Consider the following 61,742-nt stretch of genomic DNA (forward strand, 5'->3'; position numbering starts at 1 on the left):
TATCGACGTTTTCATGGCTAACCTGCTCTCCTGTGCCAATACAAATTGGCTACATGGCAACGTCGTCTTTAAGCAAGATGAGCCCACCATTCTACCTGGAAAAATTACTCATAACTTCTTAGCTATTAACATATACGAGACAAGATAATGTGGCGACCATACAGTCTGGATGTCAATCTCCTTGACTTTTCTTCCAGGCTGAAAATTCAAAGGAGGGCCTGTAGCATCCGTCACCCGAACATGGAAGCCATGAAGACCTCCGTTAACGAGGAGTGTGTTGCCATGGACCTGAACTCTATTTACAATCCTTGCAACTCTTTTTGCAAGAGGATTTTCTCCATCTCTGAGTCCAATGGCGGCCGAATAGAATAAATCAATATGGCATTGGCTATGCATCAGAGAAAGATTAATAAAGATTTTTGTTAAATGTATAACTTAAGAATAGCAGGAGACTATTTTCATTTTAAAATATGGCGCTGAATCGAAATTATGATGAATAAACAGGTTTTTTTAAAGGCTTTAAATGCCAAACCTATAGCAATTAAAAATTTTAAAGATCATTTTCGTTTTCTATGACTTAAATAACGTTAATAAATGTGGGGGTTTTAGACGGGGGCATTCCAATTTTGTTGAATATGTTGATTTAACAATGCTAAGAAATGGTTGACAGCTTAAAAGGAGGTAATTCTAATTCAACCAATCAACGTTCCGAACACTAACTCGGAGTAAAGAAGCAGAAACATTGATAGGCGACAACAAAACAAACTGTATATTTTTGTGTTAGCAAAGTAACGCTTACTATAAATTCATGCATTGTATTAAAGTAAATTCCATCTCCATGACATATGTATTTTATTTCAAAATGCATCATTTAACAGTAAAATAATAGAAATGTAAAGTGCATATTGTGAAATTATTATTTTCTATTTTTAAATAAAAAAATATTTAACAAGAAAAAATAAATGATATAAAACGTAAATATCTACTTATCTTTTATTTGTAAGATAATATCTACATCAATGTAATAATACCATTAAATAAGCATTTAATGGTATTATATTACGTCTGGAAACAATAAAATGATATATTTGTATAATATCATATTTCCACGACAAAATATGTGCAATTATAATATTAAAATGATTATATGATGCGTTGCTTTTCCAGAGTAGTAAAGTCGACTGGAACATTTATTGATTTGACGTGAGTCCATGATTCTTTGACTCAACTCAATTGACGATTACATAAGTAAAAACTTTACATTTTATTGAGTAAAATGTATGGATTCGTATCACTAAACCTCATCAATTGAATTGCATTTGGTCCTCCCTAATGGATTTTCTTATCAATTACAATTTTTCATGAGTTTATTCATGGATAAAAAGAAAACGGAGTTTTGATGAAAGAGGCATTTGTTGACTTAAGATGACGTCAGCTGTATTTGTGACGTGGAAATATGTAATATATTTCCACGTCACAAATACAAATGTATGGATTCGTATCACTAAACCTCATCAATTGAATTGAATTTTGTAGCACAGTCCTCCCTAATGGATTTTCTTATCAATTACAATTTTTCATGAGTTTATTCATGGAGAAAAAAAGAACGGAGTTTTGATGAAAGAGGCATTTCTTGACTTAAGATGACGTCAGCTGTATTTCTGACGTGGAAATATGTAATATATTTTTATCCCTTCCAAAACCACAAATTACTTTTAAAATCAAGAACACCGGTCACCCTCAAAATATCCAGGCAAAAATATGGTACTTTTAGTAATGTCGTCGGATGTAAAGTTATGACTCATTCTTCTTTTTAAAAAAAGTAAAGTTTGTAGAAATTAGTCTGGAGATTCTTAGCATATATATGTTTTTCAAACTTTGTTTTTTTTTAGAAAAAATGCCACAAAAGGATGTTTTTTGCACAAATAATAAATGTTAACAAATATACTTAAAAAGAGTATTTTCAATTTCCGAAATATTTTCTATAATAATTTTTGCAAAACCGAATCAGTTATGGTGGCTTATAATTTTTGTCAGTACTATTCTGCATAACTTGCTTTTTCTCAAGTACGAAAAAATAAAGGTGTGAAGTGCTTCTCTTTGAAATGCCAAATAATGGTATTAACCATTTTATATCAAATTTGTGATTTCTTTGTTTTATGCAATTTTTCCCCAAATTTGATTTGATAATTTTTTTGTAACTATATACGGAAAGTCAAATAAATTAATAATAACAAACGACACTAAATATTACAGATGGATTCAACAAATTATTAGGGACAAATTAACGAAATTGAAGTTATTAACAGTAAATATTACGAATGGATTCAACAAATTATTAGGGACAAATGTAAATTATAAATATACAAAAATAATGAGACATTCTTATTATATAGAAAGAAATATACTAATTATGAGTAGAAATATAATTCATTTTTTCCCCCATCATACTTCAAATTCCATGTAGAATCCTCATTTTTCGTCATCTAAGTAATTTGTAAAGCTTAGAAAAGAAAAAGTAACTTAATATGTTCAGTAGTTAAAACAAACTATTTGCACGCCACTAGAAGCTAAGGCCCCCTATGCCACCATTCATGTTGTTGTTCTTGACCACATTACTATAGTTTTCTAACTAATGACTATCCAATTCTTTACGCGAAGAGATGTTAGACAAACTATTTGGCGTGCAATTTGATAAATACTTACTCTTACGAATCTAATATTTCAATACTTCATTTTATAATTAGCCTGTTCCTGACACTTTTTACTCATAAACAGGATCTTATTTTTGTAAGAATGGCTCTTAATATGCTAAAAATCCTCTTCGAATCACAATTTACAATAGGTGTGTTTCTGTAAACTGTCTCCTTAGAATTTGCTAGGTCTTGCAAATCGTCTATGCTGGATTTGATTATTATTAAGGCTCAAAACAATTAAATTATATAATATAAAATATATAGGGTGAGGAATTGAGTTTTACATAATATTTTAATAATAAAAATTTTTTATTTAAAATCATTCCCCTCCCGAAGAACGTCCTAATATAAAAAATTCAAAAATTCAAACAATCAATAAAACATGATCAGATGTAGAAATAGTAAATCAAAATGAATATAACGAGGTAAACAAATATAAAAAATAAAACATTACAAGAAAAGAAAACAGCTAAAAACGGAGTTTAGAGTCTAAAATTCACATTCAAAACAATTACTTCCCAAAAGTTTCATAAGACCTAATAATTATTTTCAAAATCTTCAAATATTTTGATGATATTTTCGGGTAGTACGTTACAAAATCCGCTCCATACTGCCGTCCATAAGCTGACACATTTGGAATCCTTAAAGAAAAGGCTGAGTATGACTGTAGCATATATAAAAATTGTTCGTAATTCATCAGCCTCCAGTGGTTGATTGGTGGATAACTTGTTCAGAAAAAGGGATTTGGCATTAGACAAAAAAAACAATGCCTTAATATTATCAGAGGAAGTCCTACTATTTGATATTCTAAACAAAATCATTGCTTCTGTTAAATTCGATTCGATATTTTATTCCCTGTTGACATTCAATGATACGATTCCCTTTCAAATCCGAACATAAAGACAATCCACAAAGACATGCATGGTAGAATTAAAAGTTCTACCATGCATGCCTTTGCATGGAGACTCGTAAAAATAAGATTTGTTGATATTTGAAGTTGTGCTGTGAGCCCCTTGTCATCATTTATGTAGAGTAGCTAGCCTTGAATTTTCTTATGCCAGGGCTTAGGTAAGTCTAAAAGATTCATATAATAGTCGCATAGTTTATTAACTCTACTTCCTAACTCTTGCTCATAACACATTTTCAAATGCCAGGTAGACGGAGGAATGTGGTATTTTACGTATCTTTTCATAGGAAAACTAAATTTACCTTGTACAAATACTGAGGAGGGTTATTTATCAAGATCATGAACTGTTAGTATATCATCGTGTAAAGCTAGATCCTCCTGGAAATGGAGTCCATCTGTATTTTGGAAGAAATATTTTTTGATGTGTTCTGATGAATGATGTCAATAGTTGTTTTGGACTCATATACAGGGAGCGGGGATCAAATTGTTGCCTACTTTAAATTTTGATAACTTGAAGACAACATTATCAAATGAAAAACCGGTTATTAAATAGGAAAGCTATTCTCGTCAGCTGACGATACGTAGTTCAGTTAGCATCATGCCGTCATCATATGAGGAGATAAAGAGCTATAAGTGGAACGAGGAGCTTTCGAGGTCCGCCGTAGTCATGGCATTGGTTAATAATGGAGGTGAAATCTCCAATTCAACGATTGTTTCAACCTTATGAGTGAATTTACGGACTGTTCAGCGTATCCGTAAGAAGCTAGAGGACACCTGGGATGTTGATGCCACCATAAAGAGGGCACTCAAGGAGGAGGGCGCCGTCAGGAAGGTCAGGGACACCGACTTTGTCGACAAGGTGAAGAAGATGGTTGAGGATGACCCTACCAGGTCCATGAAGGCCATGGCGAGGGATCTGGGCTGCCATGAGAAAACAATAAGGGACTGCGTATCTGGGGATTTAAGTTGCAGGAGCTACAAGATGCAGGTGGGCCAGATCTTGACCCAGAAGGCAAAAGGACAACAGGCTGATGAAGTCAACAAAATTGCTCAACAAGATCAAGCACCCAAAGCAGCCCGGGATGCTGTGGTTTTCTCTGATGAAAAGAATTTCTGTCAAGATCAGAAGGTCAACAAGCGGAACAACAGGTGGATAGCCACCTGCACCAGCCATGTGAGGAAGGTAATGAAGACCAAGTTCCCTGCAATGGTCATGGTGTTCGGGGTGGTCAGCAGTGAAGGTCATGTTATACCTCCCCACATGTTTGAAACGGGTCTAAAGGTCAATACAGAGGTCTACCTGGATGTTATGGAGAAGGTAGTTCTGCCCTGGATCCAAGGGTGGCCGGAGACAGGCCCTGGGTGTGGCAACAGGACTCAGCACCCTGCCATGTGTCCAAAATCTCCATACAGTGGTTAACCGAGAACTGTTATGACGTCGTAACCAAGGATTTGTGGCCTCCTAACTCTCCCGACCTTAATCCTTTGGACTATTTTGTCTGGGGCTATGTCGAGAGACATCCCCATAGCACCAAGGCCAGCCTGATGGACTCCATCAAGGAGGTATTCGGCAACATGGACAATGAGATGGTCAGAAGAGCCTGCGGCCGGTTCAGAGGCCGTATTGAGGATTATATCGAATAAATGGCTACTCTATACCTATATGCTCGTCATAGTTTTGATTTTCAATAAAAAAGTTAAAAAATGTATATTTTGTGTTGTTTTTTGTAGAAAAATATTTTGGCGATAATTTGATCCCCGCTCCCTGTATAGGTGTTGCAGACCAAAGGATACGATGAGCAGCGCCCCATGATTTGGATATTTTTCCAAAAGCTTCATTATATTCCAATTTTAAAAAATGTGTAGAGAGCTGCACTTGAGACAATTTCCCTCCATTCAAAATCTGGTGTAAGAGTTATATCAATAAATATTTGTCAACACATTTAAGGAATTATGAGGGACAACAAAGTTATTCATTCATTGTTGTATTTCCTCGGTCTTATAAGATTGGAGGGATATTTATAATTGAAAAGGGGTTTTACCCACACATTTTCTCTCTCTTTCTTTGCCTTTTCAGCCAAGATGGGTAACGAATGAGCTTTGTATAACACTAAGGGAACAATGTGGATCTTGTAAAAATCAATCCGTCTGAGAATATTTAAACTTATCCATTCTTTTACTCTTTTGTAGACCCTAGAATTTAGTAGCATCCAGTTAGCTTGTGTTTCCCCATCTCTCTCCCATTCAATGCCCAGAACAGCCCTTATTTTTAGTTGACCCATCTGGACTCCATTAACCAATCGGAAGGATAACAGTCTTATCTTTACTCATTTTTAGGCCAGTGCTGTCTGAATATTTCTCAAACGCATTCAGAAGAACTTTGATTCTCCTGATTAGGTGTCTATCTGAGTTTGCTTCAACAAATAGGGTTATATCATCAGCAGCATACGCATCCAATAAATGGTTATGTGTGTTCAAAGAAATTCCTAGGCCTCCATATTTTCTAGGTAGGTCTCTACAAAATTCTTCGATTGCCGCAATAAAAGATAAAGGTGAGGCAATCGTATCCTTGTCTCCAGCTTCTCTTAAGAGTGATTGGTTCACTAGAGTGACCCTGGATATTAATAGTGGATGATCCATTATAAAACAAAGGTCTATAATGGCTTAAAGAAGCGTTGTGAGAGAAACTTTTTAACAGAACTAAGAATGTGTTTGTGTTCCATGGAATCAAATGCCTTATGAAAGTCTACAACACAATCATTGCTCCAAATTTATTTATTTCAATTACAGAATCAAGGGATGCTCTTAATGTTCGAGAAATGTCACCAATTTTTTGATTTCGTACAAAATCCTTTTGATGATACCCAATCTTGGTGCTGAGGATGACTTCTATTTGTTTTACAATAACTCCGCCTGAATTCTATATGTTTCATTTAAACTTTTAATTACCCTCCAATGTTCAAATTTCGTACCATTTCCTGTCTTTGGGATGACTGTCATTTTCCCAAAAGTTAACTTGGGGGAAAGTTCTCCATATGTATCCATGGAAGCTCCGAACTTAAGAAGACAAGGCATAAATATATTCTGGAGAAGAGTGAAAAGTTCTCCACCCTGAACGTGTCTTCCTTGTTACACTTACGCCTAGTGAAGCCTCAAGACATCCCCCCTTTTGACACTTTCGCCTTGATACTTTTTTGCCTTGGAGGATAATTGAGGGTCTGCTACTTCTTCGTAGTTATAAAGATTAAATGTTTTAGTTGAATTTTTGCCGTTGTATTCCAGCTTTGAGAAAGTAGAAACAAAAAGGTAAACAAGCTAGACAATTATTCAAACCTTAATACGTACGTAGGATTCAAAGCATTGGAAAGGAATCTCGGAATACTACTGTTCTGGTCCATTGCAAAGAATCATTGGTATTCATATGCAGTTCATTTCTTCATCAAAATGCTCTGAAGAGATATTGAAATCTCTACTTACATCAATGATTGTACTAGAGTTATAGATCAAGATGGGGACCTCTTGGAAGTCTACATGCATTTGTGAATATGATATATTAATATAAATAAAATATATCAGCCTACTTTATTTTTCTTGGCCCGGAGTTCGAGCAGGTGTATTATCCTCAAAAAAAACCTTCTAAAACAAACAAACACTCAAAATAACCAACAGACAGGAGTTTAAAATAAAATAAATGATAAAATGCGAAATAAAATATTCACATAAAATACAAAAGTAGTTGATCATTTAAAATGACCATTTATAATCAATAAAGATATTCCAGAGCTTTTGATTTCTTTTGAATCGATAATAGTCTTTAAATTGTAGAAAGAAACTTGAGTTTAACAATATTAGCTCTCATTTTAGTACCGATTACAAGTAAATGTCCCCCCTCATCAACAATTCCTAAATATTGTCTAATTATTTTTGTGAGACTTGAGAATAAATGAATATCATCATCCTCTTTCTCCTCACACAGTCTACAAATACATGTAACGTTCTTTTTCACCCATTTATTTGTGGGCAGCGTATTTGTCATGAGCCTATAATTTACCTACCATGTGTAAGTGGAAATCATAGGGCTTTGAATACTTTTTAAAATCCCCTTGGTACATTTTTTGATAACTTATCTCTTCTTGAATTTTTTAATGAGCCTCGAACCAGATGAGGTAGGTCAAATTATGTGGTTCTTGATCCTTTCTTTTGAAATATATTCTTTTAAGTGAATGGAAAAATGCATTCACCTGTCTTTCAGGACAAACCAACGTCGCATTTTTTTTAAAATACGAATATATTTATCAAAATTAAACGACCATCTTTTGTAAACTCTTCCAATTGTATATCCCCGCCACTCTCCTTCGTCTGAGGCTCAGTTTCCTCTGAGCGTCCATTCCAAAGATCCGTAATACTCGAACTAAAGGTTCTGCTCCTTTCATACCTAATCAAACATTCTCAAGTAACTTTGGACATGCAGCATCTATACAACACCAAAGGCTCCCCTTAGTTTTAAATAGTTTAATAAGGTCGGCATGACCATATTCAGACTTGTCATTAAGATCATAACTATATATTCTTTTCAGGTGCACCTTTACTCTGCTTGCCCATGTACTTTGACCCCTATTCAATCTTCTAAGCCATCTAAAATTACTCATAAGTCAACGTTTCTTTGTGTCTACTAGTCCAAGACCCCCACAAGTACTTTTTCATGATATTGTGCCACGCCTTTCCCAACAAAGATGACTGTTCTTCTTTATTTAATCAATCTTTTTTTTCTTCAGGGAATGGAACAGATTAAATGACTAATCTTGGACACGATCACTTGATTCCATATCAGTACACTTCCAGGCAGATACAAATAGTATCTGCCTGGAAGTGAAAGCACTTTTTTTTTACTCCACTTATTCAAAGTTTAGGTTACTTGATCCCCCGACCCCTATACCTAATAGTTTTTCTTAGCTCGGATTTTTTTGTCTTGGGTTTCCTTTCCCATAGTGAGCAATTCAGTCTTTTTTGCATTGATTTTTAATTTACTTTTAGTTCCAAGCCTTCTAGCACTTTAATTAGTTCTAAAACTGATGCTTCACTTTCTAGTGAAGGTACTACACTAGGCAAGTCGTCAGCATAAATGCCTGTATCAATCAACTCTTCTACAGCAATTAGGTATAGGAAAACAGGCAGATAAATGTTCTCTTTGCCTACAAGAACCTTGGATCTTTAAATGTCTTAGCTGACCACTTTCATTTATGCAAGATTCTGCTCGGAAAATTAATATCCCCACATACGGAATAAAAACGTCTCCAAAATTCTAGCATTTCAGTGATTTGATCATGTGAAATAGAATCAAAGGCTTTTTCCAAGTCAATTGCTATCGCAGTAGCTTCTTTTTCCTCCAACAAGTCTCGCACACTCCTCACTACGTTCTCAATGGATCTTCGTGGGAATAACCCATTCTGATGTGGATCTATAATTTTGCTGAAAATCATTGTTTAATCTTTCAGTGAGAATTCCTGTCGTTATTCTATAACTACGATTTAAACAAGAAATCGGTCTAAGATTTTGTACATACCTGGGATCTTTTCCCCCTGTTTTTGGTATTAAAGAAAGTAAGCCTTCTACCATGCAAGTTGGAAGGTGCCCTTTCTCAAAACATTCCTCATACACCCTACTCAGTATTGGAGCCAGTAATTCCCAAAAGGTTATGTAGAACTCCATCGGGAGTCTTGAAATTCCAGATGATTCATTCTTCTTTTTATAATTTTTCAAATAAATCAAAATCTCCTCTGCACTAATTGTGGTATCCATAATTTTTTAGTTCTCCTCATTCAGGGCCCTTTGGGCAAGTTCAACAAAATCTGCTGTTTTTCAATTACATTTAAGGCACAAAGTATCTTCATTACAATCTGTACACTTATAAAAATTTTCGTAGTAATCTTTCAGAATTGCAGCAGTAATTCCGTTTGGGTCTTCATCTGATACTATCTTGTTTATTGAACAGTTGGCTCAACTTTTTCTCCCTGTCTTTACATTCTCCATTCTTTGAAGAGGTATCTGCCCCTTAAAGTATTCAGTTTCAATCTTTGACCTACAACGGATTATCTTCCCTCCATTGTTTTCTCCAACCAAGTCCTCAACTTTTTTTACTTATTTCCATTCCGACCTTTTACTTATTTATGAGGCTTTCGAGATACTCACAATGCGGTTTTTTTTTGGTTTTTTTCTTCTTAGATCTCTTCGAGCAATGATTGGTAAGTAAACATCAGCATCCCTTGAGCATTTTCTCCAAATCATCCCCAGGAGCGACATTCATTTCTGATTCAAACAATTGTTCAGGGTGTTTTATTATAATTTCCACATTCTTTTCTAACAAATGGCTCACATTCAGTTTCCATACTTTTTTAATATTCTGGTTCTTGACACACAAGTTCAAAGAAATTGGATAATGGTCAGTGTAAAATCTCAGGAGTACCAAGGTTAATAGAAATACAAGGTTATACCATAATGCGTGTACGATTGATGTTTGACTTCCACCAAGCTTTTAATAGTGACGTCATAGTGTATTAGTTGTTGTCTGTTTTCTCCAAATCTGTTTTTCTTGCCATGCAGTCTCTATGAGACATTAAATGGGATATTCTGGCAATATTGAGTTCATAGACTATGAGTGGTATGGCGTTTTGTCAAAAACTGCCCATCTTGCCCAGCATTCCGATTAAATGATGGTCTAACCTTGTATTTCTATTAACCTTGGGCAGTACCAAGTATTGTTTATCTCAAATCATCGGCAAGTCTTACCGATTTTATAACCTGACCTTTAGATTTAATTTCAAGTCTGTGCTGCGGTAATGCTTCTTAGGGATATGCAACGTCCCAAATTCATAAAGTAGTTATCAATTCTTTATTTTGATTACTGCACTGGGATTAGTTACATATTCTTGTAGTAATCCATTGTGGCCTTAACAAAGTCATTCATAGCATTAAAATCACCCACAGTAGACATTCGTTCAGGGCGATCATATAGATACTTATTGGCGATATCGTTGAAAAAAAGGGGTCATCAGCATTTGGACTATATAGCGCCACTGTTCTTATCAGGTACCCTTCCTTTTTACATCGACGATAACGAAATTTCCACCCCCTATTCTTTTCCACGGTCAACAATTCAACAATGACTTTTATTATAAGTAGTATGACACCCCACCCCCCAAATGTATATTTTTCTCTCTGTTCTTCTAATTGTTTAAACTTTAAGAGAACCTTAATTGGGATTTTCATGCTAAGTTTTATAAACACTGCTCCACTTTCAAGGTCATTAATACGGTTGATGTCATCTTTGTGAATTTCCAAACTATTAAATAAGTTTTTATAATGGAGAATGTCAGGGGAAAATCCCTTTCGAAGAACTCCATTAACATCTTTGCATTCAATATAAATTTATCTCCATAAGGATTAAACGTCTCTAGATTTTTCTTTTTATAAAGATTAGCTTTATAATTAGCCTGCCGTTGATCTATTTTTCTTTTTGTATTTCCTTCGACCTTTTCTTGATCCCTAAAAGTAGATACTTTTTTATTTATTGATTATTTTTTTTTTTTGTCATATCTGTATTTCAAATATTAAATCGTACCAAGAAGTTATTAGTTATAATCTTTACAAGTAAATACTATCGATAAATAGAAATATCATCAAAGTAGTTTATACTTTCTTCTTTGCATTTCTATAGAACTTATACCCCTGTTGAAGCAAGAGCTCATACACCTTAGCATTGGACAATTATGTATGAATTAGTTCAAATCGTTCGTGATGCAAAAAGCGATATCCTCTTGGCAAACTTTAGGTAAGTCATTCCCTGGAAAAGTAATGATAAATGAAATTATTTACATGCTTATTTAGGACTGTTATGGTGTTTGTTTTGGGCCAACTATCAGACAAAGTTGGATCGACGAGAGCACTCGCTTTCGGAGTCTTAACGGAAATGCTAAAGAAGGAGAAGCTTATTCCTAGTTTTGAAGCTTTTAATGAGCGTATCATTCTAAAAGTACTCGAAGCTCACAAAGACGAGGAAATAGACGTATGTTTCAAATTTTTATCATCTCTTTTAAAACCTCGTACTTAGATTAGAAAAAAATTACATTTGAAATTATATTCAAATTTTAAAAAGGCAGAAAACATACTCCAACCTCAGAGAGGATCCTTATATATCCACTCAGATTGTTTTGCATAGGGTTATTGAATAGTTAGGGTTGGCCATAATCTCCTTAATCATTTGAATAAAGTAGGTTTATGTTGAATATGCAAGATATACGTGCTCTTGTTAATTATTTCTAAACGTATTAGCGAGTTAGGAGAACTATACTATATTTAGTGATCTTTTTGAGAAGATAAATCATCTATCAAAGTTGCCAAGCGAGGATTTAAACAATTTTTCTATCACTAATCATCATCATTAATTGTTGTCCTAACCTAAAATCAATGTATATTTAGGTAGGACAAGCTGCCGATTGTTGTGCAGCATCCATGGCTTTGGTTATATCCCCTGACGTGATGATCCGTGTGTTAAATCCTATTATAAAGAGTGGTAAATTCCCAGATAATCAAGCTGCTATAAAAATGCTTACCAAAGTAAACGAGCATGAAAACAATAAGGAGGCTTTGTCTCAGCACTTGGAAGAGTTGATGCCTGGGCTTATAGAGGTAAATTATCATTTTTTTTTTGGCTCCCCTCATGCATGTTAGTGTATTATTGTCTCTATTTGATTTAATTTTTTTAGGCCTACCATGACGAAAAGTGTACTCTACGAAAAGCAGCAGTGCTCTGCATGGTTGCTCTTCATCAACTTATTGGCGATGGTCTCCAGCCCTATCTTGATGGATTAAACGGATGTCAACTCAAATTGTTGAATTTATATATTAAACGTGCACAAACTCAAACTGCTCCTGTGAAATCCATGATATCAACACCTTAATGGCACCAAAATATATAAGAAACTAATAAATGACCCTCTCAAAAAACTGTGATGAAATGATTTTGAATTTATACCGCTTTGGATTTGTCTGTCCAAATTTTATATTTATTTAATATTTATCTTTTTTTATTATGTACCTAACAATAAGCTGACCCTTCTAACAATTATGTATTTAGTAATTGGAATGTATTTCTCTCACGAAGGAATCTCAAATTTCTTCCCCCTCCTCTTCATCTCTTTCCATATGTAATAATGTGTTGGGCAATGCTTAGATATTGATTGCTATTGATAATAGTCAAATATAAGTCATTTAATTCAGATTTACTCTATTCATTCTCTTGAAAAATTGGTATTGTTTCTATTATATCTCTATACATAATATGTACTTCAATAACTCATCATTTATCACAATCATAGATTTTATTGTGCTAACTTCGACACCTCACTTTTGTTTCTTTCCTTATCCCTAGAATGTAAATTATCTTACAATATTGTGTGTTTATATCCTATGCGTATTTTGTAAATCTATGTGGCAATTAACAATCTTCCTATTACTGTGAGGATTTTGTATCCTAATGAATGGAAGAAAAGCTTAGTTTCAAGAACCTTTCTCTGATAAAGTATCCTTTTTAGTGGTTGTTGACAAATAGTAAATACAAGAGCCCGATGGATTTGTAGAGTTGTAAAGCTTTGAGGATTTTATAGAATATAAGAAGATCGTCAGAGTTTGAGATTTAAAGCTTGAAATTAATTTGTTAATAAAATACTAACTATAATTATTATTTCATAGCCAATTTCAAACTCCTAAAAACCATATGCCTAGGATGATAGATTAAACATCGACGACTATGAAATTCAAAGGAACTGAAGCGAATTGGTGGGCTAATCTTCCTAAGACATCAAAGGAATCTTCTCTGCGTGATGCTAGAACCGGAGATATCTCTGATATTTATAAACTTGTGTCGGACAACATCATCTTTCATCAAAGTTCCTTTCCTCAAGGGATAAACAAGAATAAAAGCATCAATTTACATTTTGAAGAGAGAGAAATGGCTGCTCAGTGAACTATTTCGGAAACTCAAACGATTACAAAAACACTTTATTGACCTCCGAATCGCATAAAATAAGTATGTGTGAAGGTGTACAATATATAGATGGACAGACAGAAATCCCTTACCATTTTGTAATACGATAAATTTTGATATATTTAACCTTTTCTGTTCTATTAATAGAAACCGTATTGAATCAATATTAACAATTTTATAAAATATATAACTTGGGGCTATTTTTTTTACTTTTTTAGGTTATTTTCATAGAAGACTTGTTCCAAGAGTCTAAATTGGGAGTAGCCCCCTCGAGGTGTAATAGGTTTAAAGGATTGAGAAATCCCCGTATTGAAGGTTCACTTAAAGTCATCATCACAGATTGGTACAAGGTGATGATTCAGAATAATTAATTGGAGCCAGTTTATGTATATTCAACTCTCAATGTATAGGAAAAAGACAAGACAAAAAGCATATGTCAATCCTCAGCAATGGCCTTTGAAATTGTATTTCATGTTGATTTGTATAGTAAGGAATCATTTAATACATTTATGAACTTCTTTTGGTTAGGTATAATCAATTTGCTGTTCAGGTCAAATCTCCAAAGACATAGTCGATGAAATTCTCGTGTTTGTTAGAGAATAGCTAAAGTAAGGTCTTTTACAATTAACTGAATTAATTGGAAGGTTGACTAAAACGTATCTCTAGGATTTATTTTTGACTTCATTTTAAATATTCACTTATTGTATCGAACGAACATTCGTGAACACTTTGTAATGAAATAGTCTGGAACGTTGTAGTCGTTAGAAGTTTTATATTATCTTCTTTTTTTTTTTGAGCCTTTGTCTGAGCCCAAATAAAATGTATTTATTACTATTAGGTACATCCATAAAGATTGCCGTTACTATATAAACTGTAAAAAAGTGAGGGGCATACCTCCGGTACGACCCACTTTTGGCATGGAAACTGTAGTATAAATTACTTCTTCATTTAGCCAATAAATAAAATTTATCATGAACAGTATAAATACATACATTGATTTATGTCGAAAAAAAAAGCAGAAATAAAATTATAGTAAAATTAAATATCAACACCCCTCTTTACTGTTATTTCCTGATGCACCGGTCAAGTTAAAAGATTATATGATACTATCAAAATATTAAAAAAATTTCAAAATCATCTAAACAAATTAACTAAATAACGAGTAGTTGAACTATAGCCCTTCAAAAACATCAAACGACCATATTGGCTGCTCTAATGTAGCGATATTGTAGGATCAATAGAGGATAGTGTTTGATCATTATTTATAATGATGACTGTGATAAGTAAGTGATGATATAATTATCCTCTTGGAAGACAGATTCTTGTATCCCGTACGATAGAGTAGTAAATTACTATATTTGTTTATCCACAAGACGAACACGTACAGGGTGCACACGTTCAAATAAAGGACTCTAGGCAAAGAGTGGACATTCAAGGCAAGGAAGGTAGGATTTAGTCGTTCTCAATTCTGATTGGCTTAAAATTAGAAGCTGATACATGTAACTTTTGCATTATGTACATGATGCTTTATGATCATTTTTTATTTGTATAATTCCTTTTTTGAAAATCTTTTTTAAATATCAGATTTTTAAAATTTTTTTTTATTTCAATATATTAGTTCATTTTAAGAAGTAGTTTTATAATATTAAATATCCCGGTTTGAATATTGTTATAGTTGCCTAAAAAAAAAAAAGGCCTGTCTGTATCCATCAGTTTCTCTTGATTATTAGCATTTTGGGATGTTTGTGTGTTTACACACGGTGTTATCCTACTAAGATAAAAATTTGAATGTTCAGAAAAGGAGAAAAAAAATAATACTCTATTTAAGTTTCCTTTTCATAGAAAAAAGAAAAACTACAGCTGATCCAAGAAAAAAATTGTCCAAAAAATATTTCAAATACTGTAATCATATTTGGAAATTTATTTTATTCTCCATAGCTATTCATGGAGAATTACATTTTTCGGAAAAATTAATTAAAGGATGATTTGACTACTAAAATCTGGTGTGATTGATTGATAGATAACTGTATTTTTCAGTATTTTGGTCAACTAACTTTTGCATTATGTACATGATGTTTGATTTGGGTTTATTTTTCATTCACTTTTTGAAAAAATTTAAATATCTTTTTCAAAATTTTTATTTCAAAATAGATACATTTTGATGGTTTTTGTATAAAATATTAAATGAATGTCTCTCTGAATATTGTTATAGTGTGTCCTTCAATCAGAGGCTGTCTGAACCAATAAATGGATTTTTCTTTAAATTTTCCATGTTTGTGTTTTAAACGGTGTTATGGTTCTAAGATAGATTTTGTTTGTCTTCATGGGCATGAAAAAAATAAACATTATAACTTTTCTGTACAACCTGAGAGCCGGGGTGACCTTTGAATATTAGAAGGGTTCTTTAATGCTCAGCGGTGGAAAAATTTAAACTGCCTCACGGAGCAGCAGTCCACAACCCGTGGGCTGGGGTATATTATACAATATGAGAAGGGTTCCTTGGTGCCTAGAAACTAGATGGTGGCGGTAAAATGTCAACTGCATTTTGGAAGAGTACCTCACCTGTACAACCTGAGAACCGGGGAGTATTTTGGATATTAGGAGGGGTTTGTGATACTCAGGGAAGTAACGGTGGAGAAATTGAACTGGACTGTAGCCCAACAGTTCACCTTAGGGCCTTCATGTAAAGCTTCCAATTTCTTACGTAAGTTCTACCAGGCAGCTTTGATATTTGGTAAACATTGGACATTATGGGCAAATAATGAGCAATGGCTCATAAACTGTGTTCTTTATGTCATCGATTTTGGCTGTTGAAGTCTATAATCTGGAGAGCTGAGATTCGGGCTACAGTGGGACCAGATCACATGCTTAAACCCAAGTAAAATGAAGGTACATAACATAATATGTACAAAATGGGAACATAAAACTTGCAGTAGCATTTAATAATGATTCCATTTCCATTATTTTTAATTACAAGGAGTCATTACGCAACTAAAGGAGAGCTGAAACAAAAAATAAACAAGCTTTGTTCACAAGGTTAATAGAAATACAAGGTTAGACCATTATGTAATTGGGATTGTAATAATTTTCAATCTGATGTATTGTACTGACTACTGGGAAAGACAGACACTATACTATGACGTCACTATTGCTAGAATTTTCAATTTGATGTATAGTATCGACTGCTGGGGGAGAAAAACAGATTTTGAACAAAACTCGCAACCACAATGACGTCGATTTTAAAAGGGTGGTGGAAGTTAAACTTAAAAAAGAAATTCATTTGGGCAATTAATGCATCCCAGCAAAAAATTTAATATTTGTAGTTTTTTGTGAATAGTATGTTTAAAATTATTTTCTAAAAAATTTAATTTTATTTATAAAAAATTAATTTTTTGTGAATAACTATGGATTTTAGAAAAAAAATTCAAAAAAATGTATATTCGAAATTTAATTTATGAAATTTTTTTACAAAAAATTTAATTTTTGTGAATAGCTATAGATTTCTCCACATGAGAAAGCATTGCACAGTTTCTTCATTAAATATGTTCAAAAACTCCAGAAATCTGCAGTACAGGATTTCGTTGTTACAACATGTATACTTTCAAAGTAGTCATTTTAATATCACTACCGAAAATAATACAAAAATTCCGAGCAAAATATTGTTTTTTTCCAACTTCGATACTACTATTGGATCATTTCCCCCTATTTACAACGTCTCAACATATCTACTATTGGCTAAGTAATTTTAAATCTTTTTCTTTTTCAAGATAACATTTATATATTCGAGACATAATTATGAATGCTTTAGATCCACAATGGATATCCCTAAAGCATAGAAATAAATAAACTATAATAGAAAATATGTCATTTATCATTTTTTCTTTTAAATGTTGAATAAAGTAGAAATCCCCGGGTTTTTAGTCAAAGGCCACTCAAAAACTAATTGAATGTATATTTTGACACTTGTAAATATATTTATTTTTCTAATAACACTTAACTAAATAAATAAAAAATATTCCTTTGGAAGCTATTAAAAAGTCTGAATGGTCAATTAAGTAATTTTTCCTTGTCAAGATTTCGTTTATTAATGGAATAATATATATAAAAGAGATGAGGAGGACCTTGGAGTAGAATCGAGGATCAAAAATCAATTCTTGCCTATGCTCTTGCTCCATATGGAGTGGAACTTGTGTTTATTTCATTCATCTAATAGCTGCTAGCATATAATTAATACACACATAATGACAGCTAACCTACTTTCCTTTCAAACGTTCTTTAAATTGTCACATTGATTAAATATTAATTTTCAGCTAACTCTTTACATACGATTCACAAACCCGGTTATGTAATTCCAGTAATTTCTACGTTCTTCTACCCCTTATGTTGCAAGCTCCCTTCAGCCTAGGCTGAAGGATCCCTAGTATTACATGATTAGTTATTATTGATATCACCCCTCAGTTGTGGCAGTTCTGAGGAATCCATCACGTGATATACGATTGTTAAGCCCAAGAGAGGGGAAATAACATTTAAATTGTACTTATTTTAGTAATTCAGATGGGGAGCAATCAACGTTTCGGACGTACAGGGAACACCTCTAGAGCTCCATCTCCCCTTGTAGTTACGACACAGTCCGCAGAAGCGAATGCAACATTCGATAAGTCACATCTCAACTGGTTTCAGTAGTCTAGAGCCAGAGGAGTTTGTTTTAGTAATCTGGTTCTAGGGATAGATCATAGCCTGGAAAGAAAAATTTGAATGCCTTTGGGAGTTATTTGTGTCAGTTTTTGTTGAACTCCGAGTAGAATTGAAAAATCGATATCGGAGTACATTGTGCCTATGTCCTTACTTCATATGGAGAGAGATTTGTGTTTATTAACTTAATCTCAAAGCTTCTAGCAGCTTGTCTAATGAAACATAACGATAGATAAGCTACTCTCTTTCTATTATTATTCGAATTGTCAGGATTAGCATGTTTGATTTTTGAGTTTTATTCTATTTTTAACATACTGACTTTTGACAATTCATATTTTATGTAACTCTAAAAATGCCTATGTTCAATGTGGAATCAGTGTGGAAACCCCTTTTCCATATTATCAAATTGAATGTTTCATTCAGTATCTCTACTGATACAAATCCAATTATGTTACAGTATTGCCGAAATATATTTTTAAATCTGGATAATTAATCACGAATGTAAATTCAAACATGCGAAATATTATATAATTGGATTACATTTACTAATGAAAATATATCACTAGTCAACCAATGGTTGCCCTTGGATGGAGATGGTGTGCTTCTGATTGCTTTTCCTTCATACTAGCCATGAGCCATGATAGCTTAATAGATATAAAAAATATTTTTTCAAGCAAAAAATCTTAAATATCCTGTAAAACATTCATTACTTTTAGGTGTCTTAATTTTTATTACAATCTGTTAAAAATAAAATTCAATATCGGATAAAGAAATCAAATTTTTACGGGTAATTATAATAACCCAGATCTCTTCTCATATCACAAACTTTAGATATTTCTATAAGGGTTATTCTATGTACATAACCTTGATAATCTAGATCTCACCTGTGGCATATACATATGTTGTTAACTTGATTTAATGTTCCATTTCATGACGTGCAATTACGTTGAATGAAATAAATATGGTTATTTTAGTAACATTTTGAAAGGTTACTCCAAAGTTCATATAGATTTGAAATCATGATGAGATAGTCCTTATTTTCATTGCTATACATACATATTTGTAAATCAAAGTTGAAAGTCAACTGGATCATTCCATAACAAATTCCCAAAGGGAATTTACATCAACACTTCAGAATTTGATAACAATTAGGTGCATTTACACCAAAGCTGTAAAATAATGTGCTGATACGCACATCAATCTTTTCTATCCACTTGCAACTTCGACAGACAGAAGAAAAATGAATAATTTGAAAAAAAACATAAGACTTTTGCACATATTTTTCTCATTTCCAACTGATAATTTTTATGGGTGGATTTATTATCCAGATTTATCCCCATGACGTATGTATTTTTATTTTTTCTTTCCATTTTCGTATTCATACTGTGGATTCAAAATGTTAGGAGCCCACTAAAATAAATACAGAGCCCTTCAGATAAATCCAAAGCATCTTTAACTACATCCTGAACAATAAGAACAGCATTTAACCCAGTTATTTTAATTATAAAGTGAGAGGTTGAGCCAAGGCCTTAAGTTTTCAAAACAAGTATTTACAATGTAGGAGACCCGAAGGAACAACATCATCAAATTTGATTGTAAGGTACACAGCCCAGCGCACCTCAAGAAGATACTCAGATATCCATAGAGCAAAGTCTACTACGTCAACAATAGCTAAAAGGAGAAAGGGGTATATGAAAGAAAAGCCCACAAGTCGCGGAGTGATAAAAAACGTACTCCTATATTCCTTGTAGGACTGAAACGTTCCTAGAAGTCATCTCCTGGGGCTTTGAGTAACATTATTGTCAAAAAGGGCCAAGTGAGCTAAGCAACAGTCACTAGGGCCATAACCACTAACCTGGGGATGAACAAAACAAATATCTCCACGTATTTAAAACCAAGTTTCCGGCCAGCATCATGAACAACAGGAGCAACAGCATTATCATGCCCCCATGAGAAGGTGGGATCCGACAGATACTAGAATACGTTAGATGAAAGTGGAGGCCAATGGTGTTGAGTTCCTGTTTCAACAAGACTCGGCCCCCTTTCACAAGGCCTACAAGACCCAAAACTTGTTTAAAGAAGAGAAAGTGTCATGTTCACACTTATACATCTGAGTATGTATCTTCATTATAGTTGAAGGAGGAACATCTATTTAATCGTTATGTTGTCTATCGACAAGTTTTAATAGGTTATGGAGTAAATATGAATTAAAAATGGAATTATGAAGAAGATTAGCGAGTTGGTCTTTAGTATATGTCTTCATTATGGTTAAAGAAGGAACATATTTCTAATTATAATGGCCAAAGGTATGGAATAACTTCATCGAAACTATTTCGATAAGTTTCAATAAATTCTGGAGCTATTTAAAGCATGATTAAATCATTCGCAATCAAATATATAATGCAGGTACGTACTAGTAGCAATATAATATTATATTATAAGTAGGGTAGATAGTGCTATACATTTGTATGATAGCCAAAATTTCTTCATAGATTTAATAAGATGGCCAATATATATATATATATGCAACGAAGGATCAACAATTAATTGTATTACTGTCCTTTAGGAAAACGGAGCATAATTATTCATAACTTATTAATTCGTTTATTTATCAAAAGTAATCAATTATGAAATTGACATGATGTAACAAGTCAGAGGAGGGAATCAACGGGTGACAATAAAGTACATCGGATATTTTGTGTTAGTAGGGTAACGCCGTGATCTACAGATTGGGGCGTACGATAAATAACTTTAAATGAGTTACGACGTTACCTCACCAACACAAAAATACCCTATGTATTTTGTTGTCAGCTGTCGATTTTACATAATCTCTATGTATGTAGTCTATTAATGCATAACTGCATGTTTGAATTAAAAGCATTCATTTTTTATCGAAGAAATAAGAATATAGTCATATAAATTAAATCTCGCTAGCATTTTGTATGAAGCATTGAGTGTGCATATAGTAGTGTGTACTGAAATGACAAAAGTTGGGAATTTGGTATAGCCTGATATTTTTTATTTTGCATTTTATTCCTCTAAACTTTAAAATAACTATTAAACTTCAAAAAAAAAAAAAATAGTACTTCATGGACGCGTTCAGATATGAAAATCAGTAGAAATGTTGAAAAAAAGGATATTGTGATGTTATTTCTTTTAAATTATCGATTTGAATCCAGTTACAGGATTTTTATTTTATTAAGAATTATAGATGAAACATATATTTTGCAAAAATATTTATACAATCTTTCTCTAACTTACCTCAAAGGATGAGTATTTTGGTTCCAAGCATACTACCAACAAATAAAAATTCTCTTGTTGTACCGTGTATAACGCGCATTGATATAGACGTTTCTCTTCATTTTTACTACTCAAATCTACTTTTTGGATACAAAGTTGTATAATATATTATTACTAAATATACTTTTGTTGTTCATTTATGTCAAATAAGACACTCTATTTTACATATTTATAATTTTAGACTACGAAAACTGTTGAATATACGACCTTTTATTAACTATTCCTTAATTTTTAATTGTTGATTGGTTTTTATTTAAGTATACCTATATGTACGAACAAACTTGCATTATAAAGAATGCTTAGCCTTTACAATTATAATATATCTACTCCCTTTTTCTTTTCTTTTCTATGTTAATATGACGTGATGAGCCAGATTTTAGTCCCTAAAAAGTTCCCTGGCTTGAGCTTCGGCTGCACACACTCGTTACTAAACCTCATCTAATGTCACATAACATAAATTTTCAATTTATGTTATGTACTTCTTTTTTGTTTCATATGTAATCCAGCAACACAGCCTCAAATAGAGTAGTGTAGAATATGAGTTACCCTAAACACTGCGTGCTTTTATTCCTAGCGTTTTTATACAACTTGAAACATACCCCCCCTTTTTTTTCTTTTTTAATATGACGTGAATGCTGGATTTGATTGTTATTTCTTCGATCAAGTCCTAAGATACACTCTCAAATGTCTCTACGCAGTACATATGCATACATGCAGACAAATTTTGCTTGATTCATGTAAATAGAGCTTTAGCTACACAACCTCTTTTCTAAACCTAAACTAAAGTTATCATTTTTTAATTGTAATCAACCTTTCTTTTCTTTTTCAATATGACACTCTAGGTACAGGCCGACTAAGTCATCCACAGACTAACAAACAAACAGGCAGACAAATTTGCTTTCTTTTATATAGATGTGGTTGGGAACTGTGATTGTTCATTCCATCAAGGGTTTACTCTAATCACAAATTGACATTCTTTGTCATATTCATTTCCAATATTCCCTTTCAATCCTGTATTTTATTTAAATCAGAAATCAAATTCTACAATCTTTAATTATTTTTCTAAAAAATCATAATTATTATAATTTTCTAAATTATTAAAGAGTATCTCATTTAGAGATATCTTTATTACCTACAGTTTCATGTTAAATGGTGACGTATTTTACTTATGTAGGTTTTAAAAATACATGTTATATCCTGGCAATATGTACTTATAACATCTCCATAGGTTATCAATAGTTTGGAGAAAAAGCAATTCCCTATTTTACAATCAGGTTTATAGTCATCCAATTTAAGCCAAGTATGTCCTCTTCTGTTCGATAACTTGTTGTTAACGAGAATCCTCTGCCACTATCTCCAAATGTGTATCCCCAAGTCAGCGTTGCTCATAGACAAAAACAAATGATAGTCTGCATAATAGGGTGGATGCATAAGAACTTCCCATTTGAGCTCCCGGAGCTTCTGGCGCGTCAGCAAAGATGTGGGCAACCTCCCGTTGACTTCATCAAACATGATTCCTCTTTATTGGATTTTTTTATTTGTATCCAGCCTATGAAAATGGTTCTGATCGATATTCAGCTCATGGGCATTGCTAGGAATGCTAATTGACGGTCTATTTCGATATTTCCATGATTTTATATACATTTTTAACGACAGACCTGCCAGTGAGTGTTGCATCATTTACCTCCACTACAATAGAACGAAATTGCTAGAACCACTGTTGTGGAACACGAGCCGTACTTATCACAATTTTCTTCCTCGCTTTTGATGCGTTTTTCTCTTTTTTTTTTAAATAATAATATGACGAATTTCTTTCTTTGAGACCTCCATACCCGACACAACTAGTGTTGTTATTTATTCAGTCCAGTCCAGTTGAGTCTTAGGACCAGTCCTATCAGTCCTTAGAACCGTCAGGACCGGTGTCTAAGACCGTTGGTCTTTGGGACGGTCCTTAACTGTCAGCCCTCGGAATTTTTCATAAAAATATCGACGGTTTATTGAGCAAAATACGATGGATGAAATATGCATTAGGATTATTGCAATTATCTTTCAAAAAATATTATATTTTCATTATAATACGAACATATTATGTAGTTATTTGGTTACATAATTCATTATATTTATTTAATTTTCTACTTTTCTTTAGTTATATTCAAAAAATCATTGAGCATTTATGTCTGCTCATAAAAGACGGGGAGTCACCCTGAGGATTTGTTGCGGAGTTTTAATTACAAGTCTTTGTGGTGACGTCATATGAAGTTGTGGAATATTGTAATATGTTTGATATTTAGGTCGGAGGGAAAAAGCGCCATATGCTAGTTAATAAAAGAAGTTTGGAATAGTAAGGACGTGCAGTTATTTCTTAAGGATGGTTAGTAATTGAACATACAATGGGTAGAAGCAGTTGCCTACGGCTGATATAAGTAGGAAAAATGAAGCGGATTTGAGTTTATGTGGGGAGGATGGCAGAATCTTTGTTCTTCGGGGGAATTATAAAAATATATAAACATAGGTACACACCAAAAAGTTAAAACGGCGTAAAAACAAGAAAAGTTACTAAACGCCTTTTATATGTACGTACGTAAATAAATAAACATTATAGATAAAGGCCCAAAGAGGCTAGTTAAAAATAAAAACACAAAATATCTGAAAGCGTTGTGTTCTATCATTGAAACATATTTAAATGAAGCACATCAATAATAATAAAAAAACATCAAAATAAAAAAAATCCATAATTGTTCGTAAATAAAAATAAACACTGGCAATCAAGATTCTAACATTTCTGAGGATTGACTTCAATAGCGTCTTATGTTGGAGTCATAGCGATTGATAGAATTTCACTCATTTTGTCACCGGTATCCAGGACGTGCCATCAGTATTGGGGATTTCCAAGAAAAGGGTTTATATCTAGCAGCGGATCCCATAAGAATTGCTCTAAGTTCCTAAGGGTATTTTTGCTCATACGGTTTTTTTAACCATAGGATGATACATTGATCAAACTTACATCAATGTATAGTACTATCTCCGGCATTATAAAAAATCAAGACTTACAATCAATTTCTGTTGGGAAAAATTAAGTCAGGCTCCCCAAAAAGTGCCCCCTCCTTAAATTAAAACAATATTTTGATTATTCTTATCAGGACATAATAATTTATAGCCATCCCAATTCCATCATATGTTTAGTTACGTATCCTATTATAAACTTTATAGAAACATATTTAAATGAAAATTACAAAGACATTTGCCATGGATAGTTTGGATTTAAAAGCTGAGGAAAAATGTCCCGTATTGTCTTCCATAAAACTTGGTCATACTTTTTGGGTGACAAGATATAGACTATGAATAATAAGCTACATTTTCAGTAACTCCTGGATTTGTAGAAAATACGGCAACCTGTAGTGCACACTTATCAAAATCCCCCTATCCAGAAGTCTGACTTAATTTTCCAGGAAGGAAAATTGTTGTCAGTCTTGTTTTTATGATGGTCTGAAATAGTACTATACATTAATTCAAGTTTGGTCCATTTATTCGATGGGGTGATTTAAATCGTAAATTAAATGTTTTTTTGAGGCGACTTTGGGGGTGTCTGACGTATTTTTACAACGGAAATTTTTTCGTTCTTAGTTTTTATGATGTCCTCACATTGTACCATACACTGGTCTAAGTTTTTTCCATGATCCTTATGATTATTAAAAAATCTTCCAAAGGTTATTTTGAGATAGGCAACCAGAGCAGGCTGACAAAAACAAAACCATGTGACATAAATAACTTCGGGGACAAACCTTATGGGTAGGGCTGTAGGAATCGTGTTTTGCAAGCGCACCTGCAAATACAACTTCAACTATCTGATTCCTCTGTTTTCTTTCGGACATAAACAAACCTGTAATTCATAAGTCATACTTAAGGTTGATAATTTTAGTAAGAATACAAAAACGTGCGAGGAGAAGATAAGAAATACTTATGGCATCATTGATTAAATAATATACATCTTCTATCAAGAACGTTATCATTCCCGCCTTTATTATTCAATATTAATATATTAAATGCTGGTAGTCGATAGAGAACTGAATAAAATGTCTAAAATAACGTGCCCTTCTGTCTGGATTTCTGGAAATGGAGGCCCAGAAATTTGGAAAATACTTACCGGATGAGAAACAGATGGTTTGTCGGATTTGTCGATATAAATGTGCCTTTAGTCCCCTGTCTAGAATTACACGCCACTCATTATCCTCATCTCATAACAAGAGTATGGATATTCATCTATAAAATCAAGTTAACGATGAATACATCAAGTCAGACTTTAACTTTGATTTCACAAAGATGCTTATTGCATGTATATACCCTTATCCATTGCTAATCATCTACGTTCAAAAAATTTATGGAGAAATATATGCAACCACGACAATTATCGACAATTTGTAGTACGAAATTGAACTCTGAATTTTGTACCATCTAACAGTAAGTATATATATTTTTTTAAATCTAATCATAAAATATGATTCTATTTTAGCTAAAAATATCTAGAATTATGATACACAACTCATTAAATGGCAAAAACAACTGCTTAAATGGTCACATCAACGGGGGTAGTAGCTTTGGATGGTTCGCAACTAGTTTGTCTGAGACTAGTTTCTTCACTTAAAGACCTGTGTATGATCATTAGGTTTTCCAATATTACATAGTCAATAAATATTACTTTTTTATCACTGAAGGATTAGCTGTGGTTGATAAGCTCCAAGAAATGGTGCTCAGAAAACTCATAAAAGGCCAAAACAATTGCTTAAATGGTCACAACAACGGAGGTAGTTACATTGGGTGTAGCATTATAATTAGCAATTGTGCGTATCCTTCATGATAATAGTATGTTGTTATACAACCATAAATAACGGGGGGGAATCTTTTTTGATGCCATAATTAGCTTTTGCACTAAATCTTTACGATAGATTTAATTCTAACATTTTTTTTATTAGTATATTTATTGTCTAATTTTATGATTTTGACATTTACTTTATTATTAATAATTATTTAGATCTCATCCGTTAAGATATATCTATCATGTGCACAATTGTATATAGCAACTTCCACATTAGGAAAAAAGGGTGATGATCTTTTTGATTAAACTCCGCGTCTGGCTTGTGTTTAGCAACTTAAATTTATGACATATTTAACTGAATTCATGTCAGAACAAGAAAATATTATTTGGATCAATCTATTATTTCAATATTCTGTATTTATAATTTATTGTTATTATTAGTTATATGATTACAATTGTTTAATCTTGTATATTTAACATAAATGTATGATGATTTATTTTTTAGTATGTAGATTATATTTAATTTAAGCCTTCTTTTAAATACAACTTATCTGAAAGGTTACTACATATAGAAACTTTCCTTCTCCAAAATATAGCTTTACTTGGTACTATTTTATTAAAATAATATTATCAAGAAAATGTATTAATGTTAGTTAGTTATAATTTATTGTATGATACAAATAGTATTAAATATTAATTATGATAATATAAAAATTTGGTTACGAATATCAATGTACAAGGTGGATCAATGTACATCGTTAGACCTGAGATACAAGTATATAACTTCTATTTGAAAGAACATTCAAGGATGACGTCTAACAAATCGACCGGAGTCCGGAAGTATAGAGAAGCACAATTAAGATTATTTGATGATGCAAATAAAATATGTGAAGTATATATTGATGGAGAATAGTAGAAATGGCAAAGAATAATCTAAATGATTTAGTATCAAATGGTTTTAACGCAAATACAGTCATGTGGATTCAATATATATCGAAGAAGTCAAAGCTGTAGGAGATCGTGGAACAAGAGCTAAGAAAGATTGTGTAGACAGTGTGGTTTCCAATTTACTCATAAGAATGGGAAAGTTTGCCATGCAAAAAGCATCGAATGCACAAGATGAGGTAAGAGATGCCACTATGCAAGAGTATTCCGGTGTCTAAAAGAAAACTCTAATTCGATTATCAACTCTATTCAAAAATCTGAACTGAATAAATTACCCATCGATGCATTGAATGTCCATGGAAATTACTTCAAAAATATAATAGCTACATATGAGAGTGGTGCAATTAATTGTATATGTTGCTGGATCAAGAGTTCAAAGTAAATATCGGTTCCAACCCAATTAAAAGAGTATCGTTTATAATATATCTTTAACATAAATTATTTATTTATTTACACATGAAGGAAGAGATATTGTTGTATATTATTAATATATAACTTCCCTATAAATAACTTTATAAATGTATATTATATTTTATAAATTTATGCAAGACAAAATATATTGTTAGTTTGAGAACATCAACCCCATCATTACAGGAAGTGTACTTATAACTTCTTAGTGACCACCAAAGGGTGAACTTTGGCACGAAATCTACTTAATAGAAATGAAGTAATAATGTAACAAATTATTTAAAATATATTGTTAATTTTTACGCGTTGACAATTAAATGATAACAAAACATTCATTCCATTTGGTGATCAATAATTCCCTCAATTTCTTAGTACTTAGTTTGGACCTCCTTTTCGTATTGATGATATTCATCATACTAAAGACTCTCTCAGCATCACAATTGGCAATTGGAGTATTTTTGTATACAAGGTTTTCACTTGTTGAGAGTTGCTTTAGTTTTGTGTAGCCAGGATTCTTTTGAAGCACTTCTTTTAACTTGGTCTTGAATGGCTTTTCCTTCAAATCTTAAGTCAGACTTTCTACTATGGTTAGGCTGGTAAGAAGAGGCAATCTTTCTTCAGGCGCAGTTATTGCCAAAGGTATTTGACGAAATTTTTCCTGTATAAATACAACTTCTTCTCTTAAGGAATCATTATTAATTACTTCTTGTGCTCTTCTGGTTGCTGTCAAATCTTCATCAAGGCTGTTTAAATATTCTCTGAAGACGTCAAAGTGATGGTAGTAGTACTCCACTGCTTTTTCTTGTTATAATTGGTGATGAAGGAAGGGGAATTTCGTACGAAGCAGTAAATTCTCTCTTTTTTCTTCCAGAATTCAAAAACATCTTCTTCACATTGGAAATAAGTTCGTTCGTTAGAGGAAACTTTTGTTGAACTATATCTGTAACTCTATGTAATCCATGAGCAATACATGTAATGTGAATCAATTCCGGGATTTTTTTTCAAAGATCTTCTCCGGCTTTGAGACAATACGAGGCGGCATCAGTTATCCCAATAACTTATAAACTGAGCTTATGACGATGTTCTTTACATTGCTTGCATTTGCAATCTCAATATTAATCAAGTCAATAATGTAAGGCCTCCCACAGAAATGTCCGTCCAAAGGACCAATCAAAATTGCAGTCATTGACCTCCCTTGATGATCTCTTGTCTCATCTAGTACAATGAAAATATCTTTTTCTTCCACCTGTTCTTTTATTCTATTCAAAATTCCTTGACAAACTTCCACAACCAAGTTGTTAACGACCTGGAGAAGTTTTTCCAGTATATTTTTCAATAAACTTGGAGAAATTGGGATGATCCAGAACATTGAAAGGGATGTTACACGACACAAATAACTTTGCTACGTCCAAATTGAATGATGAACCGTTTAATTCTCCTTCGTCTCCTTGAAACTTGTGTTTATTGAAGACTTCTAAGTTGTTGATGTGATGGGAGGTTTTAGAGTGGCGGATTACTTGCCATAAAGAACAAGATGGGTACGAGAAACTGCAAAATATACTTTTATTTTCCAAATCATAATTCCACACATCAATACCTCCGTTGTTAGAAACCCATGAAAAAAGGCAAGTTTTCTTGGGCATGATGATGATGTACGTGAGAGAGTAGTGAGGTGAAGTTCCTTTGCTGATGATTAAAGTTGATAATATTGTAGAGAAAAACGTGTGCAAGGAGAAGGGGGGAAAAATACATATGGTATCGTATTTTAAAATACTGATGTGATTATCATCTGCCTGCTTTATTATGATTTTGAGGGTATAACGAAAGTATTTATTAGCAAATTGTTTAATGAAGATATACTACGTATAATTGACTTAGACGTTTTTTTATCCGTTACAGTAGATTTTATAACGTAACACTCCATGAAATTGTAATTCATTATGAACCTTATTCTCAGAATAATAGCTAATGAAACGACAAAGTAGAGTATTTCGAAATATATTTGAAGTTCCAAGTTTAAAAAAGAAGGTTTTAATTAAATATAATCTACATAATAAAAAATATACCATCATACATTTATGTTAAATATACAAAATTAAACAATTGGAATCATATAACTAATAACAATAAATTATATATACAGAATATAGAAATAATAGATTGATCCAAATAATATTTTCTTGTTCTGACACCGGAATCCAGTTAAATATGTCATAACTTTAGGTTGCAATACACAAGCGAGACGTGGAGTTTAATCAAAAAAGATAATCACCCCTCTTCTTCATATGGAAGTTGCTATATACAATTGTGCAAGGATAGACATATCTCTACCGATGAGATCTAACTAATTATTAATAATAAAGTAAATGTCAAAATTGTAAAATTAGAGAATAAATATACAAATAAAAAAAATGTTAGAAATAAATCCATCTTAAAGATTTAGAGCAAAAGCTAATTATGTAGTAATGTCCGGCGATATTACTCCTTATTAAGAGCATCAAAAAAGATATTTTCCCCGTTATTTATGCTTATATAACAACATACTATTATCATGAAGGATAATTTAATTGCTAATTATAATGATACACCCAATGTAACTACCTAATTATCATACCCAAGTCTTTAAGTGAAGAAACTAGTCTCAGACAAACTAGTTGCGAACCATCCAAAGCTACTACCCTCGTTGTTGTGACCATTTAAGCAGTTGTTTTTGCCATTTAATGAGTTGTGTATCATAATTCTTGATATGTTTAGCTAAAATAGAATCATATTTTATGGTTAGATTAAAAAAAAAAAATACTTACTGTTAGATAGTACAAAATTCAGAGTTCCATTTCGAAATTAGTAAATATTCTATACTTTTTACTGATAACTTGATCGTCATTTGGTGTGGATGACTCAAAACATTTTTATATGTATTTCTATAAATTACATCAGTACCAACATCCTCCATTAATTTAATGATGGTTCCTCGGGAAGGGATAGGTTTACCCGTGTATTTCTCCATAAATTTTTTGAACATACATGATTAGCAATGGATAAGGTTATATTACATGCAATAAGGATCTTTGTGAGACCAGAGTTAAAGTCTGACTTGATGTATTCACCATTAACTTGATATGAGATGAGGATAATGAGTCGCGTGTAATTCTAGACAGACATTTATATTGACAAACCATCTGTTTCTCATCCGGTAAGAAATTCCTGGACCTCCATTTTCAGAAATCCAGACAGACGGCGACGTTATTTTAGGGATTTTATTCAGTTCTCTATCGACTATCAGCATCTAATATTATATTAATATTGAATAATAAAGGCAGAAATGATAACGTTCTTGATTGAGGAAGTGTATATAATTAATCAATAATGCCATTAGTATTTGGTCCCTCCTTCTCTTTGTACGCTTTTGTATTCTTACCAAAATTATCAACCTTACTTGTTATGGGGGAAATCGTCCGTGGCAGGCTCTCAGACTAATAATATTTATCCAACAATGAAGAAATATGTCTCCACAGATTTTCTTTCAATTTTTGAGACTGGATCAGAAATAAATATTATTACTTAAAGATCCAATAAATGTCTTGAATTATTTCTTTAAAGATAATCAAATGTTTTCTTAAGTTACCGAACATATATTTTGGATATTTTTATACATTTGAAAATGCAATTAAGTCAATCTTTGCTCTTCAACGGTCATCATACATCAAATATTATACTCATATCCATGCATTTTCGACATTACAACAATTATTAATAAATTGGTAGGTACAGTTATTACGCCTAATATATCATTGGAGTCAAGGTAGGTGAGTTAATAAAGATTGTCAAGTACCTGTCCACATCCTTTTTATTTGAACATATGCAATGGAGATATTAAACATTTTAAGAAGTTCAAGCGCATATACTGGTAGGAAAAAGTTTCAAAAAAAATAGAATTACTTATTACTTTATCATCAGGTAACACTGTAATTAGGCTATTAAAATGAAGAAAAATTAAGGTTCAACATGTGCTTATACATTTATTTGAGTCCATCCTACTTTACAAGATTTTGAACTCTATGCATACCAGTGATGAAAGTAATGAAATCCCAGTACGCTAAAAAAAGCAACTAAAAGTTAACGGAATCACCCTAACATTTTAAAGAATGATTGGAAAAAGAACAGGTTAGCTAGCTGTTATGACGTTTCATTAGATTATTTGCGAATAGCTATGAAGCTTAACCATATCTACCAATATCGGCAGGAGTTACTCCTATCCTCAATTCTACTCCGAGTCCAATAAGGGCTACCACTTTTAAGTTACAACTCCACAATAAATCCTGTGTTACTTTTCGTCTTTCACGTACTAGTGATTACTTTATATCAAATTATATGTTCTCTCTTCAAGATGAAAAATAGATTTTTTCAGTTTGGAACTGAAAAAAGACGATCCTTCTTACATTATCATATTTTCACCATCTCTGTTCTTTACTGATTTATTTCAGCTATAGACCAAAAGAAAATAGGAGAAAAATAAGGGATGACTATTTTTCATTAGGACGAAGGAGTCGCTGATCCGGGATCATGAGTCTATTTCGAAAGGGCTCATTTACTTGTTACATCTTATTCATAGTCATGATCATGGCAGATACTTAAAGAAATTTAATAAACTCCACTGATAGAAGTATAGGAATGTTTCAACAAAAATTTATCAGGTCATAACTAATGCAGTATCAGTTATCACCTCCGAGTAGAACTGAGGATCTGAGTAATTACTAATTATTGTCAATATCCTCGTTTATTTCTTTCTTACAGTTGATCTAATGAAACGTATTTTGCTCCTCCAAAACATTCCTCAAATTATCAGCTTACCATGTTGATTTTCGGATTCTTTTTTTTAACATACCTAAAATACAGACGATTTTTACCACTATCTATAGACGTCAAACATGTCTTAATGCCAAAAATTGTTTGAAAACTCGGAAAATGGTGGCACTTATTACAACTGCTAACGAAGGGATGTTTTTGCCTCTCTTTGTTTGTTAGTCACAAGGATGACGCCAAAAGTGAGAGGTCGATTATGATTAAATTTGGTGCAAATTATATACGGTCACAGTAAGAGGTAATTAAATTTTAAAAGGTCAAGGTTAAAGGTAACTTTGGAACTATTTGAGATATTTTGATTTTAGGTATACTGAGTGTTCATTCCAGTTTTGATATTATAATCCAATAATTATAAAATTCTGAATATAATATGAATAATACTGAATTAAGAAGAAGAAAAAAAAACAACTTATTATTCAGAAGGTAATTTGATCGTACATATTTATTTATGATAGAACATACAAAAAACAAACAAACAGAATAGCCTTTTATGTATACTATATATTTTGAAAAAAAAACAAAAAATCGGAACCATTTTTCCATATCAAATAGTTCATCATACCACACATGAAAGCGTAATGATCCTAATGACTTTCCTCCAATTCCTAAATAGGCAATCTCCCACAAAAAATATTTCTCTTTCAAAAATATTTAATGTCGGCTACATTGTGGAGAAATACTGGAGATCCATTTTATGATTTCGAGTTCTATGCCGATATAAACCGTATCTAGTTTTAGATCTAAATCCACATGTCTCACATGGAAATCCATCCGTAACAAAATGTTTGGATTCAATATGTCGTTTTAAGTCCATGAGTCGAGGTGTTTCATATGAGCACTTGAGACATTTGAAATTTCCTTTATCATTGCGTTGAGAACTAGCAAATTTCATGATACAGACGTCAAGCAGATCTGGAATGTTGGAGAAAAAAAAATAGTATTAGTATGTAACTTTCTATTTTTCTTTTAAAAGTATAATTTAATCAAATCTTTAAAGAGCTATTTGAAAATATAGTCAAAAGAGCAACATTTTGGGCATATAAGAAGTATTATCCATTCCCAAATCTCACTCAATCCATGATTGTGAATAGATTGTATAGTTATTAACAACAATAAAAAGAGAGAAAATCAAAAATATATTTTTGACTAATAAATATATATTTACAATGAATTTGATGAATTTTCCATGAATATATTTTTGGAATAAACAAATGCAGTTTTTATGAAAAGTCGTTTATGGCGTAAAAAAATGGTTTACGAGAAAGAAAAAGTAAATATTGTACAAGATATATTGTTATTCGAATCTTAGAAAAAGTGTCGGATCGTAGAATGATATTGTAATTTAGGTACCCACCCTTAAATGGAGGGAAAAGGGCGCCACGTAATTGAGGCCAAAAATATTAAAAATGGTAAATTCCGTCAATATTTATTGACAAGTTTATAAAAAAAATAATTAATTAAGGATCCCAGATAATATACATATATTATGGCTTTGATAACTTGCACGAAAAAAATATCTTTCTTTGGCCTGGTCTCGAATATTCAGAAATCGTCACTGCCGCCTCGGGGATTCAAAGCACGATTCCGACTTTAATAATGCTATCAAAAATCAGGGATTTGTATATGTATATGGGAAGTACAAGTTGTGGAAGAAAATTGTACAAGTAGAAGCCACAAAATGAAATGAATAATTTTAAATGAAGGATTTACAATACTTGGGATGAGAATAATGCAATATTTGAACATTCCATGGATGATAGACATATTGCTAATGTCATTTTAACTACTATAATACAAATGACTAAAATATAAGTATTCTGTGGTACATTATAAAGTTTAATTATTCAAAAATAGTAGGCTATATTAAAATGACATGAACAACTTAAGTCCCCCACATAAACGAGAAGAATTAAAAATCCTTTGTTGAACGATGGAATAATAGAAAAAAAGTTAATTACTTAAATCAGGGGTGGCCAAACCATAAGACATTGCTTGATTAGGCGAGATGAATTGAAAGCACATTACTTGTGTCTGTAAACTGATTATCTGCATTTGATATTACTTATTATTTTATATTTTTAAATATCTACAAATTGAATTAATACATATTTGAGGCGTCAACACAAATGAAAATCGCAAAAAAAGAGAAAATCCAAATTTATTTTTCTACTTCGTAGTCAATTATAGGCTTTGTATTCAAATTTGTGGGATAAGTTAAGATACTCAATCATTTTATCTACAGTTAAGAAGCTTTATTTGACTTAAAGTACTTATATTAGCCCCCATATGGCCTTTCAATTCAAATCTGACAATTTTGTCTACTTTATGTGCATTTTTGGCGCTTCCAAGGGGTTAATAAAACTATTTTTTGATAGAAGTTGAGGATAATTCGTTGAAGAATACATCTGTAATCCAGATTTAATGTTGAGAAAAATCCTTCCAGCTTGCTTTTGTGTTAATGAGCCACATATTTACAAATTAGATTAGTACGTCATATCGTGTATCTGGAGCAGAGTATAACAAGTGCAATATATTAATTATTGTTTTAAAATATTAATAAACATTAAATTTTTGATTTAAGTTACATTTTAAGCGTAGATTTTAACAAAGGATACTGAATATTTCCAATTGGTATTTGTCACATATGGAGAATTATAGTAAAGATATAATTTTATGCATGCTAAAAATCAAACGTTTGACAAAAAGTGATTAGGTAAATGTTTTTCTAATGGCCGACGATATGTTGAAGGACATATTTTGGCAACGAGATGGCAATATAAAAATAGTATGTAATATCCCTTTATGTTATAAAATTCGCACTTTGTACACATTAAGCAAAATGCTAGCCACCCACCCCTGCATTAAAAAATATATCTCCACCCTATTGTGGTTCCTGCTTCTGTCAAAAATTACCTTTACTATTAGCAGAGGTGTTAAGGGATCTTGAAGGCTCTGGCATCATGAGATCCGCATCCATCATAGATCCCTCTTCAGTGGAGCTCATTTCATGAAGTTCGGATCCGTATTCTGCGTAATCATCTTCCTCATTTTTAAGATCATCATCATCCGCTCCACCATGCGTAAAGTCATCTTTTCCCAGATCATCCGGATCTAAACTCACTATCACTGGATGTTCAGAAGTATATTTTTGCTCATTTTCTACAGAATTGATATCTTCAAGCTCGCTTTCCTCAGCAGAGGTTGTAGGTTGGTGTTGCTGCGGCTGCGAGGATGACGTTTGGGAGGTGGAGATGAGCTCAGAAGGAACTGAAAGACGGGGACGTAGAATTAGATTTCTATTTGGTTTGTCGGAGGATGTGTTTTGGATATTAGAGGCTGAGGCAGTGCGTTTTTTATTTGGGTGAATAGATGAAGATGTGGACGTGGACTCTTCCTTGTCCGAGAGTGCTGAGGAGGGAGTAGAATGACGATTTTGCACAAGTCCACGTATTTGAAGCTCTTCCGCGACGGAAAGGAAATCTTCGAGATCCTCCTGTGACACATTCACCTCTCCGTTGTACATAAAACTAATGAGAGACTCCAAATGATGGAATTGAACACTCCTTAAGTAAAGCAAGGGATGTGAATGTGGCACGGATTTGATGATGGAGCGAAGGGTTGGAGAAAAAGCGCATAAAATGATTTTATGTGCCTTGATCTGTTTAGGCCCACAGGCCAGAGTCACGTCGAAAAACTCTTCGTCTTTTCGTAGACCGGTGAATACGTTTTTGATGTTGGCCTCAAATTCATTCCAACGGAGACAAAGGAACTCCGTCGATCCCATCTGTAATTAATACAAATTAAATGAATATTAAAAAGAGTCATAATATCAATCATTTTAGAAAAGTCCGTTATGTACCTCTTTATCTTCCTCTGCTGATCTGTAATGTCTACAAATAAAGGAGCGAAGGCCGGATCGTCAAGTCCTCCTTATTTATATTTGTTGTTTTCAACTAATAATTATTTATTTTAAAACCTGCGCGTCGAGGAAATGTAGAGCAAATTATTTAAAGGATTCATAACTACAACAGCTGCAGGCACCACACACAAGTACTACTACTAGTAAGCAGCTCCAGCTCAAACTTCTTCTTTTCTTTCTCTCCCGCGATCTTCATCAAGCAGCAAGGAAGAGAGAGAAAAAAAAACTAGTGGGAAAAGCCCCCACTTGTATATACTATGATGTCAACTGGTCAGTTATAAAAATAGGACCGGGAATTTCTGTTGATCACGGCATGTACTTAAAATTGAGTATCTTTCTCTATGGTCATAACTCATTATGCTTAGCTAATATAAATATTGGTGCTTATGTGCTTAGTATTTTTGTTATTTTTTTTCCCACCCCTCCAGACAATTAAAACCTTCTTTTAAAACAGTGATTCTAAATCAGATTGGGGGTCAAAATTGGTTAAAGGCGTTCATTAGAAATCCCTTTCAAATATATTAGATTCTAATAATTTATAAGATGTCCAGTATTTTTCCTTGTAACTATTATGCTTCCGAACATTTTCCCTCAAACTATTTCCCCTCAAGACATTTTGCCACAATGATATTTCGACTTAATATATAAATAAATGAGGTTTATCCGTCATGATTGTTTATCTTTGGTTGAAATTTATGTTTCCATTGAATTTTCTTAATCAAAATATGCAATTTTAATTAGTATTAAATGTTTTTTCTGTTAGAATTATACTCTTGCCTCATATTTAGTTTATTCCTCAATCCATGAGCCTTTTCTAGTATGAATAATCCATCATTTCTAACCATAATTACTAACGGAGTAGTGAGCAGTAATTGTTCTATCGAATCGTTGCTGTGTTTATTTATTTCTGTTTTTTTTATTATACTAATTCTATTACTCAATTCGTCTTTAGTTCGAATTCATTACATAGTCAGATTTTGTTGGTGTATGCATTGAAATTTTGGGGCATGATTCCATCATTTTTCCAATAGAAAACAACCATTTAATGCGTTTGATAGTAATACACATTACATATTTTGATTAAAAAATTCAAAAGGAACATCAAATTTAACCAAAAATTACGAATAAATCTCATTTATTTATATATTAAGGCAAAATATTCTTGAAGCAAAATTACCTAGGACCAATTTCAAGGTTACAGTTCTTGAACTGCTATAACCAGAACCGACAAAGTCGAACCAAGACTGCAATCTATTGCTTATTAGTCTATGTTCTTGTGCTTTTGTTCCTATATAGAATATATAAAGAAAATACAATATATATTATAAAAAATAAATTAGCATCAATCAATAATTGAATTTTCTCAGTTCCAAATACCTAAAGGCTTCTTATGGATCTTAAAAAGTGGTTTTAGGCACAAGACAGCATAAATAAAAGGGGGGTAGATTATCGATCCAGGTTTGCTACTGAGCATGTCGGGTCCATATAATATGATAACTATAATATTTCTTGAGCCGGCGTTTTCCAAACTTAACTATGTCAAGCCTCTCCCTACGTTAATATATTTTATATGAAGCCCCCTTTATATTAGTTTTCGGGACCCCTGTTAGAACTTGAGAAGTTAGTCACTCTACATATAAGGTAGCTGTGGCCCTGTTTGAATCCAATATCATTTCCTGGGCCCGAATTTTCTAGCGACGCCTCTAGTGTCTGTTACCAAACTGATCTTGCATAAAAAAGAAGCCTTTGAAATCAAATAAACTGAGACAGAGACCGATAGAACCGCTGAACCTGAATCGGACACACCTTTGACTAATTTATATACTAGTGGTAGTACTCGACATTGCTCGGAGTTATTATGAGTCAAAGAACAGACAAACTTTGCATTAATACTATAGTAATAGAAGATAACTTACCTAATAATCTTCTGTGTAGCTCTCCATTTTTTATACACACACTTAGTTACTAAATCTGATATTAGGTATTTGAGGTTCTTAACCTTAAATAAGTTAAGACTTGCTGTTCTTTTAGCACTTTAGCTAGCGAAAGTAGAATAATATTATGTAGTCCGTTAAAACAAAAATAAGAAATCAGGATTGTTATTATCAAACATGAGTCTAGATTACATTTACATAACACAATTTTATAATTATCTTTCCTTTCTATTAATAAACTATTCTAATTAATCCTTCGAAAGTGCGCCAAATTTCAATTAATAGTCACTTTTTTTGGTAAGGGAGGAATGATAATTCATGGAATTTAGTTTTATTATCTACTCTCAAATTCGATTGTCAAACGGGAAATGAGAATTTCATATGGTAGCTAGCCTTAAGTATCAACGACAGAGTATGAAATAATTGTACCCTCTTTCTTTGTTTTCTTATCACATATGTATTTATTTCCTTTAGAAAAATTAGATTATGATTTTAATTCCCATAGTTTTTTTAAGACAATATCGGGAGAGGAAAGTCAAACAATGACACGTTAGGATTGATATTTTATATGTTGACATTGCGATTAAATCTCAACTTTTACAAGCAGATTGCAAGTAAAAGTTAGATATTAAGTTCTAAAATAAGAACTTAAAGTTCTAGAGTGATATAATCATTAAAATTCTATGAAATGTTCCCTAGAAAGGAAAATGTCATGCTTTGACCTCAAGTAATTGCGAAAAATTAACTTATATATGACTTATTTTTATATGAGTAGCATAAAATAATCTTCAATATACCACTGTTTAGGTATAGTATTGTCTATTGACGTGACCTACAGCTAGCTAAGATCTTTATCGATTATTGAGCCAGGGAATTCATTACATAGCGTTGTGTTCATTTGGTTTAATACTCATTTGTACTAATTTTTCATCAATGAAACAATTAAATTATATCAATATATATTATTATTTAATTAAATAGGCAAAATGATTATGATTTTAGATATTTTTATAATTAATTAGAAAATTAACAGACGACATATTATTATGTATTTACTATTTTGGTAATTTATAGAGACCACCAGACACAATCAATTGATGATCTCTCACTTTACTATCAAGAAAAGATCGAAGTTCTTCAATACTACACTCCACAGCAGATGGGCCCTGCATTGCAAACATTTTCAACATTTGAAAAATTCGATCCAAGGGTAGAGACTCTAGATTGGTAAGCATTCCGACAATATAGGACCAGAAAACTTGTAACTCTTCAGCTCTCTGATCCCTCGAAGTTGTAGTTACAGATTCAGTTTCTTCATCTTCATTAATTGGATCACTGACTAGACCGGACATCCTTCGAATAGGTCCTTCCTCAACCAAGCAATATCTGAAAGACCGTTTAATTACTACATCTACTATCCAAGTAATGTTTTAGAATAACTTACTTATCGTGTTCTAACTCCCTAATAAGCCCTTGGGACAACCAAAACGTCATTCTTCTTCTTAAAATGGAAACGGGTACCTGCAAATTGTGAGACAACTCTTCTGCACTCCATTCTGCCTTCTCCATGAACTGATAAATAATTGCTGCATGTACTGGACTAACAGTGAGATTTATTTTCTTTTCTCCTATTTCTATATCTATGTTAGCAAATCCAAGATGTGTTTTCCAATTCAATGTTCTATTACCTATGATCCAAAATAATACACGTATTCCCTTGCCTTATAGTATGATAAAATAAAATATACCTTTTAAATTTTCAAATGCTTTAGTGTAAACTTCCAGCGCCTTTGTAATTTCCTGGGGAAGTACTAAATTCTCTTGTTTAAACTGAGGCCAAAATTGCGCCGACAAAACAATTGCATTAACAGGAAATGGTTGATTTTTTAATTCAGCGGGACCATCATCAGAATGTAAAAGGAAGTTGATTCTCTTCGAGTCTCTAATATCCTTTAGCATAACCTCACATTGATGTAGAGGTGACTCTCCAAAGCGAAGTTTCAACAACTCCAAATTCCAAATTTCTTTTTGAGTGTCGTAGGAAAAGGAAGAGAGCAGTCGATTGGAGAGAAGAGAGCGATACTCATTTACAAAAAGTTCTTTTGATCCGTAAATATTTACTAACATGGATATGATATCTGACACACGACGACTCTTGGTAGTTTTGTTTGGATCAGCATCAACCGGATCAGGATTCCAGGAGTCCCAGTTATCATCAACCAAGTCTTCATCTAAAAAGTTCTCATCCAGAGTTAAGCCTTGCCCTCTCTCCAACTCTTCAGCCAAATCAGAATTATTATCATCAAAACTTTGAACGATACAACGGACCGTATCCTCACGTGATCGTAAATATTTCCTGACAGGCTCACTTACAATCTCCAAAAGAACCCCACTTGGATCCAACACCATAAGAGCCCTTATAGCTGCTATGTACGCAGTCAAAATATCCACTGTATTTACTCCCACGTGAAGAAGTTTATTTTCAAGAACTTTCTTAAAATGTGAGGTTAAATGCTCTCTTAAATCCGTCTTAGTTAAACACTCACGAAGATCCTTCAGAGCGGGTTGAGACTCAGGAAACTCAATGATTATATTGAACAATTGACTTATTCTTGTATGTGTATACACCTCATATAAATAGTGACGAAGTCTTTGACCGAAGGAATTGGAAGCAGAGGATGAACTATACAAGGAACGGATCCAACTAATAGCAACATTACTCAACCAATTTTCCAAGTCCGCAATATGAGAAATAATAAATGATCCTTTACACGTTTCAAGAACATGAGACTCTATTTTCTTATGTACAATATCAGTCACAGGATTGGAAGTTAATAGTTCGAGAATCCCAAGATCCTGAAGCTTTTTATTAACAGAGAGAAATAACTCCAAAACGGAATTACATTCACAAGACTCCGTTTCATTTTTGCATCCAGGGCATTCTACAGAGGGATCATTGACATCATCATCTTCTTCTTCGTCATCCTCATCCTTTTCCTTACGACTCCTTTCTTGACGGAAATGAAAGACTCGAAACGCCTGCAAAAAGATTTAAGTACATAATTAATATATATTATTATTAATACCTACACGGACAATTTGCCGAAGGCAATTTCATCGTATAACATATCTCTAAATGACATTTCAGGGAAAACAACAGAGGCCAGCAGAAATGCCCCTGTGAAGGCGGCAAATTGAGAAATTAAAAAAAATATTGACTTTTTTAAAAATAAAAGTAAAATTAGTAGTCTAAGGGCGGTGATATTTTAACATGGAACCTCAATGAAAATCGGACGATGCCACCGCTGAACTTAACAAACGACATTTTGGTAAAAATATACATTTATGATTATGATACATAGGGCATTACTTTCGGTTTGACTTAACCATCCACTAAAACATGGTGATTAATCGGGATTATTCTCCGATTCAGAATAAACAAAATCTCCAATGAACCATATATTTACTTCAGAAATGGTTTATCACATAAAATAAAAATTCAAATTTTAGTATCCTTATCATGAAATTATTCGAAAATGACCATTCAATAATTTAAATTTGTGGCAAATAATGTTTTAAATCAGAACAAGTATCGGGATCATAAATGCTTAGTAACTAATGTACTATTACTTATAATCAAATCAGTTTATAAGTTTTTTGGTTGAATACCATAGTAATAGAGCGTTTTCATGTGACGCCGGCATTATTATCGGACATTTTGGGGTCCTAAGCAGCCAAGTTATATAATAATAATAAAACCTTTTTCATTAGTATGAAGAAAAATGGATAATTATTGGATGGCAAAATGGGACCGACGAATAAAAGAGATAAACTTATTGTGAATTAAAAATCTATCCCTCTATTGCCTAATTTTAATATATACATCAGACCCTAAAATGCATTGAAAATATGTTATACAATCTTATTTCCATACTATAGTTACAAATTAACTATTAGAATGGAAAGAATAAGATGTTTGACTTTAATTATCCTACTTTTATCGTCTCTGATGAATCAAAAAAGAATTAATTGTACAAATTTAGACATTTCAGAGAGATTTTTAATGCAGATTACTTTGATGATATTCAAATTAATGTTTATCATTGGCATAAAATAGTATTCAAGCCATTTGATGGAGTTTTATCAAGATTCATTGCAACTTTGTTCATTTTATAAATTTTATCAACTTTGAGCCCCCAAAATGGTGTTAGTAAAAACGCTCCATTGATAAGTAATATTAATATAGGGTGAACTGACCCTGAAATAAAATTCATAGACAGTATGTAAATGCTTCTGCTCTGTTGAGAGCTGAGAATGGAGCGTTCCCTTTAGCCAGAGTTCCACAGGAACTTCTTTTTCTGGCTCCAACCGCCTCATCAAGTGCCTTTAAAAATGGCTGAATATCTTTGGAAATGGAGTCATGAATAAAGTCCACAGCCAATGGGAGGTCCAGTCTCAATTGCTCTGCAAATTGAGGTATAATCCGTTGACGGAGAATGTAGAGTACGTGGCTCAAGAAAAAGTCACGGAGATGATCACGGAATTCTTGAGGAGAGTTTCTCAAAAGCTCGAGGGTCGAACCTTTTAAACTCCCTCTCTTTTTCCACTCATTGCGAATAAAGTAATGCTCCAAATCCGCCCATGCTTCATCCATAATTAAGGATATGAGATACGGTATTATCTCTTTCAATCCAAATTAAATTGATCCGGAATCGGATTCGGTGTTATTATAATTTAAAAAAATACTTTTGTTGATATCTTGGATATGACGTCATTATTTAATACATATGACTCTCTTTGGACTCATAACATTCAAAAGCAGTGCAGCCTCTCATAAATATTCTTCTTGTTCCTTTATTAGTTATGATTAGGAAAATATGAACTATCAACGAATCAATCCGTAAATGGAAATAAAATAAATTTTATTTATCAAATATTCATTTCATCTCTGGCCCATCCGACTCAGTAACTTTTTTAAATGATTCCCTCGCTAAGATGACAAAATGACCGATGAAGTTTTATTTGAGGAAGTTGATAATTATTAAGTAGAAATGACATGAGCTGTTGTTGGGTATTTATGCTATAATAATCATCTAAAAAGAATATGGAAGTATAATTATTAGTATTTCAATTTTGAAATTTATAGAAAACCTTTCCCTCTCCTTCTACAAGAAAAAATATTTGAAAAGGGCTCCATGTTGTTAGCATTCCTACTCATAAAGAATGAAGGATGAGGTTGCGGTAGAAAAAGTATATATCGTCAAAGGTAGCAGAGTACTTGATTGAGAGTGCCGAATTCTACGATATTATAAAGTACTTTATTTAGTATTGATTTACTATTTAGGCGCCAAACCCCCAAAGACGAATATCCAAAGAATGTGGAATGATCGTAAGTATCCAATCATGTATTTTCCTTCCATAACTTCATACTCTTTGTTTCAATGTAGAAGGAGGAGGCTTCAACACCCCTGGAGGTTTATCTCAAACACCAGGGGGAACTTCCGGAGACAAAAAGCGAACTCGAGCACAGAATCTTGTCCCTGTCGCGATATCTGAAATCCTGGATTGCACAGAGGAGACTCTAAGTGTGGAAGGAAAGGAAGTGGGAATGATATCCATCCTTGGTAAAGTGGAGTCCATCACAAATGAGGCCACAAAGTCCATTTATTCACTCAAAGACGGAACTGGAAAGATTGACGTGATCCAATGGTTGGATGTAAGTTTATGATCAATCCCTGTTTAATTAGAGCAGGGAATACGGGATTAAATTAATATGGAACACCCTCATCTTTGTACTTGACTGGAGTGCAAAAAAAATGTTCTCATATTCATAAAGTAAATGCAGTTATTTTTTGAGAATTTAACCGCTCATATCTTAACCATTTCATAAAAAAAAGTGTAACAACTATAACCATTAAACAATATTCCCTTCAGTATAACCATTAAACAATATTCCCTTCAGTGACATTGAACATGCATTAAAATTATATTTTAACTCAATTTATATAATGAAACACATTAGTTGTTAGCAATTTCTTCCTCTATTATAAAATTATCCATGGAATGTTCAATTATTGCATAATCTTCATCCCAAGTACTCTAAATCCTTCATTTATAACGTCTTCCATTTATGAAGAAATTGTAAATCCTCTTCCTTGAGGCCCCTATGGTCTCCTGGTACAATTTCGCGAGAAGGAGCTCTGCTTCGTCAATCCTCCTTTCGTACTGTCATGGTGGTGACTTGGACAATGTTTTTCTTCGTAATCTACCGCTAATAATGTGTTCTACAACATTGCTCAAAAATGACTCTTAGTCTCTTAAAATTTTCATAATATAGTCGAGTAAATAATAACGGTTGGCCCATTTCTGCAAATGAGATAGAGAAAATCAGTTCCTTATCAAACTAATATTGTTTTAAAAATCGTCATGCACCAACTCGGCACTTTTTTAATAAAATTATTCAATATGTTTGCTAAAGTTTTCTGAAGCGAAAAACTAACTTCATACAAACAAAAAAATGCAAGTTTTTTTTTCTCTAGAGTTTTATTAAATAGTAAATTAGTTCAATCCTATCTTCAGTATTTAAGTGTATATTGTACATATTATTTGTGTTTCATTATAAAACTTTGAGTTAATGCTTTATCTTTCTATATTTGATATGAGCTGTTTACTGCATTTTCTTTAAAAATGTGAGAAAATGCTATTCCACTCCAGCCAAAATAAGTGCACCCCAAATAAAGATATCGTTCCATATTCATTATTTCAGTGTTCCTTGATTAAACGCACACTCACTTTCTTACTATTTTTATACTCCAGGATGGGCAAGAAAATACCAATGACAATATATCTGAAGACTCCCGCTGCCGTGTCATTGGCACAGTTCGTAACTCACAAGGAAAGAAACACGTCATGGCCTTCAAACTTACCCCAGTGACCTCTCAAGAAGAGATTAAAGGCCATGCATTGGAAATAGAGTATGCCAAACTAAAAATCCGACAGTTGAAGGATAAAGAAAACTCTGCTATTGGAATGCATACACTTAGTAACTCACTCGTCTCCGGAAATAACTTTTCTTCGGGTAGTGGTGGAGGTGGAAACAGTACGTTCTCAAATCCTAAACATGAGGCCGTCTTTAAAATGATTGCGGGCTGTATGAGAGAAGAAGGAATATCCAAGGAAGAAATTCAAACTAGCTTAAAGAGTCGTATCGGGCCAGGGGATTTGAATGATGCACTCTACTTTTTGAGTGGAGAGGGTCACATTTACTCCACGATTGATGAAGATCACTTTAAAACCACGGATTCCTAAATAAATATAGATGTACATTCATATAAATACCAATCAAAATAAACTTACATTGGGAGAAATCAATACATTGAGCACACGTATAATCTTTTAAATATTATAGATGTGATCCTCGTACGATCATCCCATACATGCCTTACTATTGACTAATATAATATATAATTGTAATATACTACATGGTCCAAGTCTCAATTTATATTTCATGGGGTGGGTTGCTTCAGAATTGTTTAGTTCCTTGGGGAATAATCATCGTTCAATCTCACTCTATTTACCCTAATGAGTTAATCCCTCACTTTTCATATACGTAGACAAATTTATCATAGCGAAGGACAGAACGTTTCTGTTAAACAGGAGTTTCGATAAATAAATGTTTTTCACATCTCCCTTGGATTGCATCATGTTCAGTCCCTTCTAGAATATTTGTCACAACTACTCTATTTTGTTCTAATAAAATCTTGAGACATTACCTATCTAAACACATATGTGGGTCTAAGCAGAGCTGATAATGGTCTAAAATGGGCAAGTGTTGCATTAATTTATTTATTGCATATTAGGGAATAGTTTCAGGGTACATATGATTGGGCGCTCAAGGGCAGTTTGCTCTCATCTTTAAATTATACCGTATAATTTATTAACATGATTTTAACTGGAATTTGGGTCGCGTAATTCTTCTTTATTAATATAATCATACTAAATATAGTAGAAGTGAGAATTCATAGGCTATAGATGAATCCTACTTCTCTTCGCCTTGAAATTGCGTAGTTTCATTAGTAATAAATTCTGTTACAGAGAGAGTTGTAAGTAGCTGCTCACTCTTTTAATAGATTTTGACGTCATTGGATTATTATTAACAAGTGATAACTGTGTATTTAATACGACCACTTTGTTATCCCCTATTCATTTATAGTTGGTTATTTAATATTTTTCACGGCTTCTCATTCGTTGAAGAAATAGTATACAATATATATTTTTCCTAAAAATGAGAACAGTTTAATATTCATAGTTCATTTTTCTACAATTTCAATTATCCTTTTGTAAAGCCCGATAATTAAGAAATTGCTACTACGGCGCCATCTATCACTCAATTTGCAAAAACTCACAGCATCTCAAATGGTAAACAGAGAGGCTGTTGGAACTTATGCGGAAAAGTTTAAATTACTCCGTTACTGTCTAATAAATATAATATATACTGAAACCAGAAGAAAAATATACATCTAATAAAGTTATTTATTACTTTCAAATCTTTTTGATTTATTTGAAATATTACCAAGTAGTAATTAATGCTTAGTATGGTATTATTTATTAACTATTAATATGTGTTATGTCCGAATTGCAACTTGTAGTACAAGTTGCAATTTCTTCGTCTTAAAATACATAATTTAATTACAACATTGGTCATTCTAATTACCAACTAGTAATTGAGGCTATCATAGCATTTTTTTTTCTATTAAATTATATTGTTGTTATGTGTTAATGAGTAATATGACGTTGGTCATTTGAACTTAATAATGTGCCACAGAATACTTGTATTTTAGTACTTTTTATTAGAATAGTCAAAAATCACACCATTAATATAACTATCATCCATGGATTATTCAATCATTCATTATCCCAGATAGCGGGTAGCGGTTCTTCTTGGAGTTTCTCGGTCCAGTCTTGTTCCTGTGTTGGGCTCAAATCGGCTATACTTTGCCTTTTGGCCTCAATCTTGACAATGAATAAACCGATTTTTGTGAATTGTAGCTCATTTGAACGCTAATATTCACTAAATTATTGAGTTAAAAAGTCTTGAAACCTAGTTTGCAAATAAAGCCTTCCTAACCCTATCCAAGTGGAAGTTGGGATTTGCTGTCGTACCGTGGTGTATATGGTACAAACATATTATTGGAACGTGGAACGGAAATAATAATGGATGAACTCTGAACGAAGAAAACAAATTTGAATGGAATGATAAAATAGCGGAACGCTTACAAGCCTGCATTATCCTCATCCCAAGTACTGTAAATCCTTCTTTTAAAATTATTCATCTAGTTTCTGGGTTGTTACTTGTAAACAAAATATACAAATAAAAATGCCTGTGCTTTTTAGAGGATTATCTCACCATGACTAATGACATGACCAAGATAATGGTCACATTAAAAAGATACATATTCAACTAACAAGTTTGGGCGGAAAAAGCGTCAGATTTTAAAGTCTGGTTTCACAATTTATGATTCAATTTGATGAATAAATTGGTAATTCATTCAGCACTTCAGTAGTTACCAATCTTTGAATAAAGACAAAATAAATTTCATTTAGCTATATAAGTATTTTTATTATTTGTCATAATTTGTTTCATTAATTTCATGGTCACTTTCCACTTTTTGAAAGAAGGAAAATAATTTACAGCATGTTCAACGATAACACTAACTATATCCACTTTGTTATTAGAGGACTTGTATCGGTATTTCAATATTTGAATAGGTCCTTCCACATGAACCCCCAAGGAAGCTAAAGAGACTAAAAAAAGTATCTTGAAGGGAAGCTATTTTGTAGCAAAAATCCTTTTCTTGTCTAATACTCTTTCTTTTGAGCTTGGATTTTCAGATTTCAATAAAATGATTTCCCTTTTCAGTCATAACTATTTCAAATCCTCCTACTTTTTGCTGCGATACTAGCGCCCACATTAGCTATAAAAAGACGTGCCGGACATTCAACAGTCCTCTTCGCCTCCAAGTGACGTCATATAAGATGACGATGCTTTGAGAGGCCAAGAGTATTAGTATTAAGCGCCTCCCCTCAAAATTTACATCAAATAAAAAAGTTATCAATTTTCCAAGACATCAGGATAAGAGAAGAAGATAAAAGGATATTGAAGTGAAAGAGTTTGATTTTCATACTTCAAGTGAGAATGTCGTCGTCCATATCCGGAATGTTTCAAAATTATCATCTTCGCTTGTAAGTATTAGAGATTCACTTTCATTTTAAGGATCTCATCATTTGAGATTGGAATGTGTGGTCCGTCAAGAAAAAAGCAAGCTGGAAGTATTTTTAAGAAAATTGAGTACGGATTACATTTGTGTACTTAACGAATATCAGTAACTTATTTTTATTGACTCTTTGGATCCGTAGCCTAAATAATCGTCACCATATGATAAATTAATGGATTTTATTTGAAAGGCCACTTCGGGTCCAATTTAAGTCTCCTAAATCAAATAAAGGTTTTAAATTATAGCTAAAAACCTTGAGTATCTTCACTTATCCGAGAAATTTGAATAATAAGCTTATAATTGACTCAAATATGTCTGTTAGATATTGAGCTGTACTACTCTGATCAAAAAGAAACCGTTATTTTCTCATTTCGAATTAAATTATCATACGATTATTAAATATAATTTGTATTATGTTGGTACACGCGTTTCCACAACGTATACAGACAATATACATTGTTTGTTTTTGACAGATACAAAGGTTATACGTCTTTTGGTGTACTCAACGATTTTCTAATATTAAAAAAAAAATCAAGATTGGGAAAATTGTTTTAACAACTTTTGACAGATTGTTTATTCTTCTAAAATGATCATTTTTTACTAAATGCTAAAATTTTGAGGAATAAACTCTCTGTCAAACGTTTTTAAGAATTTTCTCCAAAATTGATTTTTTGTTCAATAATAGAAAATCACAGAGCACATCAAAAGACGTATCACGTTTGTACCATGTCAAAACAAAGAACTGATATCGTCAAAGTACGTTTGGGATATGTTTACCAACATAATGTAAAAATAAATTTGAGAATCGAATGATAACTGAATTCGTAATTAGAAAATAAGGACTTACTTTTGATCAGACCGCTTATAAAGCAAAATAATAAATTGGGATTATCTCTTTTTCTAAATAATTGATCTAGATTGTTTATATGTTGACGCACCACATACTATGTATTTGAATATATTAGCGAATATATAGAAAATATAGGTGTTAAATGATTCTTGTACGTTTGTTAGAAGATCATTTCATCAAATATATGACAATTCGAACGTCATGATCCAGATTTTGTGGGGCGCAAATCCCTCTTCCCCTCGTAATATGCAACAAATATTAAGAATGAGACTCACGGTATGTCCTCCGTTAACCTAATGATAGGCCCCCGGAGCCGAGAAAATTTATACGCCTTACTAGCCTGTGGATAAGTACGAAGGAAAAAAAATCAGCTCATCAGTGGGCGCCTGGGCTTTGAACCAGATAGGCCCCTACACTAAAGCGGACCTGAGTTTTGAGCTTTTATTTTCTCATAGTTAACATTCATATGGTTAGAAATGTGAAAATAGTCAAAATCCTTGTGAGTGTATATTTAAAAAAAGTATGTTTTAAGCAAAGTGAGCAAAGAGCACTATCGTTAATATAGTGATCTCTAGGGATGGGAAAATTCTCAAAATCCTCGTGAGTTTGAATTTGAAGGAAAAGTATATGTTGGCAACTTTTATAGACGACATATCTTCTGAAAGATACTATATACTATAGTAATACGCCTGAATTTTTAAAATAGGAAGTAATAATTAATAAAAGCACATTATCTTGCAGGTTATAAAATTACACTTTTTTAAATGTACGTAATTATCCTATCTCTGTCTATCAAACTAGTCAACATATATTTTTATCTTGAATTTTCACTCACCAAGATTTAGACAATTTTCACATACCCACATATGATATGATTATATTTGACCGCAATTTGTTACATAACTGTGATCAAGAAGCGACAAACATTTTGTTGGGGATCCCATTGTTTTAAACATATCTATCCATGATTACATAAGTACTAAAAAGAACAATTTCTTCAAATGTAAGGGAGATTTTATATGACTTTTTTTGGTTGGACATTAGAATCTTAAGAAAAACTAAGTACTACTGTACATATTTATGAGGGCAGATATGTTGCCTGTTTACATTAAAGTAGCCCTGTACATATATAAAGAAATTGTGAGGAATTCTTACAAGTTTTTGCTCTTCATAAATCTCGTTATTTCTTAGAGTATTTTGACCAATTATGGCCTTTAAATTCAAATTACTAGTAGTTATAAACTATAGCAATGATTTCCAATCTTTTTCATATCTTGCGGCGCATAATTAAGAATTGAATTTTTCTATAGTGCGAGAAGGCGGAAAAAAATTATAGTCTACTGAATTAAGACCCATGTTAATATTATTAGAAAATGAATTACTGCTATAATGAGAAGAACCTTCTAAATTTTAAAATAGCATTAGTTTTGGGAAAATATTATAATTGTATTTTAATTCATAAATTAATCGCAAAACTCCATCCTTATACATTCTATAAGCTCAGCCCAATGTTTTTTATATTATTTATGCAAAGCCCTTTAATACAAATTGCTGAGTACAAGGGCGCCGAGGAGTCCTGAATGAGAACCACTGATCTAGAGGCATGATTTATGGTACTCTTTTTGACTCCAGATTTCTAATATGTAGAATATCTCATATTATTCCATTGTAATTAGTTTTTTTGTTTTTTTATATAAACAAATGTAGCTTGTGGTGCCTCTAAAGGATTCATTTAGAGCTTACAATGAATTAAATTGAAGGTTACTACTATTGAAAGAACCCAATTAAAAAAAACCAAAAACATCCTAAGTTTGTTTTTACGTTAACGAGTCTCATATTTAAGTACTTGTGACAGGGATTGTATATAAGTTATTCCATAAAATGACCCTAAAAACTCCACACTACTAGGTCAAATCGTATGGATACAATTTGTTCAATAATTTCTTGTAAAAAATAACTTCATATTGCAAAGAAGCCCTATAAATGATCTTATTATAAGTATTCAAGGAGCAGAAAATGTCTATCGCTGGACATTTAACTATCCATTATTAGTAGAAAGGGTTTACATTCATATGTGGCCCGTCAACACAAAAACAAGCTACAATGGTTTTACTCTAAATTGATCCTAGATTGCCTTTGTCCATCTACTCTTTGACAAATTACATTTTATTTATACTAACAAAATATAATAATAAATCTTTTTTAAAGGCCACAAATTAAAGTAAGAACAATTTATGGTCACAATGCAAGAATTTGAAATCGATTGATGATATTATTTGAAGTGGCCAAATTAAGCCTAAAATCAAATGAAGGCTCTTAACTATAGTTAAACAGCTCATCCATAAATTTGAATACAATGCTTTTAATTGATAAAAATGCAATCATTAAATATTGAGCTGTATGTAGATATATAATGTAAATAAATGTATAGAGCGTTTTTTTGCAACGTCATCATTCTTGATGTCAGCCATTTTGTGGCCTAAACAATCAAGTTTTATAGCAATAAAAATCCTTTTTTTTTTCATTAATATAAAGGAAAATAGAAAACTATTGGATTTCAAAATAGAAACAACAAATAAAAGGATTTAAACCTTACTGTCTATCGAAAATCTATCCCTCTATTGCCTCGTTTTAATATATATCAGACCCGAAAATGTATTAAAAATATGTTATTACATCGTTATACAATCTCATTTCCATACTCTAGTTACAAATTAACTATTAGAATGGAAAGAATAAGATGTTTTCCTTTAATTATCGTCTGATGAATCAGAAAAGAATTAATTGTACAAATTTAGACATTTCAGAGGGATTTTTAATACAGATTACTCTGATTATATTCAAATTAATGTTTATTATAGGCATGAAATAGTGTTCGTTGTAGATGTTAAGTCTTTTTTATTATTCATCAAGCCATTTGATGGAGTTTCATTGAGATTCAACTTTGAGCCCCCAAAATGGCGTCTCCTTCAATTATGATGCAATTTATGACGTCCGTGAAAACGCTTTATTGGTCATTTTTCTATTTCCTGATTTTTGTTTATATATAGATAAGATAACGATCATTAATTATTTATTTTAATTAATATTTGTTTATAATGTATTTTTATTTTCAGAGATGCTCCAGTCAAGAAGCATTTAAAGAATGTTTATGCATGCTTGGGATTATCAGTTACATCCTTTGCCGTTGGAGGATATGTTCAAATGTACTCGAGCTTCTTTCAACACATTGGGTTCTTGCCGAATTTGATCTCTACATTTCTGGCTTTAGCTTTATTTTTTTCTTCTGATAATGGAAAGAATCGATTGCAGCGTTTGAGCATGCTTCTTGGTTTTGCTTTTTTGAACGGTGGGTAGTGGTATATATATATTTAAATACGTGCTTTATCCATAGGTGAAAATAATATAATCCATCGGTACTTTAAAATAAAAGAAACCGAAAATGAACGAGGTTCCCCTGATATTTCAAAGAAGTTTTGATAGGAGAGGAGCTTAACTGTGTCATGACATTTCATTAAATTAGCTGCGAGTAGCTATGAGATGAGAGAAATAAATACAAATCCCACCACACCGATTCTAGCAACGATATAGGGAGGAATTACTCAAATGTTTATCCTCAATTCTACACCAAGTCCAACAAGGAGTTAGACTCATAGCTCCCCAACAAATACTCAGTGTTACTTTTCGTCTTTCACGGACTAGTGATTACTTTATACTTAAATGTACTCTCTTCAATAATATAAGTATAATAATGATAACAGTTTTGGAAAATAAACAAACATATATTCAGGTAGCAACTAGAAAAAGCCCGTCCCTCTTTCATTATAGTGTTATTTTCATCTTTGGTCATTGTATCTATATTTATAGCTAATGTTGTGGCAGTTGCCAGTCCTTGTTTATTCGGTTCAGTCCATTCCAGTCTTAAGGACGATCATATCAGCCCCTGAGTACTATCAGTACAATAAAAAATCATCAATGACGGAACTTAATAAGTTTTAGGAATGAACTGTACTGGACAATACAACATTATCTACAATGAAAGCAGTAATTTCCTTTTAACAAAAAGGTTTTATTTATCTCTATAATACGTATCATATTTGATACATCCGTTTTCGAATTCTCGATTTGAGCAGTTTGAAATTTTTTACTTAAAAACTTCCAACTTTTGCAATTGCAAATATATAATAAATGCTTCAAGAAATAGAAGAAAATTGGAATTTCTGACGTAATAGCTTCTATTCTTGTAAATGTATTAGCTTATCGAAAAAGTGCTTACACCAAATGTTTTTTTGTTGAAAAATAACAAATCTAATTTTAGACATGTTTATATAGGAAGAAAATCATTTTTTTTAAATATAAATATCCCCAAAAACAATTACTTTAAACAATTAAAAATTCGCAATTTCTAACAATAATCTTTAAGCATTTTGATTTTTACAAAAAATCACAAAATTTGTACAATGGACTTATTTAATGCGTGAACATTATACGGTTTATCATATTTTCATGAAAGTTTACTAATATATATATGCAATCATGATATCAATCAAAGTAATGTAATGATTATATATATTTTTAAATAAATAGGACAAATGAAGAAATATATATATGACCTCAGGCCCATATCCAATCTTGTTCCAAACATTTATTCAAATGATTACTTGGATGATGTAAATACAATTATTTTTCATGCTCTAAATGTAATATATTAGTGCATGTTTCTGAGATAATTTTCCTTTATTTAAAATACAATGTAATGAATATTTTATCTCATCCATATTTTGATTGTAAAATCCCGTTGACAAATTTGGTATTTATATAAGCACGGGGATTTTTTCGTTTCATTGATATATTGCTATATTGAGAAATTGTCTAATTTAAATGTTTACTTTTTAGGCGTTGGTTTTGGCCCACTCATGTCCATGGCAATGATGAAAAATCCAGCAATTATACCATCAAGCTTCCTAATGGCAATTTCTATCTTCGCTGCTTTCAGTGGAATGGCACTCTATGCTCCTAGTAGACAATATCTTTATTTGGGTGGAGTTTTGTTGTCTGCTCTGAGCTCATTATTCTGGCTGTCCCTCATCTCTTATTTTGCACATTCTTACTTAATCTTCAAGGTAATTTTTTTATATCCTGCTAGTAACGTCGATTATAGTACGGAGACATTGGGATTTAGAGGACTATAAATAAAAAATGCCCTCTACATTTGTCTTTAATCAAACCTTATATATTCTTATAGCGAAACGATTAAAATTCAATTACATATTCAATATTTTATTTAATATAACTTTTCTAATAAGTATTCTGTGTCACATATCAAAACTCAAATGATCTCAGTTAGATTACCCGTTCATATATGATAATAGATGAGTATTATTAATAGATCAAAATGAAATGATTGCATCAATGAACAGTTGTTGCGAGTATAAAAATAAATTAATAATAAAGTAATGAGGCGTAAATTTGCAACATGTACAATCTTCAAACACATGTAGTGCATATAGCGATAGCTTTACGTACACACTTTTCAAATGATGTTGTATGTTTTTGATTAAAATGATGTATTTCGACGTTGACGTATTCTTAACTTTAATTTTTATAGATACAACTCTGGGCTGGACTTGCAGTTTTTTGTGGATTCGTGGTTTTTGATACTCAAAACATCATTCAAAAATGTGAAGCTGGAGACAAGGATTTTATCCGTCATAGCGTGGACTTATTTATTGACTTTGTCAATATTTTAAAGGATATTATGATTATTTTGATGGATAAGGTAACTACTCATATACCAGTTGCGTAGTCACGGTTTTGCTATTGCTGATTACGCCCCTGTATATATTTTGTTTGTTTCTGAAGGTTCACATAAAACTGCCATCACATGGCAGAACAGAGCAATTATAGAAGGGATCAATGAGTAATTTATTTGTAAGAATTCCAAATATTATTATGATCTTTAAATCTCAACAAATTTCTTTTTCGAAATGGAAAGATTATGTGATTACAAGCGTTTTTTGTTAATATATAGTCATGGGATTAGTTTTTGGATCAGTCTAAAATAACTGCAATCCAATCGGTGCAGTCTAATAAAATTTGTCAGACCTATGACCGGTCCTTAACGGTTTATTCTGGTGACTACAACAGCTGAAATGAAGTAGTTACTATCAAGGTGACTGTATAGTCATCTTGGTAACCTAGACATTTAAGCTGTTCAATATAGGGTCTTTCAAAAAGACAAGATACCTGAAGTTTAAAGTTGGAAGTGTGTCGCTAGAACTTATTGTTATAGTTTCTAACTATTATTCATTATTATTTTCGTTTTTTAATATTATTCAATCCTAGCTAGGAGTGAAGACTATAAAAATATAGCTGGACGTATCGGTCCTTAGGACGGTTCAATTGTAAAAAAGATCGGACCGATAAAAAAAAAGAACGAAAGAGGAGGCAGATTAGAAAATCAGTCCAAGAACCCCGATCCAACACTACATTAATGCATATATTAGTAGTAGTATTAATCAGGGATAAAAAAGCAAAAATAGATAAATATATTAGTCGTCATAACAAAAATAGATACGTGTAATAAATAAATAATTTTTTTCGTTCGAAATTTGGTTATTTTGAACACTTCGATAAACGAAATACGAAATTCGAAAACCACATTAATAGATACAATTTTATTAAATAGTATTATATTAATGTTTAATATACCATTTCATTTGAATTCGTTTCCTTGATCAGTAGTGGAATCTTTCTTACCAAAGTTTTTCCGCTTATTACTTTGCCCAACATGATCCCTCTTTTCTGTAACGAAATGAATACAGATAACTTTTTTCCAGCAATAGCCTTTGCTCTATTACGGAAACTATGACCAAGTCGGTGAACTTCATACAAGGACACTTCGTATAAATTAAAGAGGAAATAGGGCTTTTAATAGGTACTTAAGTATCGCCGGTACCTGAAACATCCCCAACATTTGGGGTATAAAATGATAAGGAAAAAGTCTATGCCCCGTTTCCTCATAAATTTATGCGATTAATGTTTTTTACGAAGTTACCTATTACCGACCAAATCTGCATTATTCTTTGATATTGTATTTATTAAGCCATCCCAACTTAGAACTATTCCTCAATAACAGTAGGAATTATACACAGCAATATTATACAAGCTTCACGCACTGTTTTGAAAATGTAGGGGGCAATGAGTCAATCACTGAAATGTAAAGGGCTTTCACCCCTTGCTATATGATAATTGTGGGCCCCTTTTTGTGTCGTCCCTGCTATAGTTTATTCAACTTCAATCAATCAACCTTCAGAGCATATAGGCAAAGTTGCACCAACTGGGATAATTTCGAGGTTCTGTCATGTGATGGGGGAATTCACGCCTTTATGAGAGTATAGATAGAGTAGTATAATAATTATCCATAACGCATGCGATAGATTTTACTATTTGGCAATTTGAATAGTGCTTTTATTTTCCAGAACTGTTATCATTATTTTTTATTAATTGAAGAGAGAACACTTCAGATAAATTAATCACTAATGCATGTGTAAGTCCGTGTTGAACTCTGAGTACACTTCAGGATCGACATCGGAGTAATTCCTAACTATGTCCTTGTTGATACGGAGTGGGACTTGTGAACGCCCAAGTATAAAGTGTAAACACGATTGTTTGTCCTCGTGAATGATGGAGTTTGGGTGTTACAAGTATATTTCCTTGTTTGACTCTGAGTAGAATTGAGGATCGACGTCAGTCATTCCAACCATTGTGTTTTTGCTATTTACGGAGTGTGATTCGTGTTTATTTCCTTCATCTCATGCGTACTAATGCAATGAAATTTCATGACAATTACTCTGCTCTTCTCCAAAATATTCTTCCAAATCGTGAGGATTATCATGTCATTTTTTCGGTTTTTTATTTTTACATACACCCAGTAGATATTTTATACAAATCTATATATAAATATATTTTCGGTATGTTAAAAATAAAAAAAAATCACAATCCAATCCTCTCGATTTGAAGAATGTTTTGTAGGAAAGTAGCGAAGCTGTCATGATGTGTGATCAAACACGGATATAGGGAGGAATTACTCTGTTTTCGACCCTCAATTTTACACTGAGTCCAACAAGTACTTAGACTTAAAAGTCCTCAACAAATTCTGTGTGTTACTTTCTGTTATTCATGAGCACACCCACCCGTGATTACACTTTATACGGTCATAAATAATTTTCTCTATTTTGCCTTAAAACCTTTTTGCTTCAAGGATATTTTGCCTTAATAAATAAATAAAGAGATTTATACGTCGTCTTTGTTATTTTTGGTTAAAATTGATGTTCCTTTGGAATTTTTAATCAAAATATGTAATGTGTATTACTATAAGACGCATTAAATGGTTGTTTTCCCTTGAAAAAAATAATGGAATCATGCCCCAAAATTTCAATACATACACCAACAAAATCTCACTATGTAAATAATTTGAACCAGAGACAAAGTAGGTAATATTATTTATTATAATAAGAAAAACAGAAATAAATTAACAGCAACGATTTGAATAGAACAATTGCTGCTCACTTCTTTGTTAGTAATTATGATTAGACATGATGGGTTGTTCATACTAGAAAAGGCCCATGGATTGACAAATAAGCATATTATGAAGCAAGAACATAATTCCATCATTATTAATAAATAAATATTACTTAAATTTAAAAATCAAAGGGAACATTCATTTCAACCTAAAATAAACAATGACGACGTATACACCTCATTTATTTCAGTGTTAAGGTCAAATGTCCTTGAAGAAAAATGGCTTTATAGTAAATTACTGGGTATCACTTTATACATAGATTTGATCTGCTCAAGAATAAAATAATAATGGTAACAGATTGATTAAACACTGTTCATATTGCTCACAGCAACATAAATCACATACTAAAAAAGGCTTGGGATTTTCAACTCTACTAATGTTTTTTTTTTTTTTTTTTTTTTTTAAAGGAAAAACCAAGAGATAAGAAAAACCAAAATTCGAAATAAAAAAAAAATATATATCTGTTGAAACTTATTTTTTTCAGTGAGTTTCAAACAGGAACAACCTACATGTAAAAATTCAATGTATTTATAGTAAGTGTGAGTTTCTTTTTATTTTTATTAATTTTTTCTTTATTCATTTACTTTTTGGAGAAAAAAAAAACAAAAAATTATGCAAAATGCAGTTGTTCACCAAACTATTCGTTACTTACTTACTTTTTTTTTGACTGTGGATGTTACTAAATAAAACAATTTAATAAAAATTATATTTCGTTATCTAAATAAAAAATTGTATTTTTTTTACGCGGAGACCAACTTTTGTAAATCTAAATTATTGTTGTTACTGTATGTGTCGTAACTAATATAATATTATTAATAAAAAAACCATTTGATAAATAATCATCAATGTGTTTTGTATTGTTCATTATTTTAATGTCGAGTCTGCCAAAATTATTTAATTGGCTTAATTGATTGTACAATCAACTGATTCACATACTTGGTAATAGCTAGTACTCTACTCATATTTAGAGTTGAGTAGTTTGTAAGGAAAAAAACTACCTTTAAAATTAGAAAAGGAAAAATGGTTGCTGTTTGTGATCTTTGTTCTTTTTTGTTCATTATTTAATAGGTCGCCGAACTTCTTCCTCTGACCCTAGCATTCTCGCATATCTTTCTTGTAAATTGTTTTAAAAAGGCATGATAATAATCATTTTTTTCAATTATTTTTATAAATATTGAGGTTAAATTGATTTTGTAATTCTTTGGAAGGAGCAATATATTTGTAATAATAGTCATTCTACATTTATTTAATTGTTTTTCTAAAGTTATAATAAATATTTAACTTATTTTCTTCTGATAAGTGAGATCATGTTGAGTTTGACTCTAATTTCTTATTGTGGCGGATCACCTTTGGCGTAGAATAGGAACCATATACGTACGTCAAAAGTTAAATACTTCTACTAAGTTCCCTTCTCTTTTTACTCGGTTAAGTATGGATTATCTTAATTTCAAGATATTTTCTTGAATCAATACATTGAACCTTCGAGATGTACTCCAAGGACATTTCGAGGTGGTGATTTTGCCTGGAGGCCTCGCTAAAGTATTTTTTACTACTACCAGGATCTGCACCAGAGGCGTTTCCAGTCAAGTTTACACTCTGAAACTCCCTACTCGTTCAAACATAATTGAAAAAACTTATTTCAGTCTTTCAAAGGTTGGGCATGAGTAAAACGTTTTAGCGTGTCCATTATCAGGGCTTGTTGCTTCTACAGTTGAGTTTTTAGACACTCCTTAGAGGATTCCATGGTCAACCTTATGCTGTCTTAAGTAAGGATAATGGGTTTTCGTTTTGAAGATTGCTGCAGTATCATCGAGTGTCTAATGGGACCTTGAAAATACTATGCAGCGTTACGGGTGAGTTGCAGCAGGTCTCTGAGGTACCTCTAGTCGAAAAAAAAATAAGTACGAGTAATTACTTAATAATGGGAGCTCTCTTACCCACCTGTTACAAAAAGGGGATATAAGACAGGAGTGCCTGTTGACTTTCCTAACCCAGCCGTGTTGTCACTGTGAAAATAAATTACTGCTATATAGAAGAGAATATATATTTTTTTTATGATGCATTTAAAAAAACGATTTACACCAAAGATAGGCGATAATTCTTGTTAACACAACCCGACAACTGATTAAATCACGAATAAAAAAGAAGAAAGAGCACACGCCTCAACTGTTTTTCCTTTTTTGTAATCACTATATCTAGTTTTTTCTTTACGTATACGCCATAGACACGATTGGGGTTTCTCGTGTGAGCCCACCATATATTTACTCTGATAGTAATTGCAATCTCGACAGAAATGAAAGTATTTAGGTGATATGGGAATCCGTCATTTATTTATTATAATACACTAAATGGAAGAGTACCGTCATCAAGGTATAAAGTTGATTTTTCAAGAATAGAAATAAACTTATCGCTAATACAAAATAAACGTTCCAATTGCTTGAACTATCTTGTGACCTAAATGTACTCCTAGCTGATGCATTTACAGAAGTGAATCCTTCGCTTCTGAGACCTGTAGGGATTGCATCACAATCTACTGGCTAGGGTCTTGAAGATTTTAATGAAAGTTTGTTTGTGTTTTATATGCTTTTTATTACTCTAAGTTATCATTCTGTAATATATCCATTTTCACACCCTCAGATCAACTCACTCAAACCAAGGTAACTAGAAATACAAGGTATGTCAATAACATACATCGGGCCAGTACTCCTTTTCAAATTGTTGTACCGTACCCACCGCTAGTCAACCTAAATAGAAGGATTGTTTTTGTAACGTTAGAGTCGATAATAATATATTGTTAAGTTATCGTTTTAATAGTAATTACTGGAGGACTTAAGTCCTACTCATATTAAATTCATAAATTTATTTTGTGACTGGCGATGGAGTCCCACAATAAAACTTGGTTTTGTGCAGCTGCCGTTTCTGGCTCACATAATAATGTGGTTTACCACGATTTTCCTAGGGGTTGCTTAAAGGGAAAGATTTGGGAAAGAGCCTCCCATCGAAAGGATCACCTTGGAAAGACACCCAGAATTTGTGAAAATCATTTTGAGGAAAACAAATATGAGAGAGATTTAAGGAATGAACTATTGGGATTGCTTCTAAAAAGAAAATTAAAATTGGAGGTTATTCCTTCCAAAAATATTGTACCGGGAAAAAAACCTCTGCCGACCACAAGCGAAAGGGAAGCAAAGAAGAAAATAAAGGATTTTGTTTGTTCCATTTGAAGGCGAATGAAGAAACAGCTCCAATTCCCCATTATTTAGCACGGGCTGATGTTCCTGATGTTGTTGAGCTTAAATTTGCTGAAGCCTCCGTTCAAACGCCATTGGAACTAGCTGAGACATCATCTCGTAGCAAAGTAAAAATATACCACTCCTCCACTCAAACTTATACAGCAAATGACCTATTGATGACCGATAAAAATAACTAGATCAACTATAACAAGAACTCAAGTCTCTTAGGAAAAAAAATCAGCAAATTCAGGAAACTGTTAAGATCATCCAATCGGAGAACAA

General features: G+C 32.4%; 5 protein-coding genes and 1 long non-coding RNA gene across 7 annotated transcripts; 3 read left to right on the top strand and 3 right to left on the bottom strand.

Annotated features, from left to right (window-relative positions):
* Positions 1-11,201: 11,201 nt before the first annotated feature.
* LOC121130389 (CLIP-associating protein 2) lies at positions 11,202-12,878 on the top strand. The gene is made up of 4 exons (XM_040726144.2): positions 11,202-11,431; positions 11,488-11,665; positions 12,079-12,288; positions 12,366-12,878. Exons 1-4 carry the CDS (start codon positions 11,370-11,372, stop codon positions 12,558-12,560), a joined length of 645 nt encoding a protein of 214 aa, XP_040582078.1. The 5' UTR covers positions 11,202-11,369; the 3' UTR covers positions 12,561-12,878.
* Positions 12,879-27,814: 14,936 nt separating this feature from the next.
* On the bottom strand, positions 27,815-29,475 carry LOC139907382 (uncharacterized). Its single transcript, XR_011783948.1, has 2 exons — positions 28,107-29,475; positions 27,815-28,044 (listed from the first exon to the last, which is right to left on the bottom strand). It is a non-coding gene; the product is annotated as an uncharacterized lncRNA (long non-coding RNA).
* A 3,615-nt stretch (positions 29,476-33,090) lies between these two features.
* Positions 33,091-38,928, bottom strand: LOC121130001 (uncharacterized). Of its 2 annotated transcripts, XM_071893820.1 has the most exons (4): positions 38,502-38,889; positions 36,526-36,642; positions 35,580-36,450; positions 33,091-33,578 (listed from the first exon to the last, which is right to left on the bottom strand). In XM_071893820.1, exons 3-4 carry the CDS (start codon positions 36,448-36,450, stop codon positions 33,328-33,330), a joined length of 1,122 nt encoding a protein of 373 aa, XP_071749921.1. In that variant the 5' UTR covers positions 36,526-36,642; positions 38,502-38,889; the 3' UTR covers positions 33,091-33,327. The 2 variants fall into 2 exon arrangements, with proteins under 2 accessions (XP_071749921.1, XP_040581620.1); XM_040725686.2 differs by lacking the exon at positions 36,526-36,642 and having other exon boundaries at positions 38,502-38,928.
* A 538-nt stretch (positions 38,929-39,466) lies between these two features.
* mr (anaphase promoting complex subunit morula) lies at positions 39,467-43,302 on the bottom strand. Its single transcript, XM_040725684.2, has 4 exons — positions 42,777-43,302; positions 40,268-41,558; positions 39,964-40,207; positions 39,467-39,905 (listed from the first exon to the last, which is right to left on the bottom strand). The coding sequence occupies exons 1-4, from the start codon at positions 42,894-42,896 to the stop codon at positions 39,575-39,577; spliced, it is 1,986 nt and encodes a 661-aa protein (XP_040581618.1). The 5' UTR covers positions 42,897-43,302; the 3' UTR covers positions 39,467-39,574.
* Positions 43,303-43,773: 471 nt separating this feature from the next.
* Positions 43,774-45,999, top strand: RPA2 (Replication protein A2). The gene is made up of 3 exons (XM_040725687.2): positions 43,774-43,908; positions 43,967-44,235; positions 45,336-45,999. The coding sequence occupies exons 1-3, from the start codon at positions 43,896-43,898 to the stop codon at positions 45,825-45,827; spliced, it is 774 nt and encodes a 257-aa protein (XP_040581621.1). The 5' UTR covers positions 43,774-43,895; the 3' UTR covers positions 45,828-45,999.
* Positions 46,000-48,525: 2,526 nt separating this feature from the next.
* Positions 48,526-59,066, top strand: BI-1 (Bax Inhibitor-1). Its single transcript, XM_040725916.2, has 5 exons — positions 48,526-48,761; positions 52,760-52,992; positions 54,540-54,766; positions 55,252-55,422; positions 58,635-59,066. The coding sequence occupies exons 1-5, from the start codon at positions 48,715-48,717 to the stop codon at positions 58,671-58,673; spliced, it is 717 nt and encodes a 238-aa protein (XP_040581850.1). The 5' UTR covers positions 48,526-48,714; the 3' UTR covers positions 58,674-59,066.
* Positions 59,067-61,742: the final 2,676 nt, after the last annotated feature.

Source organism: Lepeophtheirus salmonis, chromosome Z (genome assembly GCF_016086655.4).
Source record: "Lepeophtheirus salmonis chromosome Z, UVic_Lsal_1.4, whole genome shotgun sequence".
NCBI classification, from domain to species: Eukaryota; Metazoa; Arthropoda; class Copepoda; order Siphonostomatoida; family Caligidae; genus Lepeophtheirus; species Lepeophtheirus salmonis.

Coding starts and splice junctions, on each gene's coding strand:
- LOC121130389 (XM_040726144.2), top strand. CDS start 11,370: ATGTATGAATTAGTTCAAATCGTTCGTGATGCAAAAAGCGATATCCTC. Junction 11,666..12,078: donor ACAAAGACGAGGAAATAGAC/GTATGTTTCAAA, acceptor ATGTATATTTAG/GTAGGACAAGCTGCCGATTG. Junction 12,289..12,365: donor TGATGCCTGGGCTTATAGAG/GTAAATTATCAT, acceptor TAATTTTTTTAG/GCCTACCATGACGAAAAGTG.
- LOC121130001 (XM_040725686.2), bottom strand. CDS start 36,450: ATGGGATCGACGGAGTTCCTTTGTCTCCGTTGGAATGAATTTGAGGCC. Junction 33,579..35,579: donor CACCTCTGCTAATAGTAAAG/GTAATTTTTGAC, acceptor CCAACATTCCAG/ATCTGCTTGACGTCTGTATC.
- mr (XM_040725684.2), bottom strand. CDS start 42,896: ATGAGGCGGTTGGAGCCAGAAAAAGAAGTTCCTGTGGAACTCTGGCTA. Junction 40,208..40,267: donor AGCATTTGAAAATTTAAAAG/GTATATTTTATT, acceptor TTTGGATCATAG/GTAATAGAACATTGAATTGG. Junction 39,906..39,963: donor AGGGAGTTAGAACACGATAA/GTAAGTTATTCT, acceptor ACGGTCTTTCAG/ATATTGCTTGGTTGAGGAAG.
- RPA2 (XM_040725687.2), top strand. Junction 44,236..45,335: donor ACGTGATCCAATGGTTGGAT/GTAAGTTTATGA, acceptor TTTATACTCCAG/GATGGGCAAGAAAATACCAA.
- BI-1 (XM_040725916.2), top strand. CDS start 48,715: ATGTCGTCGTCCATATCCGGAATGTTTCAAAATTATCATCTTCGCTT. Junction 52,993..54,539: donor TGGTTTTGCTTTTTTGAACG/GTGGGTAGTGGT, acceptor TTTACTTTTTAG/GCGTTGGTTTTGGCCCACTC. Junction 54,767..55,251: donor ATTCTTACTTAATCTTCAAG/GTAATTTTTTTA, acceptor TAATTTTTATAG/ATACAACTCTGGGCTGGACT.